Below are 58,220 nucleotides of genomic sequence, written 5' to 3'. Positions count from 1 at the left end.
AATATTTATAAAGTTTAATTATCAAAATTTTAATCCTATATATATATATGTGTGTGTAACGGTAAAATTGCATATTGAAATGTACTCATGCTATTTTTTGCCTCGTATATTAACATATATTTTTATTAAGAATAAATGGAACATTTGTTACTTTTACCGCAAAATTGAAAATTATTAATTTATACTGTTTGATTGTTTGATATATACAACCCGGAATAATCGACATACAAATAAAACGGTTTCTTCCTGACTGGCACTGTCCTGCCATCGCATGTTACAATGTAGGAAGACATAAAAGGTAAATATGATTGTTTTTCTAGTTGCTACCAAGTCCGACAAATGGATAATAATACTTTTCTCCGAAAACAATCATCCCTTTTGACAAGTAACTTTCCTCGCAAACTCTATCGCTGTAGTCTCTGTTCTCCACGCAACGTTTGAATTCTTAACGCGTGCAAACGCAGTAGAGCTTCCGTTCTGAGTTTAACTCGCAATCAACTTTTGTCTTCCATTGTCAGTCGTGATTCATGACGCGAATTACAACATAAAATAATTAAGAATATTTTTCAGATTTTATGAAAACAGCTGCAGTATATTTCAATATGCACCAAAATATAATTCAGTATTTTCTTTATAAATATTTAAAGTTTAATTATATCAAAATTTTCGCAAAATCGATATGAGTACCAAAAAATTGTATTTTTAGAAACATATGTATCAAATATAGATTAATGCGATGTAGGCATATGTCATACATATCTCATCACTTTATCATTCTATTATCTTGCGAAACGTAGAAGTTATTTTTCATGGCAAATACAATACATATTGTGACTGAGACAATATTAAATTGACACAAAGCAGGAAGAAATAAAGTTAGATACTATAAGTTTTCTATGATTGAGAAGGTTGACGGATAAAAATACACTTCTTCGGAAGCAAATCCCTCCCGACTCTTGATAAATTCACTTTCAAACTTTATCCATTTCGAGCTTACTCAATAATTCCGAACGCACGTTATTACTTATTCGTTTGACATGACTAATCAATTGTTCGCAACGCAAGCGCATTTGCGTACCGAGTTATCCTCTGACCGAGAGGTAACGCTCTGCGATCAGTGATGAAAAAGCACGCATCAGGTCGCAGTCTTGCGCGTTGTATGACGTTTCGTATGACAAAGCCATAACGTCACAAAGTGGTGCTCGTAAAAGTACACGACAATCACAGTGTAGAAATGTATCGAAATACGAATTACGAAAACGACATAAGATACACCATACAACTAAGTCGCGGTATTTTCCGTCTATTGGGCATCTGGCCGGAAACAGAGCCCTCCTTTCAAGAAAATCTCAAGAGGTTCTCGCTGATATTGAGCTGCTACTTTCTTGTTGGTTGCGAGCTAATCCCGACAATCCTGTACATACTGTTCATAGAAAAAAGAACTCGCATGAGATTAAAACTTATATCATCCGTGATATTTGCGATACTTGCACTCATCAAGTATAGCAGCCTCTTGCTTAGCAAGAATCAAGTGAGACATTGTCTGACGCGAGTGAAGGACGATTGGCGTAATGTCGAAAGCGCGAGCGATCGTAATTCCATGATTGGTAAAGCCAGGATTGCGAGACGTTTGCTCATTATGTGCGGCATATTCATGTACACCTCCGGTTTGTATTTTCGTACATTTGTGCCGTTAAGCAAAGGAAAGTCCGTCAACGCTCAGAACGTCACGATCAGGCACTTGCCGACCCCGAGTTATTTTGTTCTATTCAACGGGCAAATCAGTCCCGCTTACGAAATCGTGTTCTTTATACAGTTTCTCTCCGGAATGATTAAGTACACCATCACAGTGGCGATCTGCAGTCTCGCCGCTCTGTTTGTTATGCATACATGCGGGCAGCTGGAAATACTGATGGCATTAACAGACAACATGGTAAATGAAACGGAGAAAGGAGATTTGGACAAGAAGCTGAGTTTGACCGTAGAATACCAGATCAAAATACGAAAGTAAGTTTTTGCTCGTATTAGTCACACTTTTATATCTGTATCTGTTTATTCTTATTATTTGTATCAAGATAAGAATCAAGAATCTGAAATCGATTGAATTTTGTATATAAAGTTACGTCACGTTAACGCGATGTGTTTTCTTTGTTTTATTAGTAACAATAAGTTCGTCTTTAATATGGCAAATAAAGATTTTCTGACGAAAATTTCTGCGCGTTCCTTTATAGTTTCTTACGATTGGTGCAGAGCACTTTGCAGTATACAAGCTTGTTGGAAGTATTGGGATGTACGATGATTATATGTTTCTTAGGATATGATACTATCCTGGTGCGTCTAAATAATTATTTTAGTGATAATAGCTGGCACAATTTTACGTCTAAATGTCTATTACTACGTTTCCACGAGCGTTACTTCTATAATAACTTACGATAATTTACTTGCTCACGCGAAGGAATCATCATATGTTTCTACAGAAATAACGCTCGCGTAAACGTAGTATATTATTTTATCACGTTTGAAGCATATTCGCTATTTCGCATACACGCGTGCTTGATAAATATAACTGTCAATCCTATAGGAATGGAAAAATCAAAATGTTATATCTATGTTCTCCTCTTTTACTCTACTTACGTCATTTGGCTTCAACATTTATATCTTTTGTTTTATTGGTGAACAACTTTCTATAGAGGTATTGTATCATAAATGTATTGTCGATAAAATGCTTATAACGTGTTTAATAAGTAGTAGAGCACAAAATATGTCAGACATTTTTCTTCTCTTTTAATTTCATACTTCTAAATAACTTATTAATAAAACTAGGGAGAGAAATTAGCATTAACAGTGTGTACATTGGCCTGGTACCATCTTCCAAATATGAAAGCACGATCATTAATATTAGTCATAGCCCTATCGATTGTCCCGATGAAACTTAGAGCCGGAAAATTCTTCGATCTTTCCATCAAAACTTTCGGTGATGTAAGTAACGTAGTAGATATACTGGTAAAAAATGATTAACGAAAATGTGTATTATATTCTAGGTCGTTAAGACGGCTTTGACGTATTTTAACTTTATTCGAAAAATGTTGCAATTATAATTCGGCGTCTTGCACAGAAATATCTTACTTCTATTTTCTAGTAAACGTTGAGCGTTATTCAGCAAAAATATTAATAAGAGAATAAAAATGTTGAACTAAAAAATGTTACATATAACGCAAATTTTCTCTTAAAACTTACCCTGGAAAAAAGTGAGATACTTAACAAAATATAAATCTCCTCGATTCAAATATATTTTTTTTTTATAAACGATGCATCATATCATTATGTTGTCCGATTTTTGTTTCTGACTTCCTGTTTGCGCCGAAAACACCTGAACTGCTTGCGTAAAAGTTTCATATGTACGAGCTATCACAAAATCTTTATTTGTTCATCATTAGTTCATCTCTGAATAAGAAGAGACACAATTAATATGTTTAGAAAACGGCGAGATAGACAATATGTTAGATACTTCTTTCGATTTTTATTTGATAACTACAACTTGCTATTAGAATACTGACAATAAGAAAAGATATTGGTATAAATTTTTATATTGAGACTCCCATAATTATTTATATTCCTTACTTGATTCGCCGTATCTCTTGCTTCATCTTTCCACAGTAAAATATTTCATTGAACACGAAGGGATCAGCGTACTATCAAAGGATCAATACAACATGTGCGGTTTTCCTCCGCTCGCTATTTTTTTCCTCGCTATTTTCTCGCTACTTTCTAAAGTCGCTAGACTTCCCGTCGCGGTGATCCCTTCCTCGAACATCCCCAACAACTTTCCGCAACCTTTCCGTGATTTATAAGAGGGGAAAAAAAGATTGCGGATAACAATCGCCGCATCTGCCGCCAATCTCCCTCACCTCTTCCGTTCTCGTCGAAGACGCAAGCGCAGTGTCATTCACATTTTCCGCTTCATGACGGTACGTCCGATTAGTCCATCGTCGGCGACATCAAGATCAAGTAGGTCCTCGAGTCATGCACATGAATATCCGCGATGACATCAGGCGCACCGTGCACGTTACGCGCGGTGTCTTAAACCTGATCGGCATCTGGCCGTCGCCCGATGTCACGTCCACTGTCAAAATCGTCCAGACAAAGTTGCTCAGGATCCTGTGCCAGGGCCTGCTCTACTTCATCTTCGTGCCGGGCATATTAAAGATGTTCCTCAAGGAGTCGAACGCGCGTCGTCGCCTCAAGATGATTGGTCCTATGTGCAACTGCTTGATGGCGGTGCTAAAGCACGCGATGTTGATCTGCCGAAGCGATCGAATCAAGGATTGCATCGAGCACATCGAGGAGGACTGGACTAAGACGAGTCTGGCGCAGGACCGCAGGATCATGATGGGCAACTCGAGGATCGGACGCAACCTCGCGATCTTCTGCGTGGCCTTCGTGTACAGCAGCGGATTCTCGTATCGCACGATCGTGCCGTTATCGCGCGGAGTCATCGTCACGCCGCAGAACGTGACGATTAGGCCGATGGGATTCGCTGGTTACTACGTATTCATCGACCCGCAGAAGACTCCGGCTTACGAGATTATCTTCTCGATTCAGTTTCTCTCCGGATTTGTGCAGTACTCGGTGACCAGCGGAGCCTGCAGTCTGGCAGCTCTTCTGGTGTTACACGCCTGTGGCCAGTTAAAAATTCTTATTGCCAGAATGGAGAATCTCACGCAGGCCGAATACTTCTCTGATAAGAAAGCCAACGTGGAACTGGCGGCCGTCGTGAGGCAGCATATCAGAATTAAAAGGTAACATTATTATGCCGATCGCATTGTGTGTGCGGGGGAGAAAATTACACAATTGCCGTTTTACATATATAAAGAAAAAATTATTAAGAATGAGATGTTATTATTAATGCCATTCAGCTTTTTAAGCAAGGTAGAAGAAATTTTGCAATACGTATGTTTGGTGGAAGTAGTCGGGTGCACGTTCATCTTGTGTCTTCTTGGATATTATATAATAATGGTATGCGATATATATAATTGATAAGCTTATAATATAAATCAAGAATATGTACACGGAGAGAATTTTTCGTTATATTTTACCGTTAAATTGACTACAAACTTGAAACAACTTAGGAACCAAGGGATTTTTGACATATACAAAAGACATTTTACAAACAACATGATAAAAATCACCAAGCAGATTGGTAATTTTTTAAAAATTATTGAAATTTTACTATACATTTTAGTAAAATTAATCCAACATATTTTATATTTTACTGTAATAGATATTAATATTTCTTATTATGGTAATTATTAATCAGAACAGCTCGCATAAAATTCTTCGTAATACATGTTGTCCCACAACTATCAGATTTTCATGATAAATTTTAAGAGAAAATTCTCTCTGTGTATTAAAGGAAATTAATTAATAGAAAATTTGATGTTCGTTCTACAGGAATGGGAAAATAACGATGCGGTGTCGATGCTAACATATACCATACTTCTTTTAACATTCATCTTTAATATCTTAATACTGTGCTTCATCGGTGAGCTTCTCACGGATCAGGTATTGGTCGATAATTGTTACTTGATCAGATTGATCAAGAATTATTTATTTGTTACGTAATCGTATATATAGAACATGAAGATGTACATTACCTTCTGTACTCTCGACTGGTATCGAATCCCGCACAAGACCGCGCGCGGTCTCGTTTTGATAATCGCGATGTCTAGCATTCCCGTAAAAATCACAGCCGGAAAATTTATGGATCTATCTCTCAATAGTTTTGGCGCCGTAAGTGTGCTTCACATATTTCCATCTCGTTCGCTTAAAATGCCAGAAAAAAATTCAATGATATTCTAGAATTCTATAGTAATTCAAAACGATAAACCGTCATTTAAATATACAATTGTGTATTTTTTAGATTATGCGAACATCGGTCGCGTATCTAAATATATTGCGCACAACCAGCATTTAAAAGATGCAATTCGTTAGTTGAAAGAAATAAATTTCATCTGTAGAAAATCGTGCAGGATATTGAAATCTACGGATTTCAGTGTAATGTATATAGCACCATTAGTATGGTAGATCAACGCAAGCATGAAAATTTTTGAATTCCTTTATCGTTATATTCATTTTTTATTACACACATATGTTGAAAGTAAAACGTATAATCTTCATATATTTTTATATTCATTATTGTGTCACGCATGTAACTTGGCATTAAACAAATTTTCGTATCTCTGATGCAAAGGGTTATTTAACTGCGAGGGTAATGTATGCGTTAACATTTTACTTACGTGACATTCTGCTTGCGCAGCATAAATAACATACGGCACAAATTACAGCTGACTATACCCTGGTTCGTAAATTTAAATTTTACAAAGTCGTACGATGCCACGCGTCGCACGGCGATTCTTCTCTTTGTCCGTCAACGTTGCGTTTATCCGACAGTTTGACACGTAAAATTCGCCAACCCCTTGCGTGTAACCCGGCATTATGCGCAGACGTTTTATGCACGCAAGCGCGCTGTACACTCTATTCTTACCGCACAAAAAAAAACCACCTGTCAACATATACACCTACCCAGTCATGCTCGAGTTTCTGGTCCCGCCTGACCATCTGTCAGTCGTGAACCCGAAATGCGGGAACGGAATTAACGGAAATTCATAGTGCTCGGGAAAAGAACGGTACACAAGCGCAAAATTCGTGATACAGAATTCAATCGCGTGTTAAATTTGAACTGAATAAAAGAAAGCTAATCATGAAAGGCTCGTCGAAGACAAACCGGCACGAAAACGATTTCAATTACGCCGTGCAAGTGACTCGCGTTATCCTGCGAATGATCGGCACGTGGCCGATTCCCGGTTACGCTTCCAACGTGGAAAGAATCGCGACCCGCTTGCAAAACGTCATTTGCTACTTTCTGTTCGCGTTCATCATCGTGCCGGGTCTGCTGCGGGTATTCCTGAAGGAACACGAGTTCAAACGTAGAGTCAGATTGCTCGCGCCGATCCTAAATTGTTGGATGGGTTGCATGAAGTACAGCCTGCTCATATACCACGCGAGAGAGATTCAATCTTGCGTGAAGCAGGCGTGGCAGGATTGGAGTGACGCGATCGATTGGAACGATCGGCAAGCGATGCTGTCTAAAGCGAAGGTGGGCCGGAAGTTCGCGATCTTTTCTGCCGTCTTTATGTACGTCGGTGGACTGTCTTACCGCACTCTCGTGCCGCTCTCAAAGGGTCGCATGCTCACGCCGATGAACGTCACGGTGAGAGCGTTGGCCTGCCCGAGCTATTTTGTGAAATTCGACGGAGAGGTTTCGCCGGCATACGAGATCGTCTTCACTCTACAGTTCTTCGCAGGATTGATCACGTATTCGGCAAGGGTTGGCGCGGCCGGATTGGCTGCGTTTTTCATCATGCACGTTTGCGGACAACTGAACGTTTTAATCAACAAGCTGCAACGTCTCAATGACATGCCGCAGCCCGATGATCGAACTATCGCGATATTATTAGCTGATATCGTGGAGCATCAGATAAAAATAAAACAGTAAGTCTACAAAGATAAAGGGAAAGATATTTATGTAAATAAGACATTTCTTATTAATTTTAGTAAGGTCGAATAATTACGAAACGGAATTGATATAATGAAATTAGCATGTTATTATTGTACAATGTAGCTGTTGTATATATTCTTTCATATTATGCTTATTAGGAAAAATACAACAGATTAAAATTACAAATTGTAAAGTGAAATAACGAACTATTACACTAGTCGGCAAAGTTAAATTTTTTTAATAACATGAATGAAATAGGATGTCTCTAATTCGTGCGTAGTAAATATGAAAAAGACAGTAAAAAGTTCGTAACACGTAACACTTTTTTATATTATCGATATATAATTTATGTAATTTCGAAGATCGAGATTTTTTACGTATTGTATAAAGCATGTTAGTCCTATTATTACATTTTAATTTTCAGCTCTTGGATTAAAAAAAAGCAAACTCATGTACAAAAAATTACGCTACAAGCAAATAAATTTTATATATTTTATTTATTATAATAAACATGAATAAGTCCGTATACATTAATAACAATAAAGTATTGAACCACTTTGAAGTCAGCAACTCAAAGAAACACATTAAAGAAAAAAAACGAGTTTAATTATTAATTTTTTATTGTCATATTGTCATATAATTAGAATATTAAATGATTAATTAAAAAAAAATGTGTTTAGCCCAGTTAGAAAAACTTTGTTAATTAGTATAATTATTATGATTATGATATAAGGCAAATACTAGACAATTATTATTTTGACACTTTATTAAATACATGCTAATATGACATAATGCTGTAAACACAAAATTGCACAAATATTACAATTACAACATAGATATATCGTTCGTTTACAGTTTCCTGAAACAAGTAGAAAAAACTATGCGATATGTATGGTTAGTGGAAATAATGGGCTCTGCTATACTCTTATGCCTTTCGGGATACTACATTATTATGGTAAAAACGACGAACAATTTTCGCGCGGCCTTTATTCATGCACAATGGCTGCGGTTCACTTGACGCTACAAATTTTTTGGAGCGTCCTTCTTCTCCTTTTTTCTTCATTGAAAGAAAAGAGAAGAGGAATACTTCGAAGTATTTGTAGCGTCAAGTGGACCGCAGCCAATAATTTAATTTAAGTAGATTGAGTTCAATTAATTCTAGCATAGAAATTAAAACAGTGGATGGTATTTGTCGCAAATTATTTCGCAAGTATATTGCAATTGTTTTAACTTTATAGGAATGGGAGAATAGTAACTCGACAGCTATGTTAACTATGTCTGTGATGCTTACGTCATTCACTTTCTCCATTTTTACTAATTGCTACGTCGGTCAACGGTTGACAGATCAGGTAGCAAGTGACAAAATGCTTGCTGTGAAAATTAAACAGCAACGCGTTCATGACCATTGTCAATAAAATATACTTAATTAATTATGACAGAGCATCAAGTTTGGGTTAATGACGTCTACGACGAGTTGGCATCGTCTTAAGTACAAAAGAGCTCGTACTTTAATCCTGATAATGGCAATTTCCAACATTCCGGCGAAAATCTCAGCAGGCAGAATTGTAGAAATGTCTCTACCTACATTCAGTAACGTAAGTATAGAAGCTTGTCACATTTTCATTTACTAGTAGAAAATTATTTATCTATTTCATTATTTCATAGATCGTTAAAACATCAATGGCATACTTTAATCTGCTCCGAAAATTCACATAATTGTGATGAAATAATTTTATCATAATGATATAGTATCCGTTTATAAATCTGTAATTAATACTATCTGACTGAATATTATTGGACTAAATGAATAAGATAATCAATTCTTGTTATTTTAATTTTAATCTTTCCTTTTATCTTTCATGAATATAAAAATATTTCATAAAAAATCAGGAAAAGTTAAACAGCACCTTTTCAGTATATTTTACATTTACTTACAATTTTTAATTTTAAAATTAGTTATAGCAAAAGATTCTCAGTATGTTGAGTTAATTAACAATTCGCGAACTTCTGTTCAATATAACTCACGATCTACGATGACCTAACGCAAGGTAGACGTCCTTTCGGCTAAAGGCCGTCTCGTGTGAATCGATCCCATCCTATAATTATCTCGTACCGGCAAAAAATTGCGCGCACACAACAATTTGTACCAAACTTTTCACCGTGCTGCGACAGAGGCACCGCGGGGCAACGGAGACGATTCACGCAGACGCGAGAGCGTGCATAATGCAAACTGGCAGGTTTCGTCGTACTTTTATCTGTCAGTTGCAATCGTGCGATCGCCTCGCAAACAAGTGAGAGGGAGATTCGGGTTTTCCCCCGGCTCGCGTCCATATGCATGCCATGATCGAACGAACGGATTTACGGAATTCCAACTATGAGTTGGACATTAGATACACCGTGCAGGTGCACAGATTGATTCTGGGACTGATTGGCATATGGCCGAACCTGGAGAAACCACCGAAACTGACGAGATTTTTCAGAGGACTCGTTAGGACCGCGTGCTGCTTCCTGCTATCCTTCAATCTGATACCGTGGACGCTGTACATGTTTCTAATCGTGGATACGTTCAAGAGCCGACTCAGAATGACGGGCGCGCTCTGCTTCTACAGCATGGTACCTGCCATGTACTGCACGCTGATGTTACGAGAAGATCGTATTAAGGAATGCATGAGACATATGCAAGAAGACTGGCGAAACGTACAGGACACAAACGATCGCAGAATCATGTTGGACAAAGCCAAGGCCGGGCGATTCATTCTCATTTGCACCACGCTGTTCCTCTTCATCAGCGGCTTCACTTACCGTCTGATTCAGCCCATAGCCCGCGGCAAGATCGTGATCGGGAATGTAACGATCAGACCGCTGGTGCAGGGTAACTACTTTATCTTCTTCGATCCGCAGCTAAGTCCCGCTTACGAGATCGTGTTTTCGATGCATTTGGTGACCGGCATCGTCATATACGTTGTGAAAACCAGCGTCTGCGGGATCACCGCGTTGTTCACCATGCACGCTTGCGGACAGCTCAAGATGTTGGCCGTTTGGTTGGAGAATTTGGCGAACGAGGATCAATGGTCGAAAGATCGCGTCGTTGCGCTGAGATTGGCGGCGATTGTCGTGCATCACGTGAGGATACGTAAGTAAGTAGCTGAAGTTGTTACGTATTTCCCGTTTTTTTCAAATTTCTTTCTAGGTTTGTAATTTAACTCTGATATATGAAAATTTTACATTAAAATATTAACAATTTTGTGTGATGCTTCTTAGGATCGATTAAGTTTCTATTTATTGAATATTAAATTCAGAAAGGCTGTATGCAAATTTACTCCTTGAATTAGCTTATACAATAAGCTTTATATAATGCTCTTATACAAATAAGCCTTACACGATTAAAGATTTTATTAATAAAAATATTAATTTGAAAAAAGTTTTTAACATACAATACTGGAAATTATAATAACATAATTTCGAATTTTAGATTTTTACATCAGATACAAAACGTTGTAGGAGAAATGTGTTTTATCGAAATTATTGGTAGTACTTTGGTACTGTGTCTCTTAGGATATTACGTGATTACGGTATGCACACAACAGCGCGATGCATCATATTTTTAACATTTTATATCTATTTTCATGCAATCTACGTGCAGAATTTTCGTAGTTGCTCTGAGATTTTCAAATAAAATATTTTATAGGGATGGGAACGAAATGATGCACTATCCTTCATGACATATGCCATAATGCTCGTATCCTTTACCTTTAATATTTTTATATTATGTTATATTGGGGAAGTTCTAAGTAGTCAGGTAAGATACATAGATAACAGAATTAAATGTTCAAATACAAAAATACTGTTAACCGAAAAAGTACATAAAAATAAAGTACTTTAAAATAATAAGCAACAAATAATGAAATAATACATTTAAAGGAAAGTTATTAATTTTTGATAATAAGATGCTAATATACGTGAACTTGTTTCACTTTACATGACAGGGGAGTAAGGTAAACACAACTTGCTGCACGATCGATTGGTATTGCCTGCCTAGTAAAGAAGCTCGTTGTCTTGTCCTAGTAATCGCCATGGCCAGATATCCTACGAAGCTCACGGCGGGTAAAGTAATCGATCTTTCATTCAGCAGCTTCGGTGCCGTAAGCAATTTTGTCTGTACATTTCACTCACAATATAGTAGTAACGAAGAAAAGTTTCCGTAATAGAAGTTTATAAGATTACATATATAATTAAAATGTAACCTTTAAGAATTATTTTATTTTAATATAGTATTTTATTAATATAGTATTATTCCGATAATCGGTTTTCCTTTAAAAATGCGGATAAATTTACATGCATATATATGTATATAACGTTTTATGCAAATAAATTTTATTTAATTTTCAGGTTATTAGAACTGCGATGGCGTATTTAAACTTATTGCGGACAGTTACTTTATAACTGTGTGAATATTACATTGTATATATGAATATACAGTGTATATAAAAAACTTTGTTACAATATGCAAAATAGGTATTTGTAATTGGAAATCTTAAATGGCATCCATACTAATTTGATTTCGTCTTTATTCTTCAGAGATTATTACCACCCAAGAACTGCAATATTATTTCATTTATAACAAAATTATTCAACTTTCAATTATTGATGAAAAAAATTATTAATAAAATATACATGTTATATGCATACACTGGCGGATCCTAAAGGAAGTTGGTTTGGAGATTAAAACCCTCCCCCTTCCAAATAAATAAAATTAGTTCTGCTAAAAATTTTGCTATTAAAAAACCTACGAAAAAAACGAATACAACAAATCTTTAGAAAAGTAAAAATGGAATTAGAAGTTTCACTACGTCCTCGTCTCGCTGCTCCTGTAGTAAAAGCTAAGCGTGACAACAAGAAAAATATCAAACCAAATAATTTTGCCGAATTCCCCTCTCCCATTATCGACATAAGGATCTGCTAGTGCATGTATAATATATAAAATAATATTTGAATATTATTTTTTACAATTGATACCATTACAAACCATTTCTTGGCATAGTTCTTTTTCCACGAGAAATATACTTGTCCGTCCGTCAGACATATTGCAAATTAAGACTAAACCGCACATTCGTCAGTTTGCGTATAACGCTTTTTCTTTTTTCACCATTTTTTAAAACGCAGGACTTCTACAACCAATTAAAATTCAACAGCGCTTTTATCTTCTTCTTCATGGCCGTGATAAAGTACTACGTCCAGCTTCTGCGCGAGAACACAAGTGTGTCAATTACATCGAGAGACTGGAGGAACGTGAAATACATGAAAGAGAGGAAGATCATGATGGAGAACAAATTTCGGCTGTTAGCTAGTGGTTGTCTGTAGTGTCTTCACGTACGGCAGCGTTATATGCTCTATTTCGTGGCGATACATTAACTCGCACGAAAATTGTTTAAGAGGATGGCAATCTTACCTATTTCGGTGACCGAGTATAGCTTGGCAGTCTTCTTCGCGATGCATGCTTGCGGACAGTTACAAAATGCTCATATCCTGAATAATTCATCTAGTTGACGGTTGAAAAGGCATCAACGATATTCGTCGATGCACCGACCGATAAATAAATAATAATACTTTCCTTACAAAACAATTATCCCCTTTGCAAGCAATTTTCCTCGCAAACTCTATCGCTGTAGTATAGTCTCTGTTCTCCACGCAACGTTTGAATTCTTAACGCGTGCAAACGCAGGAGAGCGTTTATCATCAGTTTAACTTGCGATCAACTCTTGTCTTCGATCATCAATTGTGATTCACGATACGAATTAAGACATTAAGTGATTAAGAATATATTTTAGATTACAGCAAACGGTTGTATATTTCATATTTCAATATACATCAAAACATTTTTACAGGAGTGAGAAAATAACGCTGCGGTGACCATGCTAATGTATATTATACTTCTTTTAACATTCATCGTTAATATTTTCATACTGTGTTTCATCAGTAAACTTTTCATGGATCAAGTATTGATCGATAACTGTTACTTAATCAAAACGGTGAGAATTATTTATTTGTTGTATTGTATATATAACACGAAGATGTACATTACCTTCTGTATCGCTCGACTGGTATGGAATTCCGCACAAGACTGCTCACGATCTCCTTTTGATAATCGCGACGTCTAGCATTCCCATTAAATTCACTGCCAAAAAATATATGGGCCTCTCTCAATAATTTTGGCGGCGTCAGTGTGCTCCACATATTTTTATCTTCGTTTAAAATGCTAAAACAAAAAAAATAATGATTTTCTATATAGTCACTCAAAATAATGATTTGTCATTAAATATGCAATTATTATGTATTTTTTTAGATTGTACGAACATTTGAATATATTGCGCACAACCAGTACATTTAAAGCTGCGATTAGTTAGATGTTGGATAAATAAAATAAATTTCATATGTGGAAAATTATGGATATTGAAATCTATGGATTTTAATTAAATGTATTATTACGTAGCACCATTAGTACGATAGATCAACGCAAGCATAAAAATTTCTGAATTCTTTTATATTGTACTCCTACGTTAAAAGTGAAATGTATAACTTTTATACATTTTTATATTCACATCATTGTTATGTCACGCATGTGTGTGCGTGTAACTTAGCATTAAACAACAAATGAATGCTCGCATCTCTGTAATGGGTTTTTTAACTGTGAGAGTAATGTATGTGTTAACATTTTAATCACATGCGACATTCTGCTTACACACTGCAAACGATATGCGTCACCAATTACAGATGACGTAACCCTTTCTGATTCGTAAATTTAAAATTTACAAAATATAATCGTATAATTTCACGCACAGTAATTTTTCTTTGTACTCGTCAACGTTGCATTTATCTAGACACGTAAATTTTTCCAACCCCTTTGGGTACAACCCTAATATTATGCACAGACGTCTTGTGCACGCAAGCGCGCCACATACTCTACATTTACTGCAAAAAGAAGACCACCCATTATCATTATACATTTACCCGGTTATATCCGACCTGATGGCCCCTCATGACCATTTGTCAGCCATAAACTCAAAATTGCAGAAACGCTATTAACCGAATTAAACGCTACTAAACGTAGAATCAGATTGCTTGCGTCGCTCCTAAATTGTTGGATGGGTTGCATGAAGTATAACTCGCTCATGTACCACAGGAGAGGTTCAATCTTGCGTGAAGCAGGCGGGGCAGGATTGGAGTGACACGATCGATTGAAACTTCTTATTTTAATCTTAATTTTCTCTTTTATATGAAAACATTTCATAAGAATCAGAGAAAGTTAAACAGCAACTTTTCGGCTGTTTACATAATTTACATTTACCTAAGAGTCAGAATTTTTAAGATTAGTTGCCGCGAGAGATTCATTATGACTTTCAATTAACAATTCGCGTATCACTGTTCAATATAACTCAGGATGACCTAACGCAAGATAGACGTACTTTGCTTAAGGGTCGTCTCGTGTGAATCGATCCCATCCTGTAATTATCTCGTATCGGCAAAAAATTGCGCGCACGTAACTTTTGTACTAAACTTCTAACTGTACTGCGACAGAACCGCGGTGACGGAGGAGATTCACGTAGACGCGAGAACGTATATAATACAAACCGGCAGGTTTCATTGTATTTTTTTATCTGTGAGTTGCAATCATGCGACCGCTTTGCAAACAAGTGAAAGAATTTTCCTCCGACTCATCTACATGCATACCGTAATCGAATGAACGGACTTATGGAATTTTAACTATGGAGAATGACTTTATCTTCTTCGATTCACAGCTGAGTCCCGCTTACGAGATCGTGTTTTCGATGCATTTGGTGACTGGCATCGTCATTGTGAAAATCAGCGTCTGTGGGATCACCGAATTGTTCACTATGCATGCTTGTGGTCAAAGCTATGTTAGCCACTTGGCTGGAGAACTTGGTGAATGAAAATCAATGATCGAGAGATCGCGTCGTTGCAGTTGCTCTGAGATTGTCGGCGATCGTCATGCATCAGATAAGGATACATAAGTAAGTAGCTGAAATTGTTATGCGTTTCTCGTTAGTTCTAATTTTTTTTTAGATTTGTAATTTGACTTGATATATGAAAACTTTAGATTTAAATATTAATAATTTTGCTTGTGATGCTTTATGAGATCAATTAAATGTCTATTTTTTTGAATATTAAATTCAAAAAGACTCTGAGTAAATTTATTCCTTGAAATAGTGTTACATGATTAAAGATTTTATCAATAAAAATATTATGTTGAATTAAAAAAAACGTTTTTAACATTACCGAAAATTACAATAACAATTAATCTCGAATTTTAGATTTTTACATCAGATACAAAATATTGTAGAAGAAATGTGTTTTATCGAAATTATTGGAAATACTTTAATATTGTGCCTCCGCGATAACGACATGCACACAACAGCGATGCATTATATTTATTATTTGATATCTATTTTCATGCAATCTACATGCATATTTTTCGTAATTGCTCTGAGATTTTCGAATAAAATAATAATACATTTTAGAGATGAAAACGAAATGACGCACTATCCTGACATATGCTATAATGCTCGTTTACTTTACTTCCGACATTTTTATATTATGTTACATTGGGGAAGTTCTAAGTAGTCAGGTATGATACATAGATAATTGATACGTAAAAATAAAGTACTGTGTGTATAAAAGTAATAAGTAACAAATGTTATTTAAAGGAAAGTTATTAAATTTCGATAATACAATGCTAATATACATGCACTTGTTGCACATGACAGGGGAGTACAGTAAACACAATCTGCTGCGCAATCGATTGGTATTACTTCTTTACAGTAAAGAAGCTCGTTGTCTTGTCCTATAGTAATTGCGCCATGGCCAGGTATACATATCTTACGAAGCTCACGTCGGGTAAAATAATCGGTTTTTCATTCTAGAGCTTCGAGACCGTGAGCAATTTTCTTCGTATATTTCACTCACAATATAATAAAAACAAAAAGAGTTTCAATGATAAAAGTTATATATATATCTGAAGTTATATATTTGTAAAAATATAACCTTTAAGAATTATTTTTTTAACATCGTATTTTTATATAGTATTACTCTGACATTTTTCTACTTATAAAGAATATAACTCAAACTTCAATTTAATGAAAGAAATTATTAATTAAATATACAACTTATACGTATGTATAATATATATAGAATAATATTTAAACACCATTTTTTACAATCGGTATCACGAATTACGTCAAAGCACAGTTCTTTTCATATAATAAATATATTTCTCTTTCCGCCACCACATTAGAAAGACTGCCGCACATTCGTCAACTTGTACATAACGTTTATTCTTTCTCCACGATTTTTTTAAATCGGAATTCAGTCCAAATATAACTTCACGTCGTCTCCCTTAGTGTCTACCAACATGAGCTATTATAAACTGCCCCTTTCAGGAAACGATTCTCGAAGCACCACGTACCCTTTTCAGATAATCGAACAAAGTTTTCCGCTACTCGCTTAGAAAATTTCCGCGTAAAATCCCTTTTTCTTCCACGGAGACTACAAAGTGGCGCAAGCGCAAATCACGTCGATGACAAGCTCGTAGCATCGCGACTGTCAGTACGTATCAATCATCCGTACTGCGATAATGGAAAACTCGCTCCATTATCCTGATACCGGCGACGAGCCTAGGCTGTATAATCAGAATTACAAAAATGATCTTCGAGCCAATATGCGGCTGAATGTCTGGGTCATGAAGATAATCGGTACATGGCCGCTGAGACATTCCTGGATAGAAACACTGTGGTACAGAGCGCTGAATGTCATCTGCTACGTGCTACTGGGTTTTCTTCTAATTCCCAGCGGCATGTTCATCGTCCTGGAAATCAAGGACTTCTACAACCAATTAAAACTCGGCAGCGCTCTCACCTTCTTCTTCATGGCCGTTTTGAAGTACTGCGCCCTGCTTCTGCGGGAGGAGGACATACGTAGATGCGTCGATTACATCGAGGATGACTGGAGAAACGTAAAATACACGGACGAAAGGAGGATGATGCTGGAGAACGCGAACTTCGGTCGTCGATTAGCGGTCGTCTGCAGCTGCTTCATGTACGGCGGTGTCTTGTTCTATTTCGTGGCGGTGCCGTTAACTCGCGCGAAGACCGTCGAAGAGGATGGCAATCTCACCTATCGTAGGCTGGTGTTTCCAGTGCCCAACGTGATCGTCGACACCCGTCGTAGTCCCGTCAACGAAATCTTTTATTTCATCCAGCTATTTGCCGGTTTTATCATCCACAACATCACGGTAGCCTCATGCGGCTTGGCAGCCCTCCTCGCGACGCATGCTTGCGGACAGCTGCAGGTGCTCATGTCCTGGATAAACCATCTAGTTGACGGTCGTGAAGGCGTCAACGATACCACGGACGAGAGACTGGCTAATATAATACAATTACATGTGCGCATCTTGAAGTAAGTATGACTTCGAACCTGTTAAAACATTGCATCGTCATTTGTTAAATGTTGCGATGCCAAAAATTAATTTATACCGACAATTAACTAATGTTATGCGATAATATATTTGACAATAATTTAAGTTTAAATAATTAACAAGCAAACTTCTTTGAATAAAGAGATATTGCCACATAAAATATAATTTTTATAAAGAAGATATGCTATTATTAGTTTCTTCTACGTATTTTTTTAGCTTCATATCGCTAACAGAGGAATTGTTGCATGAAATATCTCTGATCGAAGTTGTGGGATGTACATTGAATATATGTTTTCTTGGATATTATTGCATGATGGTACATATCGACTTAACATAATAAGTTCATGAATCCTATATTTTTATAAATAATATAAGAAGAATCATTATCCCTTTTTGATGTTAATTATTTGGCAATCATACAAATTCTGTGTATTGTAGGAATGGGATTTTAAGCAACCTGTAAGCGGCTTAACATATTTGATACTCCTCATTTCGCTAACATTCAACATATTTATATTTTGTTACATAGGCGAACTTTTAACGGAACAGGTATACCAGTTATTTTCCAAAACATTATTACACAACGTCCAAATCCTTCGAACTTCGAACAACGATATATTGTATATAATAGCGCCAGATAATTTGAAACACTTTTCGTGACAATCATCTATAACAGAAATCTTATGACAGACTGTAAAAGTACGTGAGAGCTCGTACATGATCGATTGGCACCGGCTTCCAAAAAAGAAGAGTCTTGCCGTAATCTTGATAATATGTATGTCCAACGCAACCACCAGACTGACTGCCGGAAATATAATCGAGCTGTCCATCAGCAGCTTCGGTGACGTAAGTATTATACTCATATAATTAAAAAATTTAGAATTCTACATTACCTATTAATATTTTTTAAAACTCAAGAGTTTAATTAAAAAAAAAAAAGAAAACAACATATAACAAAATAAAAAATCTGTTGCATTCTATGATCAAGATAAATATCTTTAAATTAATCGTATAAGATATTATAACAATATAATTATTTTAAAAAGGTTATCAAATCATCTGTCGCTTACTTGAACATTCTACGAAAGTTTACTACATGAGAAAGTACGATTTGAAATGGTAGTATTCATCAAATGACATTAAATCCTTCACGAAACTACAGTAAACTTTATACGAGTACGTTTATTCAATGAATCTTGATACTTGCGCTCCGAATAAAACAGTCGAAGTATGTAATATTGCACTTTTTCAATTATTATCTGGTACTATTTGGAGATTAGACTTGTCTTCTCAGATAGTATCATTAGATACGTGCACTTCAGTTATTTTATATATTAATAAACTATTGATGCTCCAATACAAAGCAGGATAAACTACTTCCCAATGTATCTTTATAAAAATATACTTCGTTCAAATGATATTACGGGAACAATTCTACTACATTATACAACAATTTTTACAATTTGGAGAACATATCGCAAAAAAATAAGACAAAACATTTCCTTCATTTGAAAACCAATCATCATCATATCATTGTAATATCATTATTTTTATACGACTCATATATAAGTATTAAATGTAATCTACATACATGTATACGTATGAAAAATCGTGTTTATCGTGTAATATCGTACAACACTTACGCAACAAAGAAACATTTGCGATCCGTCCCGATCGCGGAAAAAATCTCCGCGAAGAATGTAAATCTTTTCCGTTTATAATTCATGAACAGACAGGTGCAGCACCGCATGAGGAAACCTACGATCCCCCTCGCGGAAATCGAGAATTGCGTCTGCAAAGTTCACCCTTTGTGTTCCGATCGCTTTGATCGCCCCTTTCCCAGAAGCTAGAAGGGAAGGCGCGCTGTAACAGCGCAGACGCGGCGCGCGTTTGACTTTCCTCGTTCAAACTCTCGCGCATTCCTCTCAGTGACCGTCGAACCTTTGCCAGTTCAATAATGCTAGAAACTATCATGGAAAGAACGAATCCTGTCGCAACGGTCTACGAGCATGAGAAAGACATGCAGCTGAGCGTTCAGCTGAACCGTTGGATACTACAGCCGATCGGTGTCTGGCCGAAATTAACTGAGATTTCACATATGGAGAAATACGCGTACGGGCTGATAAACATAATTTGCACCAGCCTGATCGGCTTCCTCTTCGTGCCTTCTGCCATCTTCATGGCACTCGAAATGGATAACACGTACCACATCCTAAAACTTTCCGGTCCGCTGAGTTTTTGCCTAATGGCCGTTGTCAAGTACTCCTCGCTGATCTTCCGCGAGAACGATATTCGCACGGGTATCAAGCATATCGAGAGCGACTGGATGAACACCCAGCATCACGGCGATCGGGTCATCATGATCAGGAGCGCGAAGTTCGGCCGACGTCTCGTGGCCATCTGCGCGTTCTTCATGTACGGCGGTGCCGTGTTCTATTATCTCGCTCTGCCTTTCAGTAAGGGCAAGATCACGGAGAGCGATGGTAACCTGACGTATCGGCCACTGGTGTATCCAGTCGCCCGGGTGATTGTCGACGCGCGACACAGTCCCATCGCTGAGATTCTCTTCTGGATCCAATGCTTGTCGGGTTTCATAGCACACTCCATCACTGCCGGTGCCTGCAGTTTGGCCGCCGTGTTCGCGATGCACGCTTACGGCCGCCTAGAGGTTTTAATGCAATGGATTGAACACCTAGTAGACGGTCGGGAAGACTTCTGCGATAACGTGGACGAGAGATTGGCAATGATCGTGCAGCAGCACGTTCGAATTTTACGGTGAGTCATTCTCCGACGAGGATCGTTGATATCTTTTCAAATTCTCATTAAACAGTGTCATTAAAACTGTAGTGAAGTGCTCTATATAATATGTATTTATAGAGCACCCCAATTACTTTTTATTTGTTTACGTAACGACATTCTCTTGCGAAATATATTCTGTCCGATAATACATTCGTTACCTTCCAGTTTTATATCGCTAACGGACAAAGTACTGCGTGAAATATCTGTCGTGGAAATTGTAGGATGTACGTTAAACATGTGTTTTCTTGGATATTATACTCTCATGGTATGCATATCGTACAAAATGTACGTACCATGCGAAGCGCTTTGCTATTTCGAAGCAATGTCGGAGAACAACGTGTACGATTTACAATGGAGCCTCGAATACAGGAATCTTTACTTTCCAGGAATGGGAGAGTAAAGAGACTACAAGTTATATAACGTATATCGTTCTTCTTATATCTCTTACGTTCAATATTTTTATATTTTGTTACATCGGCGAACTTGTTGCCGAAAAGGTAAAGTACTTATAAACAAATTGCTTGCACTTCCCGTGAAAAAATATTCATATCTGATCATATATGATCATATATGTTTGGCCATATATGGTCAGATATGGAAATTGGCCAGATCTGAGGATATATGATCTGATCATACCTGATCAGATATTAACATATACAATAATACCAGATCATATATCCTCAGATCTGGCCATTCATATATGATCATATATGATCAGATATGAATATTTTTTCTCGGGACATTTTCAAAAGTTATTTTTTAAAAGTGTGTGACTTTATTATAAAAGTAGACTCCACGATACAACTAATACAAAAATTGTGCCGCTCTATAGTGCGAGACAGTGTCGTGTCTTTTGATACCGTTCTTATTATAACACTGTTTGTCAAATTTTAAATACGAGAAGCAGATCCCATTGAATGCCCATCTATCCCATCTATCGAATACTTTGAGATGCAATATCTGATCTGATCATATATAATCTTATATGACTATATAAGTTCATATATGATTATATATGCTCTATTATATGGGTATGTAAAACTTATATCTGTGTTCATATCTTATTTATATATGTTCATATACTGTCAGATATGAATATTTTTCCCGCGGACATTTTATTCGCCTAAAAGTCCGGGAAAAATATTCATATCTAACAGTATATGAACATATATAAATGAGATATGAACAGATATAAGTTTTACATACCCATATATAGAGCATGCATATATAATCATATATGGTTATCTATCGCCATATATGATCAGATTTTGTGTCATGTATAATGTACGATGTGATCATATATGGCGATAGATAACCATATATGATTATATATGCTCTATACATGGGCATGTAAAACTTATATCTGTTCGTATCTCATTTATATAATGTTCATATACTGTCAGATATGAATAGTTTTCCCGGACATTTTATATCATTATATCCCAATCTGGTCATATATAGACAGATCTGATCATGTTTCATATCATTTCCGGCCATATATGAACATATACAATCATGCATATACAGCATCGTGTCTTGTCATATATGATCATATACAGTGCCGATACTGCCGATACAGTTATGTATGGCCACATATAATTATATCTGATAATACATGGCCAAACATTCTTTATATACGACCATGTGAGGCCAGATACGATTATGTATAGTGTCATATCTGCTACACATAATAATATGTCTGACCATATATGAACTTATATGATCAGATCTTGTGCCATGTATAATGTACGGATCTGATCATATATGGCAATAGATAACCACATATGATTATATATGCTTTAAATATGGGCATGTAAAACTTATATCTGTTCATATCTCATTTATATATGTTCATATATATATCATATATGTTTATATATGTTCATATACTGTCAGATATGAATATTTTTTTCACGAGTTGTGATAAATTAAAAGCAAACTTTATGATAAAGTATATTTTCACGGTATATTTTTATAATAACAGGAATATTATAATTCTAATAATAATAGAATTTATAAAATTTATATTTTAGAAAGTAACTCTTGGGCCGGTATTCATAGTCGGTTCTTATATTTAAGACCGTCTTAAGTACAATCTTAAGATGTCATTAACCAATTACAGAGCTGTATTAACATTTTAAAATATATTACTTAAGATAGTTTTAAAATAAGATCTGATTATGAATACCAGCCTTATAGTAATTGTAATTGTGTATCACATAAAAGAAATAACAAAAATAATCTTGTAAACAGTGCAAGAAGGTCGGCGAAGTATCGTACATGATCGATTGGCATCTTCTATCGGGAAAGAAGGGTCTCGCTCTCGTATTGATGATCGCGATGTCCAATTCGTCAGTCAAACTTACAGCCGGAAATCTCTTTGAATTGTCCCTCAGTACTTTCGGCGACGTGAGTAACGCAGCATCAATGTCTATCATATTTGTTTCGAGCAATATGACTTATACATTCGTCCAACTGATAGGTGGTTAAAACATCTGTCGCTTACTTGAACATGCTGCGTACGTTAACTACATGAAACTTGTTCGAAATGTCAAAATTATTAATACAACGATTAATTGCAAATAAATGCTAATTATAGTTGCCTGATGCATATGGTGAAGAAAAAAAGAAATAAATATGTAGTATAAATATTTTCCTTTAAATTATCTCTTGACGCTACATATATTATTACATAAGGTAAAATCATGTAATACAAAATACAATTGAAAATATTAGAATTTTGTTTTCATATTATTGTTATATGTCAAATAGTATCATTAGATATGTGCATTTTTACTATATATCTCATATTTTTATATTTTTACTCATGCTTGATGAACTATACTGATTACTGATGCTTCAAAATGCAAAGCAACGAGATAAAATATTTTTCAATATATTTCTATAAAAATATATTTCGTTCAAATATTATACATATATAATATTTGTTCATATATTAATAGAGAGAGAGAGAAGAAACAGTTCTATTCTATTATAAAATAATATCTAGAATTTGGAAAACATATCTTGAAGTAAAACAAAGCATTTTCTTTTCATTTAAAAACATGATATCTTTATTTTTATAAATTTGTGTAAAAGTATTACATATTTTTATAATTCGTCTATTTAAGTATTTTATGTAATCTATATATATGTATTTGTATGCAAAACTATATTCATCCACATATGATATTATATAATACCTTATACAAGAAAAAATCATTTGCGTTCCGTCCCGATAAGTCGCGGAAAATATCTCCGCGAAGAATGTAACTCTTTCCTTTCATAATTCATGAACAGACAGGTGCAGCAGTACCACATAAGAAAACCTTGATCCCCCTCACGGAAATTGAAAACTGCTCACATAAAGTTTATTATGTTCGTTTCCTGCCTACGTATCCTGCCGATCGTTTGATCGCCCTTTTCCTAGCAGGAAAGTCGCGCAGAACAGCGCATTCGCAACGTTATAACAGATTTTTTAACTGTCAAGATAATGCATGTGTATATTTGTATATATGTGTAACATTTTCCGTACATGGCATTCGGCTTACGTAATTATATGCAGCACAAATCACTTGGCGCGCGCAATATCATTTCTAACTCGTAAATGTAAACTTTTGAAAATTGCATTGTACTTTACGTCGCACGATGGTTTTCTTCTTTGTTGACACGCAAACGCGGCACATATTCTGTTTTTACAAAAAGAGAGACCCTCGTCATTATACATTTGTCTGATCAGACTAGAGTTTCTCGTACTGCTTAACAACCTGTCGATATATAAAAGAACCTATATTTCGATACAAAGCGAAAATATTTCCCAATATTATTTCATAAAATATATTACAAAATTTTTATTTTTATGATATAAGAACAATTTTGCTTCATTATAAAATAATGTCTTTAGTTTGAACGACATATCTTAAGATAGAATAAAGCATTTCTCTCAATTAAATACGTACATACAGTAATAATATATGTTTCCATGCGAGTCACTTTTAAGTATTAAGTACATAATATACATGTACATATATGCGAAATCGTATTCATCCACGTATAACATCGTGCTAAGTCTTAGAAAATATATCTACGAAGAACGTAGATCTCTTCCGTTCATGAACAGAATAATTCATGAACGGAAAATGTGCGGTGCACCACACAAGGAAACCTTGAACCCTTTCACGGAAGTTAGAAAAAACGCGATTATAAAGTTTACCCTTCGTTTCCTGCCGATCACTTAAATTGATCGCCCCTTTCCTAGAAGGGAAGTGCGCGCGGAATAGCGCAGCCGCATTTGACTTTCCGCACTCGAGCTCTCGCACAATCCTGTCAGTAATCATCGAGCTTTCACTGACTCAACAATGCATGAAACCGTCATCACAGAGAAGGCAAATCCAGTCGCGATCGTTTACGATCACAAGAAGAATATGCAGCTGAGCATCCAGCTGAATCGATGGCTTTTAAAGCCGATCGGTGCCTGGCCGAAATCAACCGAGATTTCAAGTATCGAGAGATACGCGTACGCGCTGGTGAACATCATTTGCACCAGCCTGATCGGCTTCCTCTTCGTACCCTCCGCAATCTACCTGGTGCTCGAAATGGATGACGCGTACAATATCTTGAAACTTACTGGACCGTTGAATTTCTGCCTGATGGCCGTCGTCAAATACTCCTCACTGATCTTCCGCGAGAACGACATTCGCAGGGGTATCGAGCATATCGCGAGCGACTGGACGAACACTCAGCATTACGGCGATCGGATGATCATGATAAGAAACGCGAAATTCGGTCGGCGTCTCGTGACGATCTGCGCATTCTTCATGTACGGCGGTTTCACGTTCTATTATCTCGCTCTACCGTTCAATAACGGCAAGATCACGGAGGACGGTGGTAACTTGACGTATCGGCCACTAATGTACCCGGTCGCCAGGGTGCTAATCGACGCGAGACACAGTCCCGTCAGTGAGATTTTCTTCTGGATACAGTGCCTGTCGGGTTTTATCGTGCATTCCATCAGTACCGGCGCATGTAGCTTAGCCGCTGCTTTCGCGATGCACGCTTACGGCCGTCTGGAAGTCTTAATACAATGGATAGAACACCTGGTGGACGGACGGGAAGATTTGTGCGATAACGTGGATGAGAGGCTAACGATAATCGTGCAACAGCACGTTCGAATCTTAGAGTAAGTCGCTCTCCGACGAGCATCGTCGGTACTCTTACATTCAATACATATATGGAGGAGTAAAAGTCATAGTGGTGTAAGTCAAATTTTTTTAAATTTTTTTTCGCGTGCATATTATAGATGCAATCTATACAATATATAAATTGCATCTATATGCACACGAAAAAATATGATTAAAAATTTGACTTACACCACTGTGGTTTTTACCCCTCCATATGTATCTGTACAGGGCGCTGCAATTTACTTTTAATCATATAGAAACAATTAACAAAGTCATATTTTTCCTACAAAACATTTTCTACGTGATAACGTGTCGGTTACTTTTTAGTTTTGTATCGCTAACGGACAAGATACTGCGTGAAATATCCGTCGTGGAAATTGCAGGCTGTACATTAAGCATGTGTTTTCTTGGATATTATATTATCATGGTATGCATATCGTACAAAAAGTACGTACCACGCGAAGCGCATTGCTATACTAAAACAACAGTCTAATTTACACAGACTGTTCGGTACGCGTAAAAATACTATATTCGTATCAAATCCGTATCAAATCTCGGTTTACACCGGTATAACCCGAGATTTAACACGGATTTGATACGAAATAGTACAATACTTGGCACGCGTACCAAACGGTCGGTGTAAACTAGGCCAATATCAGATTCGCGATTTATAACAGGTAAAATGTAATTCCGAATACAGGAATCTTTACGTTCCAGGAATGGGAGACTAGAGAGATGACAAGTTATGTAACGAACATTACTTTATATATATCTCTTACTTTCAATATTTTTATACTTTGTTACATCGGCGAGCTTGTTAGCGAGAAGGTAAAATCATACAGTCCTAATTTAATTCCTCTGCACCTCTGATAAATTTAATGCCAAATCTCACAAATACAATACATTTCACAGTATAACATAATTTTATGATACGAGCAATAGAATAATTTAATAATATACAAAGAAAATAAAATTCAAAATCTTATAAAGTAATTCTTAACGGGTATAGAAAGTTATATTTATTCGTATAAAAAAATAATCTTGTAACCAGTGTAAGGAGATCGGCGAGGTATCGTACATGATCGATTGGCATCGTCTACCAGGAACAAGAAGCCTCGCTCTCGTGTTGATGATCGCTATGTCCAATACATCGGTCAAACTTACCGCCGCAAATCTCTTTGAGTTGTCTATAAGTACTTTCGGCAACGTGAGTAACGCAATGTCTATCGTATCTTTTTGCGAGTAGCATGATTTACACATCCTTCATCCAATTAACAGGTGGTTAAGACGTCGATTGCCTACTTGAACATACTGCGTACATTAACTACGTAAAACTTGTCCGAGGTATAGAAATGAATAATACGACCACTGATTGCAAATAAATGTCAATTAGTTATCCGATATGTATCGAGAAAAAAGAGAAATAAATGTAATTTTAATAAATAAGAGATTGACATATTTATTATTATTTATTAATATAAATATTGATATTCTCTGAAAAAAAAGAGTACAAGTATGTCTCGCCTAGTTTTCTACTAAAATGTGTCTCAGAGCTGCACACATCATTACACGATATAAAATCATGCAAAGCGCAATCTAAAATACTTATAGAATTTTGTATATATTTTGTAAACTTTCATATTACTATTATATCGTCGCGCTTATAATTTGTAATTAAAACAAACTTTCAGCTATCAGTGAGTTGCAGTAATCATTAGATAATGCATGTATATAAACTATAATATTTTACCTGGTATGACATTCTGCTTGCACGGCAACAGGAGCAAATTACCTGATTTTACCCTTTCCGACTTATAAATTTACACTTTACGAAGCGGTATATGTTCGTGCGTCACACACGGCAATTCTTTGAAACGTTGCATTCATCCGACACTTTAGCACGTACAATTCGCTAGAGTCTCTTTCGCGTAACCCTGTCATTATGCGCAGACGTTTTGTGCACGCAAGCGCGGCGCACACTACTCTTCCCGTAGAAAGAGAGACCGTCCATTATCACATACATCTGTCCAGTCATGCTCGAGCTTCTGGTCCCACCTGACCATCTGTCAACCGAAATGCGGAAACGGTATTAATGCTATATTAACGAAAATTCTCAACGCCCGGGAAAAAAAACGAGACGAGCGCAGAAATCGCGTGTTAAATATTAATTTAAAAACAGAAAAAGAAAGTGCAGTTAATTATGGGAGATTCGATGAAGATAAACAGTGAAAATGATTTTAATTACGCAGTGCAAGTAACTCGCATTATCATGCGAATGATCGGCGCGTGGCCAATTTCCCGTTACGCTTCCAGTGTGGAAAGAATCGCGACTCGCTTACACAAAGTCTTTTGCTACTTTTTATTCGCGTTCATCATCGTGCCGGGTCTCCTGCTGATGTTCTTGAAGGAGCGCGACGTCAAACGTAGAGTGAGATTACTCGGGCCGCTTCTGAATTGTTGGATGGGTTTCATGAAGTACAGCCTGCTCGTGTACCACGCGAGAGAGATTCAATATTGTCTGAAGCAGGCGCGGCAGGATTGGGGGGATACGGTTGATTTGAGGCATCGGCAAGCGATGTTATCCAAGGCGAGGATAGGGCGAAAATTTGCGATTGTCTCTGCCGTCTTCATGTACGTCGGCGGATTGTCTTACCGTACTGTCGTGCCGCTCTCGAAAGGACGAATGCTCACGCCGATGAACACCACGGTGAGAGCGCTGGCATGCCCGAGCTACTTCGTCAAGTTCGACGAACAGGCCTCGCCGGCATACGAGATCGTCTTCACTCTGCAATTCTTCGCAGGATTGCTCACCTACTCGGTAACGGTCGGCGCGGCCGGATTGGCCGCGTTTTTCGTCATGCACGTTTGCGGACAACTAAGTGTCTTGATAGGCAAGTTCCAGCATCTCAACGACATGCCGGAACCGAACGATAGGGATGTCGCGATATTGCTGGCTGATATCGTAGAGCATCAAATAAAAGTGAGACGGTGAGTCGACAAAGATGAACGTGATGGGGAAGATTTTTATGGAAGTGAAACGCTTTATTAATTTTGTTGAGTGCGGATAATTACTAAACGGAATTGATATAACAGAATTAGAATGTCACTATTGCGATGATTTCTTTCAGATTATGTCTATTACAAAAAATACAACAAAACATTCCGATTAAAATTATAAAATTATTACAATTATCACACATACGACAAATACTATTATTTTATTTTAACATTTTATTAAATATATCTTAATATAATGTTGTAAGCAAAACTATATAAATAATACAATCATTAAAGAGATAAATCGTCTAATTACAGTTTCCTAAAACAAGTAGAGGAATCAATGCGATATGTATGGTTAGTGGAAATAGTGGGCTGTACTATACTTTTATGTCTTACGGGGTACTACGTTATTATGGTAATCTCGTCGAACAATTTCCGCGAGGCGGAATCTTTTATCTATGCGTAATAATTTGACAGTTCTAACTGATTCTTGCATAAAAATTAATACTGAGATAGTATTTGTTAAATATTATTGTATCGCAAGCTTCGTGTATTGCAACAGTGATAACTTTATAGGAATGGGAAAGTAGCGATTCTACAGCCATGTTAACTATGTCTGTGATACTTACATCTTTCGCTTTTTCCATTTTTACTAATTGCTACGTCGGTCAACTGTTGACAGATCAGGTAGTTAGTGTTGACATTCACATTATGCGCTGTCTAAATTGAACACCAACGTCTTCATAAGAACAAAATATATACTTAATTAATTGTGACAGAGCCTGAAGCTTGGATTAATGACGTCCACAACCAATTGGCATCGTCTTCCGCATAAAAGGGCTCGAACTCTAATCCTGATAATGGCGGTTTCTAATATTCCGGCAAAAATCTCAGCGGGCAAAATGATAGAAATGTCTCTACCTACGTTCAGTAATGTAAGTTGAAATCTTGTCTCATTTTTTTTAACTTGTGTGTGCCAGTATTAAATTATATGTTTGTTTCGTTATTTCATAGATTGTTAGAACATCAATGGCGTACTTTAATCTACTCCGAAAATTCATCACATAATTTTGATGAAATTGACTGTCATAACAATTCAGTACTCAAATATTAATTATCTGTAATTAACGCCACCTTTGAAACGAATGGATAAGATAAACAATCAATACTTCTTATTTTAATGTTAATCTCTCCCTTTACCTTTTATGAATCTTAAAACATTTCATAAAAAATAAGAGAAAGTTAAACAGCATCTTTTCGGCATTTACATTTACTTAAGATTATTAACTTTAAGATTACTTGTTGCAAAAGATTCAATATTGACTTAATTAACAATTCGCTTATTACTGATCAATACGACTCACGATCTACGATGACCTATATAACGCAAGGTAGATGTACTTTTGTCAAAAACCGTCTCATGTAAATCAATTCCATCCTGTAATTCCGTCCTGTAATTCCTCGAATTCGCAAAATATGCACGCACGTAACCCGTTGCACGTAACCCTCGAACTTTTAACCGCGCTGCGATAGAAGCAACCGAGGTAGAGACATGCAAACTGGCACGTTTAATCGTATTTTTACCTGTCAGTTGCAATCATGCGATCGCTTTGCAAACAAGTGAGAGGGTTTTCCTCCGATTCGTCCATAATGCCATAATCGAACGAACGGATTCACGGAATTCCAACTATGAGTTGGAAATTAGATACACCGTACAGGTGCATAAAACGATTCCAACGATTCTAAAACTGATTGGTATATCATAAAAAATAGTGATGTTGGGTAATACGAAATAGTTCGTATAACCCGCTATATTTTTAAGTATTGCATTTTATACCCTACTATTTCTTTCTTTCGGGAATAATATTATTATAATGAGTATATGAGTATATATATATATTATTATGAATAAAAATTTTAAACATATTACTTACATTTGTACGACATTATCATAAAAAAGTATAAAAAGATAATAAATTATATATTATATTTATTTGATTTATAATAAATTATAAGAGATATGTATAATATAATAATCATTATAAACTATATTTTAAAAGGTTGTTACCGCGTCCAACAGGTTAGCTCAGACGGTCCACGTCTGAGAATGATTTACCGTAAGATTCGAACATACTGTTGCACGATCATTGTCAATCTCTCATCCACGTTATCGTAGAAATCTTCCCGACTGTCTACTGGGTGTTCAATCTATTGTATATGAAGACTTTTAGGCGGCCAAGCTGCATGTGCCTAACCGGCATCGGCAGTGATGGAGTGCTATGAAACAGACACGTCGTCTATCGGGAAAAGAGTCTCGCCCTCATATTGATAATTGCTGTGTCTAATACGTCGATCAAACTTACCGCCGAAAATCTCTTTGAGTCGTCTCTGCCAAATACTTTCGACGTAAGTAATGCAATGTCTATCGTATCTCTTTGTGAATAGCATAATTTACACATCCTTCATCCAATTAATAGATTGGTTAAGATGTCGGTTACCTACTTGAACATGCTGCGTATATTGACTACTTAAAATATGTTTGAAGTATAAAAATAATTAATAAAACCACTGATTGGAAATAAATTTCAATTAGTTAGCCGATACGTATCAAGGAAAAAAGGAGAAATGAATTTTAATAAATAGGAAATTAACATATTTATTATTATTTTATATTATTGCAATATTTGCTGAAAAAAAAAAAATTTTCATCAGTTTTTCTACTAGACTATGTCCTGGAGCTGCACACATCATTACGCGATATAAAATCATGCAAAGTACAATCTGAAATATTAGAATTTTGTATAATTTTGTATTATATTATGATGTCGCGTTTGCAGTTTGTAATTAAAACAAACTTGCATATGTAACGAGTTGCAATAATTGTTAGATAATATGTATATAAGAATTATAACATTTTACTTGTATGACATTCTGCTTACATAGCAATATGCCGGAAATTACCTGACTTTACACTTTCTGGCTTATAATTTTAAATTTTACGAAATGATGTATGTGCCATGCATCACACAGTAGTTTTTGGCAACATATTTAATCGATAATTTGGCATGTAAAATTCGCCTATTCTCTTTCGCGTAACCCCGTCATTATGCGCAGACGTTTTGTGCACGCAAGCGTGGCGCCGCACACACTATACTCTTACCGTAGAAAGAAAGACCATGCATCCATTATCACATACATCTGTCCAGTCATGCTCGAGCTTCTGGTCCCACCTGATCATCTGTCATCCGTAAACCCGAAACGCACATGATTTTGATGAAATGACTATTATAGGAATATAGTATTCGAATTGTCTGTAATTATAGTACTCGATAGTAATCTGTAATCTATTAATTATCTGTAATTGACACTACCTTCGAAAGGAGTGGATGAGATTACATAATCAATACTTCTTGATTTAATCTTAATTTTTTCTTTTCATTTTAAGACGTTTCGTAAAAAATCGAGTAGAGTAAATAATAAATTTTTGGCATATTTTACATTTACTTAAAATTTCTAATTTTTAGGATTAGATACTGCAAGATATATTAATCATTGACTTAATTAACAATTTGCATAGTTTTGTTAATTTAATATAATCCACGATTTATGACCTATGACCTAACTCAAGACAGACTGTTCGTACTGTCTTGCTAAAAACTGTCCCGTATGAATCGATTCTACCCTGATGTAATTATCTCCTATCGGCAAAAAATTGCGCGCACGCAATCTTTCGTACCAAACTTTTAATTGTCCTGCGACAGAACCACCGCGCGCGGTGACAAAGACGCGACAGCTTGCATAATGAAAACTGAATTCATCGTACTCTCATCAGTTATGATCATGCAACCGCTTCGCGAACAAGTAATCTAGGGAGAATTTATGAAGAATGTTTTTCTCTCATTTCGTTCGTATATATGTCATTATCGAACATATTAATTTACGGAATTCCAACTGGATAGGATACATCAGCTATATCATGCACACATTGGGATTGTATTCGGCTGAATCTGAAGAAGAAAAATTTCGAGAAATCCCGAAGAAATGGACGAGATTTTTTAGAAGATTCCTCAGAATGGTTTCTGTTCTTCAACCTAATATTGTAAGTGCTTTACATATTTTTGAACATGGACGTTTAAAAGTGTTTCATGATGACCGACGAGTTTTGCTTGTGATATATTTTGAGATCGATTAAATATCCGATTATTAAATCTTAAATTCAGGAAAACTAAGTAAAATTATTCTTGGATTGTAAGTTATATATTAAATATATATTTCCTTGAATTATTATATAATGATATATTTACATCTATTTAATTTTTAATATGTGTAATAAGTTCATATATCCTATATGCTATATAATATATCAGAAATATATAATTCTTTTTTGCTGTTATTTATTTGTCAGTCACAAATTATATATATATTTTTGAAATGAGATTTTAAACAACTTGAAAGTAATAGCTTAACACATCTGATATTTCTCATTTCACTTACGTTCAACATAATCATATTTTATTTTATAGGCAAATTTTTAATGGAACAAATATGACTGTTATTTTCTTTAACATTATTTTATGTTATAGAAAATCTTCCGACAAAAATATATAATACCAGGACAATTTAAAACATTTTTTGTGATAAACATCTCTGTACCAGAAATCTTGTGATAGACCATAAAAGTACGTGAGAGCTTGTATTAGACGATCAATTGGCACCGACTTTCGAAAAAAGAGCCTTGCCATCATCTCAACTGGCAGGCTTATTGCTGGACATATAATATTGGTCTATCAGCAGCTTCAGTGATGTAAGTACTACATCCACATTATAAAAAAAAAATTGGAATTTTGTATTTTATATTAATATAGTATTTGAACTACGAAAATGCAAGTTTTTTACAAGAAAACAAAAACATGCGATAAAATAAAAAATATGATTGCAAAATCAAAATAAATACTTTCAGTTACACACAGATATTATAATAACGCAATTATCTTAAAAAAGGATTATAAAATCATCTATTTAAACATGCCTATTTAAATATGCTTTAAACGCTTACAACTTGAGAAAGTACGATTTGTTTGAATTATAGTAAATAATTAAAGTTTTGATGGAACATATATCATAAAATGCAAAGCATTTTCTGCATTTAAAAACATATTAAAATAAAATTATTTATTTTATATGCCTTATTATGTATAACTATTATGTAATATACATGTATACGTGTAGAAAATCGTATCTTTCCAATGCTATGTAAGTAATGTGGAACAGTATTTTATGTACGAAAGAAACACTTGCGATCCGTCTCGAGAAATTGCGGAAGATATTTTTGCGAAAAATATAAACCGCTCCGTTCATAATTCATGAACAGACACGTGCAGTACCACACGAGGAAACCTTGAGCCCTTTCATGGAAGTTAAAAAACGCGACTATAAAGTTTACCCTTCGTATCCTGCCGATCGCTTGATTGCCCTTTTCCTAGCAGGAAAGTTGCGCAGAACAGCGCATTCGCGAAGTTATAACAGATTCTTTAACTGTCAAGATAATGCATGTGTATATTTGTATATATGTGTAACATTTTCCGTACATGGCATTCGGCTTACGTACACAGTAAAAAATTTAATGTCCCAGAAAATCCACTCTAAATTTTGTGTTAAAATAACTCATGCATTGTGTTATTTCTTACATTTAGAAATGTTATTTTAGTCGATATAACATTTCTAAATGTAAAAAATAACACAATGCATGAGTTATTTTAACACAAAATTTAGAGTGGACTTTCTGGGACATTAAATTTTTTACAGTGTAACTATATGCAGCACAAATCACTTGACGCGCGCAATATCATTTCTAACTCGTAAATGTAAACTTTAGAAAATCGCATTGTACTTTACGTCGCACGACGGTTTTCTTCTTTGTTGACACGCAAACGCGGCACATATTCTGTTTTTACAAAAAGAGAGACCCTCGTCATTATACATCTGTCTGGTCATACTCGAGCTTCTCGTACTGCTTGACCACCTGTCAATATAAAAAGACTCATATTTCGATACAAAGCGAAAATATTTCCCAATATTATTTCATAAAATATATTACAAAATTTTTATTTTTATGATATAAGAACAATTTTGCTTCATTATAAAATAATTTCTTTAGTTTGGACGACATATCTTAAGATGGAATAAAGCATTTCTTCAATTAAATACGTACAGTAATAATATATGTTTCCATGCGAGTCACTTTTAAGTATTACATAATATACATATACATATATGCGAAATCGTATTTCATCCACGTATAACATCGTGCTAAGTCGTAGAAAATATATCTACGAAGAACGTAGATCTCTTCCGTTCATGAACAGAATAATTCACGAACGGAAAATGTGCGGTGCACCACACGAGGAAACCTTGAACCCTTTCACGGAAGTTAGAAAAAACGCGACTACAAAGTTTACCCTTCGTTATTTTCTCCCGATCACTTGATCGCCCCTTTCCTAGAAGGGAAGTTCGCGCGGAATAGCGCAGCCGCATTTGACTTTCCGCACTCGAGCTCTCGCACAACCCTATCAGTAATCATCGAGCTTTCACCGACTCAACAATGCATGAAACTGTCATCACAGAGAAGGCAAATCCAGTCGCGACCGTTTACGATCACAAGAAAGATCTGCAGCTGAGCCTTCAGCTGAATCGTTGGATGCTGGAGCTAATCGGTGCGTGGCCGAAATCCACAATCTCATGGACAGAGAGATACGCGTACAGGCTGTTGAACGTGATTTGCACCAGTTTAATCAGCTTCCTCGTCATACCTGCCGTCGTCTGCATAGTACTCGAAATGAATGACTCATACATTATCTTGAAACTTTCTGGAGCGCTGAGTTTCTGCGTACTGGCCGTCGTGAAGTATTCCTCGCTGATTTTCCACGAGAAAGACATTCGCAGGGGTATCAAGCATATCGAGAGCGACTGGATAAATACTCGACATTACGGTGATCGGATCATCATGATTAGGAGCGCGAAATTCGGCCGACGCCTCGTAACGATCTGCGCGTTCTTCATGTACGGCGGTGCCGTCTTCTTCTATCTCGCTCTGCCGTTCAGTGTCGGCAAGATTACGGAGAGTGACGGAAACCTGACGTATCGGCCATTAGTGTATCCGGTCGCCAGAGCAATCGTCGACGTACGATACAGTCCTGTCAGTGAGATTTTCTTCTGGATGCAATGCTTGTCGGGTTTCCTCGCGCACTCCATCACCGCCACTGGATGTAGCTTGGCCGCCGTGTTCGCGATGCACGCCTACGGCCGTATGGAAATCCTAATACGGTGGATCGAGCATTTGCTGAACGAACGGAAAGATTTGTGCGATACCATGGATGAGAGATTGGCGATGATCGTGGAACAGCACGTTCGAGTTTTACGGTGAGTTACTTTCCGACGAGCATCGTCGATGCCTCATCGCGCGTTCAACATATATGTATACCTTTGTGTAGAGTTTCAATTTAATTTTAAATTGTTTAGGAACATTTTATGAAATCCTACTTTTCTGTTAAAAGTATTTTTGCGCGATAATATGTCCGTTATCTTTCAGTTTTATAGCACTAACGAACAAGATACTGCGCGAAATATCTGTCGTGGAAGTTGTGCAGTGTACAGTAAGCATGTGTCTTCTTGGATATTATGTTATCATGGTATGCATGTAAAGTGTACGAAGAGTACATACCGCGTAAAATGCATCGCTGTTTCGGAACAATATTCTAAACCGATATGTGCGGTTTACAACGACGCGCACAATATGTTCTCGAATATAGAAGAGAACCTTTACGTTGCAGGAATGGGAGAGCAAAAAGACTACAAGTTATATAACGTATATTGTCCTGCTTCTATCTTTTACGTTCAATATTTTTATATTTTGTTACATCGGCGAACTTGTTGCCGAAAAGGTAAAAAGTCCTAATAATCATACCATTTTTTTGTTAGATTTTAATGGAAAATCTTGCAAGCACATTTCTTTCATGGTATACTTTTATAATATAGCAGAAGTGTTATATTTTTATTATAATAATAAAATTTAAGAAATTTAGAATTTATTTTAAAAAGCAATTCTGAGCGACGTAAGCATAGTTATGTTTTGTATTAAAAAATAAGTAAAATTCATTAATAACAATTCTGCAAACAGTGGAAGAAGATCGGCGAGGTATCGTACATGATCGATTGGTATCGTTTATCAGAAAGAAAAGCCCTCGATGTCGTGTTAATGATTGCTATGTCCAATGCATCGATCAAATTTACCGCTGGAAATCTCTTCGAATTGTCCTTCAGTACCTTCAGCGACGTGAGTAACGCAATGTCAAATGTTTATCGTATCTATTTGCGAGCAGCAAATGACTTACGTGTTGCTCATCCAACTTGTAGGTGATTAAGACATCAGTCGCCTATTTTAACATGCTGCGTACATTAAATATATAAAACTTGTTCAAAGGGTAAAAATTATTAATGCAACCACTGATTACAAATCAATTAATTATTTGATATGTATCAACAGAGAAATGGTTTTAAGAAAGAAAAATAGTATTTATTATCATATTTGATAAAAAAGGGAGTTTAATTTATCTGTATTACGTGAAAAGAACTGATGATATACAATTAATATAGAATAAACTTACCATTTACAATCTAAACTCGGATCTTGGTAGCCTAATAATATTTTCCGTATGTATTTTCTGTGTGATTTGATTCTAATAATCTCGAAATCGAAAACCGATTATTTACCGTTATTTAAGATAACCACCGAAAAAATTCAACTATTTATTGCGACTTTTGTAGATGTAAGTTTATCCAATAACTTTTATATTAACATTTTTCTGTAGATAATAAAATTTCAATGCAAGCTTACCTCTGCTTCCATAAATTTTCTTCAAATCTTGCTACTTTTATTTTTAACTATTTAATAGTTATTACGTTGTAATATTTATTATTAACAATTCTTGTATCATTCTAATACATAGGGAGCTTACGGAGACCTAGAAATGTTATTACAGTAAAAAATACGCAAAGATTGTTCAGATCTATCAATTATAACCATTTCAGGTGATGAAAATAGCGTTTGCTATTTAAATATATAGTCAGTGTCAGAACGGTAGCGACATAACACTAAACTAGATAGACATGGCATAAAAATTTTTGGTAACAAATAAAATGTAAATTATTACTAACTGATGTAGTGATATAGTTGATTCTTGTCGCATTAATAAAAAAGCACATTTTTATTCCTTAATAATGTCATTATACACATACTAATATATCTCATTTCATGTTTTATCTTATTAATAACGATATTACATGTACGATAGATTACATATACGATATATGTAATGGACAAGATATAATTTCTGATGGCTAAAGTGTCAAGAACAAAGAACGTCGCCCTTTCATATAATACAAATAACATTAAGAATACTATTCGTTAAACAAAAGGGAATAATAGCTACAAACTTGATTGCATTCGTCGACCAAGCTATCTCACAAATAGTGTTTTAGATGTTCTCGTATAACAACCACTGCGATTTCATGCAACAAGTAACTATAGATATCGATTACGTTCTGTCTCAGCCGGACGGTGCAATAATTTGTTCTCTCTCCTCGCGTGTCCGCGCAGGCGCTGGCACAACCACTGCTTCGTTGAGAAACGCAGCCAGTAGTAGTGATCAGTACCTAGCGCGCCTTCCGTGAATCGACTATGAAGCGAGCTTCTAGAGAAACCACCGTGGACGTTTACAGGCGAGATAATGATTATAGTTTGCAGTTTAATCGTTGGTTTCTGAGATCGATAGGCGCCTGGCCGGAATTAGAGACGAATTCGATGACCAGGAATATCCTGATGAATGTCCTACGATTAACGTGTCACTCTTTAATAGCTTTCACCGTGGTACCTTCTATATTATACATATTATTTGAAGAGAAGGATTTCCGCCTGAAACTCAAGGCTATAGGGCCTACGAGCCATCTTCTCATGGGCGGAATCAATTACTGTTCTCTCCTGCACCAAAACGATCGGATACGCACGTCTATAGAACATATGGAGACCGATTGGCGGATGGCGAAGAGAGGACACGATCGGAAATTGATGCTGAGAAACGCGAGAGTGGGACGCGCTATAGCGGGAGTTTGTGCGCTCATCATGCAGGGTGGTGTTATTTGTTACAATATAGCGAGGGGAATGTCGCGGATAGCCGTAGTGATCGGCAACGAGACGATCGAGACGGGTCGCCTACCGTGTCCGTCATTCAACAAATTCGTGGACACCAGACTTAGCCCGGTGTACGAGGTCGTGCTCGCGTTGCAGTGTCTCTCGACTATCGTGGTGAACAACATCACGATCGGCGCGTGCGGTCTCGCCGCCGTTTTCGCGATGCACGCTTCCGGCCAGCTCAACGTGGTGATGCTACGTCTCGAGGAACTCGTCACGGAAGAGCAAGATCTCCTCCAGTTGAGACTGGCGAACATCGTGGAGCACCATCTGCGAGCGTTGAGGTAAGAATCTTAAAAGATTACGCGCAGATCGACTTTAATTATCCAGAAATGATACACAGTTGTATTTTATACATTTTTACTGGCCTTTAGACAATCTCATGTAAAACTTTTCTCGTAAAACGTAATTTTTGCTTGCTTTTAAAAAGTGCCAGGAAACTATATAACACGTTGGATATATTATTTTATAACGCTTTTTTTAAATATGACATATTTGCAGAATTGCAACTATCGCGGCTGTAGGATATTCGGATAAAAATGTTGAGTAGCTTTAACGTCGCGGCTATGCTGTGGGTGTGTCGATTACAGGTTTCTTTCACAATTGGAGGCAATTATGCGCCAGATATGTTTTGTGGAATTAGTCGGGTGTACGTTCAACTTATGCATGCTAGGATATTACACCATTACGGTATGCTAAATATTTGAGAAAGGTGAATATATAACAGATCGCCTATCGTTATTTCCTATTTTAATTTTAAACGCTCTATCACTTTATGTGTCTTTTCAGGAATGGCATGAAGAGAGTATAAACACTATAATAACATATGTCATGGTACTGACATCGATGATGTTTAATATCTTCATATTTTGCTTCATTGGCGAACTCGTAACGGATCAGGTAAAGTAATCTTTTATCTCTAAAAACTTTTTTTATTAATTTGTCTCTAATGATTAAAATATTATTTGTGCTTGGATTAACGGATTTAATTTCGTGATAGTGTAAAAAAGTTGGTGAAGTAGCTTATATGACTGATTGGTATGAATTGCCGCATAAAATTGTTCTCGATCTCATTTTAATAATCTTACGATCAAGAGTTGTTATCAAAATCACGGCAGGAAAGATATTTCATATGTCTATCCAGACTTTCGGTGTTGTGAGTATTATGAAAATTATAAATATAACTTCTAAAATTATAATAAAATAAATTTAGTAGTATTTTCTATTACTGAAGTATACGCAAAAAGTATAAATGTATAATTATTATGTATACATTTATTTTAAATAATAACAACATATTAAAATTAATGATAATATTAAACATTTTTAGGTAATTAAAACATCTGTCGCATACTTGAACATGCTTCGAACTTTGACTATGTAAATTGTATATGACGAAATACGAGTATTTGTATTTTCTCTATAATAGATATTATAAAATATAAACTATTTCTCGTATGAACTGTTTTATACATAAATATAATATAAATCTAATTCACATATAAACGTGCAAATATATAAGTAATAATACAGGATGATCATAAAGTTTTTCCCTGATTACAAAACGTTATAACTGACATACTATTTTAGATAGAGATATGCGGTATTGTGGCATTCTATAGCTAAACTCACCAAGTTTCGGTATTGTTTTCACTTCTTCAAGTATTTTCGCACTTCTGACGTTAAATCTCTACAAATGCATTTTTTTTAATGTATGAGTCTTATAATACGTCATTTTAATGTACCTACAATAATCTTATTGTATATATATATATACAATAGACGATGCCAATCGATCATGTACGATACCTCACCGATTTTTTTGCACTAGCAAGGGGATATTTTTTTCATCAAACATATTTATTATATGAAATATCAAATATACTGCATTTTAAAAATTAATTATATATATATATATATATAATTAATTTTTAAAATGCAGTATATTTGATATTTCATATAATAAATATGTTTGATGAAAAAAACAATCCCCTTGCTAGTGCAAAAAAATCGGTGAGGTATCGTACATGATCGATTGGCATCGTCTACGAGGAAAAAGGGTCTCGCTCTCATACTGATCAACACCATGTCAAATTCATTCGTCAAGCTTACCGTCGCGAATTTTATCGAACTGTCCCTTAGTATTTTTGACGATGTAAGTAAAACGTTGTTTATCAAATTTGTTTACGAATCGTATGACGATTATGTGCCGTTTATCTAAACAGGTGGTTAATACATCGGTTGCCTACTTGAATATGTTACGTACATTAACTACTTAATAGAAATTCGAAATGTACAAATAACTTTATAACGTTATAACTTTATTACATTAAACTTACGTTACTTTATTACGTTATAACTTTATTACATTTAACTTTATTACATTTATATAGAGAGTAATATATTGTAAAAAAGGACTAGCAATTTCATAAAATCAATTAGTCATCCAGTGTCGCGTCAAAATAAAGAGTAAGAAAAATAAGAAATAAATGCAAATTTAACAAATAAAAAATATGTGCATTAAGTTTGGCGTTTATTTTAAAATGTAATACTTCTTTAATATCTTATCTCTCTCTAAGTTTCTTCTACTTATACTATTTACAATTGAAAATTCTCTAATTAATTTTTAGAGCATAATCATATTTTTATTATTATACATTAGAAAATTATTTCCAAATTTATTTAACACGATTAATTTATTTACACATTGTAAGAGTTATAAAATTATATACTTTCAAGTAGAATAAAAAAGCAAGCGCAACGATGTTATAATCTGTTTAGTACACAGATATAAATAATCAATATATAAAACATTGCAACATTTTATAATACTCTAAGGAAGAATTCTTGAAAAGTAGAATCACATCGCGATTCTTATATCAATGACATCCCGACTGCTTCGCGGAAGATATCTATGGGGAAGAGAATACAAGTTTTACGCACATAATTCACGGAACAGTGACCACTATATCATACAAGGAAGAGGAAGAGGTGAATCCCCTCTTGGAACTCACGTAAAAGTCAATATAAAATGCACCCTTCAACTTCATGACATGACTGATTGTTTGATCGCTCTTCCCTTGAAAGTCGAGCGCGCAAGCGCTCGACGCTATCCGTCCTTCAATCCTTTCAGTACTACCTGAGCTTCCGTGCTTTCACGATGCGCGGATCACCGTCTATTCAGAAGTCAAGTCCGGTCGCGATCGCGTACGATCATGAGAAATACGTGCGGCTGAGCATCCAGCAGACCCGTTGGATACTGAAGTCAATCGGCGCCTGGCCGAGATCACTCGAATCCACCTCTCCGCTAAACAGATACGCGCACTTGCTGATGAACGTAATTTGCATCGGTCTGGTCATCTTCCTCTTCGTCCCGTGCGCCTTATTCGTCGCGCTCGAAGTCGAGGACACGTACAGCACCTTGAAGTTCACCGGGCCGCTGAGCTTCTGCCTGATGGTATTCCTGAAGTACATCTCACTGATCTTTCACGGAAGAGATATCCGCGTGTGCGTCGAGCACGTCAAAAGCGACTGGATGAACACGCGGCATCGCGGTGATCGCGCGATCATGGTCAGGAACGCGGAGTTCGCCCGTCGTCTCGTGATGACCTGCACGATCTTCACGTACGGCAGTGCCGCGTTCTATCACATCGCCATGCCGATCAGCGCGGGCAAGGTTACGGAGGAGGACAGTAACATGACGTATCAGCCACTGGTGTATCCGGTCGCTAGGGCGATCGTCGACACGCGTCACAGTCCAATTAGTGAGATTTTTTTTTGGATACAGTGCGTAGCGGGTTTCGTTACGCAAGCGGTCACAGCCGCCGCCTGTTGTTTGACTGTCGTTTTAGCGATACACGCTTACGGCCGTTTGGAGGTTCTCGTACAGTGGATCGTGCATCTGGTGGACGGGCGAGAGGATTTTTGTAACAACGTGGACGAGAGGCTGGCGATAATTGTGCGAGAACATGTGCGAATTTTGCGGTAAGTTTGCTATCCAGAAAATAATAATTATCTTCTTTAAATGTGTTGTATCAGGCATGGTCAACTTCGAGCTTCGGAGCTGCTACGACACTTCTCCCTTTCTATCTGCTCCATCTAAGAGCGAGGGAAAGGGGCTCCTCCGTTGGACGTGTCGTGACTGCGGAGCTCGAAGTTGACAATACCTGTGTTATATACTCAACATTCTTCATTTCTATGCAAGAAAAAAGTTTTATTCGCAAAATAATTCGCACAAAAGAGAATTGTGAAAATTATATATTGTTTTCTTATCTGCAATTTTATGACTGACTGATTCCTATATGTCCAACCATACGTGTAATGTTTTGCAGTTTTATATCGTTAACGGAAAAAGTATTGCACGAAATATCTCTCGTGGAAATTGTAGGATGTACGCTAAACTTGTGTTTTCTTGGATATTACGTTATCATGGTAGGCATATCGTGCAAAATGTACGTGCGGCAGAGCACGCTATTCCGCAGTAATATCAGAATACGATCGATGCTATGCAGAATATGTGTTTCCGAAAATAAGAATTTTCAAATTGCAGGAATGGGAGATCGGCGATTTCGCAACTTACGTAACATACGTTATTCTGCTTATATCTTTCACCTTCAATATCTTCCTATTTTGTTATATAGGTGAACTTGTCGCCGAGCAGGTATAATTTCTCACTATCAAATATTAAAAAATATACGCGATTTTACGAAATAATTTTTATTGCTACAAATGTAAGGTAATGTGTAATATATTTAATAAATTAATAAATTAATCTTGTAAATATATACAGTGCAAGAGGATTAGTGAAATATCGTACATGATCGACTGGCATCGTCTAGCGGGAAGGAAAGCTCTCGCTGTTATATTAATGATCGCGATGTCCAATTCATCGGTCAAACTTACTGCTGGAAATATCATCGATTTATCAATAAGCAGTTTCGGTGATGTAAGTACTAATATGAATTAATTGTAAATCCTATATAATGTAATAATAATTCATAAAATTAATTTATAAATCATTCATTAAACAAACAGGTGATTAAGACGTCGGTTGCCTACTTGAATATGTTACGTAAACTAACTTCTTAAAAATTTTCTTCTTAAAAAAGTTTATAGATTATTTATATTGATGAATTGTATTTGCAATAAATAATAATATTCGAACAATAAATAATAAGATTGAACTTTAGAAGATACAATGTCAATTAGTCATCCAACTTTGCATAGAAATAAAGAGAAAAGGATGGGATGTATTAAATTAACACTTATCTAAAAATCTATCACATCTTCTATGTCTAAATACGTTTAATTTGCCGTATATGTAAATTCTCTTTGTCTAAATATGCGCAGTCTATCGCATATATAAATCTTCTATTATTTTTACATATTCATAATTATTTAAAAAAACAATATACACTCAACAAGCTCCGTCTTCGTTTCGTATTTTTTCTATTAATACCTACTCAACTTAAAGCGTGCTTACAATTATTTGTTTCACTTCTATTTCATTTGATATGCTCTCAAGAGCATGTCAAATAAAATAGAATAGAGTTCTTAATGAAACAATTTAGAGCAAAACGTCAAGTAAAGCATACGATCTTCCCGTATGCAGAACGAAAGACATATATCTTGTAACGTAAAGAACTATATTTCACGAATGAAAAATTCATCGTGTTTACGTAACGTGACTTATAACTGACGGCACTTGTTCAATCATTTTCTATACCTTCATTGCTCGTATACCGCACATTACGCTGAGCTTCTATATGCAACAAGTTGCGGTACTATAAATATCAATTATGCACAGTCAGCCGACACAGCAATGTATTTTCTCTCGGGAAATAAGCTATATGTCCGCGCAGACACTGCCGTAACTATATACTGCTTATCATCGAGACATACGGTCAGTAGTAAAGACTAGTATTTGACGTGCCTGCCGCGGATTAAGCACAATGCGTTCTTCCCACGAGTCCAAAATAGGTATTTACAGCTATTGTGGACTCGTGAAAGGACCAAAATAACGATTATAGTCTTGAATTGAGATCCGTTGGATCTTGATAGGTGTTTGGCCAGAATTATTCACGAGCTCGGCAGTTGAAAAAATTATATTAAAAATTCTGAGATTAACGTTCCTTGATAGGTCTCACTGTGATACCTTCTACTGTACATTCTTTTCGAAAAGAAAAATGTCCGTTTAAAACTGAAGGTCGTAGAACCCACTGGAATAGAAGTCACTGGCTCGTGGGTGATATAAATTATTATTCGCTGTTGTATCAAAAAGGGCAAATACCTAAATCTATCGATCATACGGAAGCCGATTGGCGAATGACGAGGGGAGAGGGCGATCAAGAAATGATGTTGAGAAACGGCCAGTGCAAGAATGGGCGTTATAGCTGACGTTTATGCGCTCATTATGCGTGGTATCTTTTTTTATAACGTAGGGAGGGAAACACAGGTTAATTACCATGTTCGTCTTTCAACAAGCTCGTGGACACCAGGTTTACCCCGGTGGACGAGGTCGTATTCACGCTTCAGTGCCTCTCGTCCCTCGTGGTAAATAACACCACAAGGTTGATGCGTGTGGTCTAGCCGCAGTATTCGCGATGCATTCATTTGGTCTGCTTGGTGTAGTGATGTCGCGACTGAAAGAACTTGATGAGGAAAAACAACGCGACGTCGTTCAGAGAAAACTGATGAATCTCGTGGAGCGTCATTTACGATTATTCAGGCAAGATGGCTGTATAATTTATCATTATGCACACTTGTACTTTTGAATATCTGTAAGATAATAATAAAATAATCGAATCTAAATAATCATTTAACTAAATTTATTTAAAATTACTTTCTTGTAAACTGTTATTTTACTGTTATTAATATTATTGTAATATATTACATTAAATATTATAATAATATTACTTATATTATTAATAATGTTATCATAATGTTAATGTTATATTAAAATAATTTTAAATGTATTCTTAGAAGCTTAATATTTTGTCTATAAAAGCTCTCTAGAATAATAATTATTTTCACTATAAGATAAATTGGATAGAAACATTGAATGTAATGCATGCAATTACTGTTGAGTGCATCAATTTCAGGTTTCTTTGGCGCATGGAGATAATTATGTGTCAAGTATGCCTTGCGAAATTAACCGGTTTGATAGTAAACGACATCTTGATTCAAGAAATTTAATCTTAAATCACGACAATGTAAACAAGTTGAGAGATGAAGTAGCTTATATGACAAATTAATACCAGTAAAATTATGCTCAATCTGATTTTAATAATTTTACGATCGAACATAGTTATCAAAATTACTGCAAAATATTTCATAGATTAATCACCCAACTTTCGGTGATATAAGTATTCGAAAAAAAAACGTGTTTTTTATATATTACAAGTTATATGCAAATTAAGTTTTTTTAATTAATTTAAATAATTAAAACTTCTGTGGCATAGTTGAATATGCTTAGAACTTTAACTGTGTAAATATTATACAATATAGAATGTGAGTCTTAAATAATATCTGTCATAATAAATATTTTCCACAAAATTATTATATATGTATATTGTACATGTAAAAATTGTGCATAATATGCATTTTAAATAGTAGATTTGTATAATGTTGCGACTTGTCAATCTTCTCATTTTTCTCATTATCGTTGCAACTTATCAATCTTCTCATTATCTTTTTTATCAATCTTTACTTTAGTTCGCATTAAGAAAAATGATTTTCCCTCTGCGCAACAAAATAAATTAATTTTACAAATTATAAATATTAGACAAGTTAAATAGTTTACGATTTTATACTTGATTTATCACTTGCGAAACAACTGTACTGCACACGTCTCAATTCGCATGTTATCTACATGTCTTTACTTGCAACTGGCGGTGCAACAAGTAGCGATTATCGATTAGCAGACTGTCTCCCGCCTCTTCCACGTATATAATACTCCGAATGAAGATCTGCGCAATCGCCACATTGACTTTCTCCGCTTCCACTGAAAAACGGCATAACGGGAGGACGGTCAGTAACAGTCAGTAACTTGCGCGCTTCGAAAGAACGATCATGACGATCGCACCCGAATCCGATAAGCCGACGTCAGTTCTGTATCGCCGTAACAAACATGATTATAGTCTTCAGCTGAATCGCTGGTTTTTGAAACCGATCGGTGCCTGGCCGGAGTCGCGCGCTACCACGATCACCGAGAGACTCCTATCGCGAATCATCCAGATAACATGCTACGCCCTCATAGCTTTCACGGTTGTGCCTAGCATGCTGTACTTCTATTTCGAGGAGCAGGATCTCTTGACTAAGATGAATTCGGTGGGTCCCGTGAGCCACTGGATTATGAGCGGAATGAATTATACCTCTTTGCTGTGGCGCAGCGAGGACATACGTCGTTGCATCGAGCACATGGAGAGCGATTGGTGCGCGGTGAGCAGAAACGTGGATCGCGGATCGATGCTCAGATACGCCAAATTCGGCCGTTCCGTGGCTGGATTTTGCGCCGTTTTCATGCACTGCGGTGTGTTCTCGTACAGTGTGGTGAACAGTTTAACGCCGATGATCTTCGTGATCGGCAACGAGACTATCTTGGCGCGACGGCTCCCTTGTCCGTTCTACAGCAAGCTATTGGACACCAGCCGCGATCCGGCGAACGAGATCGTGCTGATGATACAATTCCTGTCCGGTTTCATAGCTAATTCCATCACCGTAGGTGCGTGCAGTCTCGCCGCGGTTTTCGCGATGCACGTGTGCGGCCAATTCGCCGTGCTCTACACGTGGCTGAACGAGCTGATCGACGACAGAAAGGAGAAGCAGACCGCCGAGCGCAAACTGGCGAACATAGTCGAGCATCATCTACGTGTGCTAAAGTAAGGGTATCTCGCCTAATTCAGTTTATAAGGAATTTGCAAGATTTACGATATGTACTAATTATATTGAAAATTAAAATAATTATGGTATTTCCAGTTTCATATCACGCTTCGAAAAAATTATGAATCAAATATGCTTGGTGGAATTATTTGGATGCACGATAAATTTGTGCCTGCTCGGCTTCTGTACTATCAAGGTATGATAAAAATATGACTGGATATATCCTTTTTTTTTCTTTGAAATAAAAATGCACACTTTTTGACATGACACTTTTCTTTTTTAACATTTTTCTTTTCTTTTTGTGGCACTCGGTTTTGCAATTTCAGGAATGGAATGCAAGAAACACGAAGACTATAACAACATACGGTCTTGTGTTCATATCATTATCTTTTAATATCTTTATATTTTGTTACATCGGTGAAATAATCACGGAGCAGGTAATGCGTGCAAGCAAACCACAAAACTGCTTGTTTCGATTGTTATTTATATTTATGTTGTAACAAAAATATTGAAAATATTTATTCAATTAATCCACAAAAATATTCTCGTAATATTCATAAAATTAACTGCAGTGTAAAAAGGTTGGCGAAATGGCTTACTTTACTAATTGGTACCTTTTACCTCATAAAACTGCCCTTGGAATGGTGCTGATAATATCGAGATCCGGTGTTGTGATTAAAATTACTGCTGGAAAATTGATTCAACTCTCTTTAATGACATTTGGTGACGTAAGTATACATTTCGGCAACATCGAACATTTTCATCCAAAAATGAAGTTTCGTTATTTCCTGTATTCTTTATTGTATTTTTGCTATAGTGCGCATATTATAAATCTTTTCCATTTTATACACGTAAAATAATTTAACTTAATAAAGCTTAAAAAAAAAAATTATATATAAAAAAAATTTATATTTTATAGAATTATTAACATAATAATTAATCTTATAAAATTTATTTTATTTCGTCCATTGTTTCTTTATTCTAGGTGATTAAAACATCTGCGGCATATCTGAATATACTTCGTACTATAATGTAACATATTACGTAAAAAATAGGCGTCAATTAAATACCCAAGCAAGAGGAAACTATTTTAAAGCTATTAGTAATGCCACTTTTCTTAATTATTAATAATAATATAATTATTAAACTCAATTAGGCAATAAAAGCCAAGCTAGATTATTTTTGCTAAAATTTTAATACAATGTCAATCACTATTAGAATGTGAATTACAATACGTACGTTTCAACCCTTTTTGGGGTCATCCTCAGCGCGTTGCCTACACATTATATAAAGCTAAATCTAAATCTACATAGTGCCTTCTTTTCCCGTAAACTATTGGCGAATCGGTTAATCCTAACGGTCGTTTAGGCAAGTGCGCACTCCGAAGCCTCCCCAGGTGTCTTCGTGTCGACATTTTAACGGGACACGGTCCGCTCCATTGCTTTTGTAAGAACAATGATATCGTTAGTCCACCACTTACACGGACAATCCTAATTGCGAACTATTTAATAACTGCACTATCTGTGTCTCACAATCGTACCATGACGAGATGTAAGCAAATTTCTTGGCTCTCAAACCAGGAAATTACACACAAAGACACCTGGGCAGGCTTCGGAGTGCGCACTTGCCTAAACGACCGTTAGGATTAACCGATTCGTCAATAGTTTACGGGAAAAGATATGTAGATTTAGATTTAGCTTTATATAATGTGTAGGCAACGCGCTGAGGATGACCCCAAAAAGAGTTGAAACGTATATATTGTAACTGACATTCTAATAGTGATTGACATATATTGTATTAAAATTTTAGCGAAAATAATCTCCGCTTGGCTCTTATTGCCTAATTGAGTTTAATATTTCATATACTGAGCCTTTAGATATAATAATATAATTCTTACAAAAATTGTCGAAATTATCATAGTGTACAAAGAATTAAAGTACATATAAAGAACGTATAAATACTCACTTGCTATATGTATCTCAAAGTTCACAGAATATTAAAATTGTTGTTTTGTCTTTTTATTTTATTTATAGCTTTCCTTTCGACACACACATCGCGACGCCGGGAACAAACAATGCAACAAGCATTTTATAGTTATAGTATAGTTATAGTATAGTATAGTTATAGTATAAATTTAATATTTTAATGTCGCCATTGCAAGCATATTAACACTTTCAAAACGCATTTTGCACAAGAAAGAATCAACGCGACACTTCGACGAGAATCAATTATCGATCAGACGTGCACGCGTCTCTCTAACAAAGTACATCACCCTGTCGCCCTGTCCGTTCACCAACGATTCGCGCAGGCGCTCGTTCGAACACAGCTCCAGCAGGTGTTCGCCGAGGTCAGTACATTGTGCGCCACCGCGAAGCGATCATGACGTATTCTCACCATGTGACAAGGGGCATCGAGCTTCCCTACAAAAACGATTATAATTACAGTCTTCAACTAATTCGTTGGTTTCTGTTACCGATTGGGGCTTGGCCGCGAATGAGCACGGCCACGAGGGTAGAAAAGCTCCCCTCGCATATGCACATTTTCGCATGCGCATTCTTAATAGCGATCGTCATGGTGCCGTTTGTGTTATACGTGTCGCTAGAGGAGAAAGATGCCAAGATCAAAATAAGCCTAATAGGTCCGCTGAGCCACTGGATCATGGGCATGATCAATTACTGTTTGCTCCTCGCGCGCGTCGACGACATCCGCGAGTGCATGCTGCACATGGAGACGGACTGGCGGGTCGTTCGAAAGATCGAGGATCGTCAAATAATGTTGCGACAAGCCAAGATCGGTCGCTTCATCGCCGGATTCTGTGCGGTGTTCATGCAGAGCGGCACATTTCTCTTCGCTATCGCGAAATCGCTGTCAACCACTATCGTCATTGTCGGCAACGAAACCGTCTCATTTCATCCGATGGCCTGTCCTATTTATACCAAATTCATCGACACGAGATTCAGCCCCGCGAACGAAATTATGGTGGTTGTGGAATTACTGTCAACTTTTACAGTGAACTCTGTTAACGTGGGCGCTTGCAGCCTCGACGCTGTCTTCGCGATGCACGCGTGTGGTCAGCTGAACGTGCTATTTTCGTGGTTAAACAAACTCGTAGACGAAGATAAGGGAAACAAATGCGCTAAGCAAAGGCTGGCCGTTATCGTGGAGCATCATTTAAGAGTGCTCAGGTATCTCGTTTTAGTATCAAAAATTGCATTTTCATCATATTAAAATAATGTTCACATGAGAGTAAATATATTTATATTTAAAACAATTCCACATAAGGTCGTTTTTCTATAAATACAAGAAAAAATATATCACACATATTATATTCGCGTATATGCGTTTCAGTTTTATATCGCGTATGGAAACCATTATGCGAAATATCTGTCTCGTGGAATTGCTGGGAAGTACGATGAATATGTGTTTACTTGCATATTATTTTATTACGGTACGCTAAAAACGTGAAAGGTGAATATGTGATATAATTGCATTCTATACTTTTATTTATAGAATATCAAACTTCAGTATTCTTCAATATAGTAAAGTAAATACCAACAAAGATCAATTCTTCGTTATCTAATCGAAACTTAAACTTAAACTTTCGTTTTACAGAATTTGGACTCGTTTGATGCAGCGAAGGCAATGTCATATGTCCTTATATACCTGTCTGTGGCTTTCAACATTTTGATATTTTGTTACATCGGTGAGATTCTCACAGAACAGGTAATAGCTGCAAACCGAGTTAAAGATAATTAATATTTAAGATATATATAATATGTATTCGAGAAAGTGGATATTTATTTCTCGTATATTTATAACTTCCGCATCTTGTAATATTTCTTTAAATATTTTTTATATTTCTGGACATCAATAAAAAAATTAAGTTCAAATTTCTTAGTGCAAGAATGTTGGCGAAAAAGCGTATATGATCGATTGGTACGAATTACCGCACGAAACTGCCCTTGGACTTATTTTGGTGATAGCACGATCGAGTAACGTTATCAAGATGACTGCTGGAAAATTATTTCATTTGTCTATCGCAACTTTCGGTGATGTAAGTAATATAATATGTTACATTTATAACACCTGCATTAATAAAAATTTGATATATATTCTATATATTTTATAAATATTCATTAACTGCATCATTAAAAATATTCGTATACTGGTTGCATTTTTCCGTTTAAATTTATATATTATTTTAAACTTATTTCTATTAATTTTCCGGACTTTTAATTTATATCGTAAATAGGAAAGAAGACATTGCTGTTTCAGGTAATTAAGACTTCCGTGGTATATTTGAATATGTTACGAACTATGTCAACCTCTGCGTGAACTATATTAAATTAGAAAAAGTAAGAAATATATTTTGAAGAAATATATATTAAATATAAAACTGATAGTATATATAAAGTACTAGTATATGGATAGGTATAAATATGTGTAGTATAAATGTAGATAGTATATATATGTAAAATAGTATAGTAAAAATGCTTAATAAATAGAAGTTACGTCGAGCACACACAATACAATTTATATAATTACGTTATTTGAAAGTACAGTAAAGTTACATGTCATCCAAGAGTTTTCTTAAAAGTAAAAATTAATATTTAATATCAACAAAAATCAAATATATCTAATCATGAGTGTGACATAAATAATACTTAATTAAATGAGAGATTCAATGCATTTCTCCAAACGTACCGTAATTCACATATTTACACACAATAGTAAAAAATTTTTTTTATTAAAACAATACTGCACCATCCTTTATCTTTTCATGACGGTTTCCGTACATTCTCTCCCAAACGGTCAACGCTACATTTCCACGACTAGCAATTATCGATCAGATGTGCATGCGTCTCTGTCCGGAAGCACATACATCACCCTGCCCGTTCATTAAACCGCTCTAAAGATTTGCGCACGCGCTCATTTGAACGTAGCTCTAGTCAGTGCACCGTTCGCTGTAGTCAGTGCATCGTACGTCTCCGCGACAATCATGACGTATTCTTACTATGTGACAAGGGGCATCGAGCTTCCCTATAGAAGCGATAACAATTATAGTCTTCAACTGACTCGTTGGTTTCTCTTACCGATTGGTGCTTGGCCGCGAATGAGCACGGCCACGAGGGTAGAAAAGCTCCCCTCGCATATGCACATTTTAACGTGCGCGTCCTTAATAGCGATCGTCATGGTGCCGTGTGTGTTATACGTGTCGCTAGAAGAGAAGGATTTTGAGATCAAAGTAAGCGTGATGGGTCCGCTGAGCCACTGGATCATGGGCATGATCAATTACTGTTTGCTCCTCGCGCGCGGCGACGACATCCGCGAGTGCGTGCTGCACATGGAGACGGACTGGCGGCTCGTTCGAAAGATCGAGGATCGTCAAATAATGATGCGACAAGCCAAGATCGGCCGCTTCGTCGCCGGATTCTGCGCGTTGTTCATGCAGAGCGGCACATTATTGTTCGCTGTCGCGAAATCGCTGTCAACCACTATCGTCATCGTCGGCAACGAAACCGTCTCGATGCATCCGATGACTTGTCCAATTTACACCAAATTCATCGACACGAGATTCAGCCCCGTGAACGAAATTATGGTGGGTGTGGAGTGGCTATCGTGTTTTATAGTGAACTCTGTTACGGTGGGCGCTTGCAGCCTCGACGCTGTCTTCGCGATGCACGCGTATGGTCAGCTAAACATGCTGTTTTCGTGGTTAAACGAACTTGTCGTAGACGAAGATAGGGAGAACAAATACGTTGAGCAAAGGCTGGCTGTTATCGTGGAGCATCACTTAAGGGTGTTGAGGTATTTCGTTTCAGTATCGAAGATTACATCATTGAAACAACGTTCACACGAATAACGTACATTTACATTTAACGGTTCCACATAAGCTCTCTCGCGTTCTACTTTTTAATACCTTTTTTATACCTACTTTTAATAAATACAAGAAAAAATATATTACAGTCGCAAATATGCTTTTCAGTTTTATATCGCGTATGGAAACCATTATGCGAAATATCTGTCTCGTAGAATTGCTGGGATGTACGATGAATATGTGTTTACTTGCATATTATTTTATTACGGTACGCTAAAAACGTAAAAGGTGAATATGTGATATAACTGCATTCTGTAATTTTGTTATTTATAGAATTTCAAACTTCAGTATTCTTCAATATAGTAAATATAAAAAAAAAGATCAATTTTTCATTATCTAATCGAAACTTTCGTTTTACAGAATTTGGACTCATTTGATGCGGCAAAGACAACGTCATATGTCATTATATACCTGTCTATGGCTTTCAATATTTTTATATTTTGTTACATCGGTGAGATTCTCACAGAACAGGTAATAGCTGTAATTGATATAGATAATTAATATCCAAAATATATGTATATTCGAGAAAGTTCGTATTTTTAATCGCATTTTGTAATCTTTCTTTAAATATTCGATCTGATCTTTAATATTTTCACATTTCTGGACATGAATAAAAAATTAAGTTTAAATTTATTAGTGCAAGAGTGTCGGCGAAAAAGCGTATATGATAAATTGGTATGAATTGCCACACAAAACTGCTCTTGGACTTATTTTGGTGATAGCACGATCGAGTAACGTTATCAAGATGACTGCTGGAAAATTATTTCAGTTATCTATCGCAACTTTCGGTGATGTAAGTAATGTGTTACATTTATAACGATAACTGCATTAATAAAAATTTGATATATATTCTATATACTTTATAATTATTCATTAAAATTATTAGCAATAATATTCCTGTAAGTACCGGTTGCTTCTTTGTTTAAGTTTATATATTATTTTGACTGATCTCTTGAAATTTTCCGGACTTTTAATTTATATCGTAAATAGGAAGGAAGACGTTGCTTTTTCAGGTAATTAAAACTTCCGTGGTATATTTGAATATGTTGCGAACAATGTCAACCTCTGCGTGAACTATATTAAATTAAAAAATGTAAGGAATATATTTTGTATAAAACTGATAGTATATATAATGGTAAAAATACTTAATAAATAGAAATTTCATTGAGCACAATTTTTATAATTACCTTATTTGAAAGTATAATAAAGTTACATGTCATCCAAGACAGATCTTTCTCAAAATTAAAAATATTAATGTTTAATATAAACAAAAATCAAACACACATAAGTCATGAATGTGACATAAATACCTGATTAAATAAGATCCAATGCAAATATTTTACGTACCGTAATTCACATATTTACACACAATAGCAAAAAAATTTTTGATAGAAACAATACTGCACTATCCTTTATCTTTCCATGAATTCCGTGCATTCTTTCCACCCAAACGGTCAACGTTATATTTCCACGACCAGCAATTATCGATCAGATGTGCACGCGTCTCTGTCCGGAAGCACATGTATCACCCCGCCCGTTCATTAAACCGCTCTAAAGATTCGCGCACGCGCTCGTTTGAACGTAGCTCTAGTCAGAGTGCACCGTTCGCCGTATATAGGCAGTGCATCGTGCGCCTCCGCGTAGCAATCATGACGTACTCCGAACATGTACTAGCGAGCATCAAATTCACATACAGAAGCAATAACGATTACAGTCTTCAACTTACACGTTGGTTTCTGATGCCGATCGCAGCTTGGCCACGTGCGAGCATGTCGACGGTGGAGAGGGTCTCCCTGCAAGCGCAAGTACTTGCTTGCTCGTCTCTCATAGCGGTCGTCATGATACCGTGCATGTTGTACGTGTCGCTGGAAGAGAAAGACGTTCAGATGAAGTTGAGCGTGATGGGTCCGCTGAGCCACTGGATCATGGGCACGATTAACTATTGGCTGCTTCTTACGCGCGGCGACGACATTCGCGAATGCGTGCAACACATGGAGACGGACTGGCGGCTGGTGCGTAAGATCGACGATCAGGACGTGATGCTGCGATACGCGAAGATCGGTCGCTTCATCGCCGGTTTCTGCGCGGTGTTCATGCAAAGCGGGACGTTTCTGTTCACCGTGGCAAAAGCGATGACATCCATGACCATCATCATCGGCAATGAAACTGCGTCGACGCATCCGATGACCTGTCCGATATACAGCAAGTTCATCGACACGAGATTCAGCCCCGCGAACGAGATCATGCTGGCTGTGGAATTGCTGTCGTGTTTTATAGTGAATTCGATTACGGTGGGCGCTTGTAGTCTAGCGGCGGTTTTCGCGATGCACGCTTACGGCCAGCTAAGCATGCTGTTCTCGTGGTTGAACGATCTCGTCGAAGATGAGGACAAGAAAAATGATTTTGCCGAACAGAAGCTGGCCACGATTGTGGAGCATCATTTAAGAGTGCTCAGGTATTTAAATGTCGAAAATCGTGTTTGCGCATTTTCCCGTACGAGACGAATTAATTCCCGTTTGATCAAATTTGACCATTTAAATATTTCCGTTAGTCGATAATAAAATATTTCTAATTTTTTAGAAATATGTATAGGTAGATAATAATCCAACAAATTCAAACAAATGTTTTGTTGAATGTAAAAAAAAAAAAAAATAGTTGGGTCTTCATGTAAATCTTTCAGTTTTATATCGCGCATGGAGAGTATCATGCAAAATATCTGTCTCGTGGAATTGGTGGGATGCACGATGAATATGTGTTTACTTGCATATTATTCTATTACGGTATGCTAAAGACTTGAACAGGTGAATATGTGTTATCAGTAACACTTTGCAACTTCTTTGTCTATGAAATGTTAAGTGTAATTTCTGATTTTTCAGAATTGGAGTGATTTTGATGCAGCGAGAATAACATCGTTTATTATTGTATACATATCTATGGCTTTCAATATTTTTATATTTTGTTTCATCGGCGAGATTCTCACGGAACAGGTAATTCCTCGAAATTACGATTAATACTTAAAAACATTCGATTTATTATATTTAAAAATATTGCAATTTAATTATCCTGTGTTTGACAAATTGATCATTGATCATAAATCATTTGAGTTTTGTACTTTGTGTCGTTTCTTAATTTCTTTCCAAATTTTTAACAATATAAAAAATCCTTTTGTAAAACACTTTAGAATATATTAATTTATTTATTAGTGCAAAAATGTCGGTGAAAAGGCATATATGACTAATTGGTATAAATTGCCGCATAAAACAGCTCTCGGTCTCGTTTTGATAATAGCGCGATCGAGTAATGTTATCAAGATTACCGCTGGAAAATTATTTCACTTGTCTATCGCAACTTTTGGTGATGTAAGTAAAACGTATATAATATTTATAACGACATTTTACTAATAAAAATTTAATACATTTTTTATACAAATTATTATGAAATTTTCCTCCACATTTCTCTTCGTTTATAATCTGTGAGTGATACTTACATATTAAAATGTTTTAATGCTTCAATTCTCGAAATGTGATTAATCGTATCGTAAATAGGAAGGAAGACGTTGTTGTTTCAGGTAATTAAGACTTCTGTGGTATATCTAAATATATTAAGAACGATGACATGACTACCGCTACGTGAGCCACACGTTAAATTAGCAAATGTGTATATCGTAAATATATTTTGTATAGAACAAATGTGATATAATAGAAAAATAGAAGAAATATATTTAATAAATAAACTGTAAATACATATATTAGTACAATAATATTATTCAAAGACACGCGTGACAGTATCGCTTATCCAACAAAAATTTATTCTTGACTTTCTTACAAAAGAAACTATTATAAAAATACTTGCTTTTTTTGAGACTGTTGTTTCACAAGAAAATATTTTCTTTTTTAATTAATATTTTCGAAAAACAATGAAACAATGATGATTAAAGTTTTACATACTTGTTTTACATACCATTATATATGAAAGGATCGCATTCTTTCATATACCTTAAATAAATAACAATAAATTAATACTCTTGCAAGTACGTGTTCGTGGTCAATTCCTCAATAGTGCGAAACACCCCCTCAATAGTGCAGCGTGCTCCGTGCGTATCGATCGACTAGCGAGACGCACAAATATCCTATGGTTAACTATTACGTTACCACGTTACTCGCTGGCGCAGGCGCCACTTCCTGTCAATT

General features: G+C 36.0%; 16 protein-coding genes across 17 annotated transcripts; all 16 read left to right on the top strand.

Annotated features, from left to right (window-relative positions):
• Positions 1–1,135: 1,135 nt before the first annotated feature.
• LOC112457869 (odorant receptor 56a-like) lies at positions 1,136–3,098 on the top strand. Its single transcript, XM_025021166.1, has 5 exons — positions 1,136–2,007; positions 2,232–2,331; positions 2,582–2,692; positions 2,824–2,979; positions 3,042–3,098. Exons 1-5 carry the CDS (start codon positions 1,235–1,237, stop codon positions 3,096–3,098), a joined length of 1,197 nt encoding a protein of 398 aa, XP_024876934.1. The 5' UTR covers positions 1,136–1,234.
• Positions 3,099–4,489: 1,391 nt separating this feature from the next.
• Positions 4,490–6,089, top strand: LOC112457882 (putative odorant receptor 85e). The gene is made up of 5 exons (XM_025021180.1): positions 4,490–4,799; positions 4,917–5,016; positions 5,452–5,562; positions 5,635–5,790; positions 5,921–6,089. The coding sequence occupies exons 1-5, from the start codon at positions 4,528–4,530 to the stop codon at positions 5,972–5,974; spliced, it is 693 nt and encodes a 230-aa protein (XP_024876948.1). The 5' UTR covers positions 4,490–4,527; the 3' UTR covers positions 5,975–6,089.
• Positions 6,090–6,684: 595 nt separating this feature from the next.
• On the top strand, positions 6,685–9,295 carry LOC112457874 (odorant receptor 13a-like). Its single transcript, XM_025021173.1, has 5 exons — positions 6,685–7,551; positions 8,414–8,513; positions 8,797–8,907; positions 8,998–9,153; positions 9,224–9,295. The coding sequence occupies exons 1-5, from the start codon at positions 6,761–6,763 to the stop codon at positions 9,272–9,274; spliced, it is 1,209 nt and encodes a 402-aa protein (XP_024876941.1). The 5' UTR covers positions 6,685–6,760; the 3' UTR covers positions 9,275–9,295.
• A 603-nt stretch (positions 9,296–9,898) lies between these two features.
• LOC112457867 (odorant receptor 94a-like) lies at positions 9,899–12,128 on the top strand. The gene is made up of 5 exons (XM_025021165.1): positions 9,899–10,695; positions 11,031–11,130; positions 11,247–11,357; positions 11,545–11,700; positions 11,948–12,128. The coding sequence occupies exons 1-5, from the start codon at positions 9,899–9,901 to the stop codon at positions 11,999–12,001; spliced, it is 1,218 nt and encodes a 405-aa protein (XP_024876933.1). The 3' UTR covers positions 12,002–12,128.
• A 5,015-nt stretch (positions 12,129–17,143) lies between these two features.
• LOC112457870 (odorant receptor 85f-like) lies at positions 17,144–19,298 on the top strand. Its single transcript, XM_025021167.1, has 5 exons — positions 17,144–18,028; positions 18,264–18,363; positions 18,486–18,596; positions 18,738–18,893; positions 19,094–19,298. The coding sequence occupies exons 1-5, from the start codon at positions 17,208–17,210 to the stop codon at positions 19,145–19,147; spliced, it is 1,242 nt and encodes a 413-aa protein (XP_024876935.1). The 5' UTR covers positions 17,144–17,207; the 3' UTR covers positions 19,148–19,298.
• Positions 19,299–20,004: 706 nt separating this feature from the next.
• LOC112457866 (odorant receptor 82a-like) lies at positions 20,005–23,407 on the top strand. Its single transcript, XM_025021164.1, has 5 exons — positions 20,005–20,822; positions 21,012–21,111; positions 21,233–21,343; positions 23,100–23,255; positions 23,329–23,407. The coding sequence occupies exons 1-5, from the start codon at positions 20,005–20,007 to the stop codon at positions 23,380–23,382; spliced, it is 1,239 nt and encodes a 412-aa protein (XP_024876932.1). The 3' UTR covers positions 23,383–23,407.
• A 1,735-nt stretch (positions 23,408–25,142) lies between these two features.
• LOC112457871 lies at positions 25,143–27,465 on the top strand. Its single transcript, XM_025021168.1, has 5 exons — positions 25,143–26,025; positions 26,354–26,453; positions 26,744–26,854; positions 27,078–27,233; positions 27,305–27,465. The coding sequence occupies exons 1-5, from the start codon at positions 25,205–25,207 to the stop codon at positions 27,356–27,358; spliced, it is 1,242 nt and encodes a 413-aa protein (XP_024876936.1). The 5' UTR covers positions 25,143–25,204; the 3' UTR covers positions 27,359–27,465.
• Positions 27,466–28,215: 750 nt separating this feature from the next.
• Positions 28,216–29,039, top strand: LOC112457877. The gene has a single exon (XM_025021176.1). It carries the CDS (start codon positions 28,227–28,229, stop codon positions 29,016–29,018), a length of 792 nt encoding a protein of 263 aa, XP_024876944.1. The 5' UTR covers positions 28,216–28,226; the 3' UTR covers positions 29,019–29,039.
• Positions 29,040–29,393: 354 nt separating this feature from the next.
• On the top strand, positions 29,394–29,970 carry LOC112457865 (odorant receptor 33a-like). The gene is made up of 3 exons (XM_025021163.1): positions 29,394–29,441; positions 29,603–29,713; positions 29,806–29,970. Exons 1-3 carry the CDS (start codon positions 29,439–29,441, stop codon positions 29,968–29,970), a joined length of 279 nt encoding a protein of 92 aa, XP_024876931.1. The 5' UTR covers positions 29,394–29,438.
• A 5,565-nt stretch (positions 29,971–35,535) lies between these two features.
• Positions 35,536–37,526, top strand: LOC112457872 (odorant receptor 63a-like). Of its 2 annotated transcripts, none has more exons than XM_025021171.1 (5): positions 35,536–36,445; positions 36,615–36,678; positions 36,856–36,966; positions 37,203–37,358; positions 37,439–37,526. In XM_025021171.1, exons 1-5 carry the CDS (start codon positions 35,628–35,630, stop codon positions 37,490–37,492), a joined length of 1,203 nt encoding a protein of 400 aa, XP_024876939.1. In that variant the 5' UTR covers positions 35,536–35,627; the 3' UTR covers positions 37,493–37,526. The 2 variants fall into 2 exon arrangements, with proteins under 2 accessions (XP_024876939.1, XP_024876938.1); XM_025021170.1 differs by having other exon boundaries at positions 36,615–36,714.
• Positions 37,527–39,228: 1,702 nt separating this feature from the next.
• On the top strand, positions 39,229–40,656 carry LOC112457876 (odorant receptor 83a-like). The gene is made up of 5 exons (XM_025021175.1): positions 39,229–39,556; positions 39,863–39,962; positions 40,062–40,172; positions 40,273–40,428; positions 40,603–40,656. Exons 1-5 carry the CDS (start codon positions 39,243–39,245, stop codon positions 40,654–40,656), a joined length of 735 nt encoding a protein of 244 aa, XP_024876943.1. The 5' UTR covers positions 39,229–39,242.
• Positions 40,657–42,432: 1,776 nt separating this feature from the next.
• Positions 42,433–44,380, top strand: LOC112457875. Its single transcript, XM_025021174.1, has 5 exons — positions 42,433–43,256; positions 43,604–43,703; positions 43,822–43,932; positions 44,062–44,217; positions 44,307–44,380. The coding sequence occupies exons 1-5, from the start codon at positions 42,433–42,435 to the stop codon at positions 44,358–44,360; spliced, it is 1,245 nt and encodes a 414-aa protein (XP_024876942.1). The 3' UTR covers positions 44,361–44,380.
• Positions 44,381–47,508: 3,128 nt separating this feature from the next.
• LOC112457873 (odorant receptor 4-like) lies at positions 47,509–49,314 on the top strand. Its single transcript, XM_025021172.1, has 5 exons — positions 47,509–48,151; positions 48,249–48,348; positions 48,479–48,589; positions 48,725–48,880; positions 49,138–49,314. Exons 1-5 carry the CDS (start codon positions 47,550–47,552, stop codon positions 49,186–49,188), a joined length of 1,020 nt encoding a protein of 339 aa, XP_024876940.1. The 5' UTR covers positions 47,509–47,549; the 3' UTR covers positions 49,189–49,314.
• A 993-nt stretch (positions 49,315–50,307) lies between these two features.
• Positions 50,308–52,526, top strand: LOC112457878. Its single transcript, XM_025021177.1, has 5 exons — positions 50,308–51,337; positions 51,501–51,600; positions 51,765–51,875; positions 52,051–52,206; positions 52,428–52,526. Exons 1-5 carry the CDS (start codon positions 50,532–50,534, stop codon positions 52,485–52,487), a joined length of 1,233 nt encoding a protein of 410 aa, XP_024876945.1. The 5' UTR covers positions 50,308–50,531; the 3' UTR covers positions 52,488–52,526.
• Positions 52,527–53,067: 541 nt separating this feature from the next.
• Positions 53,068–55,140, top strand: LOC112457881. The gene is made up of 5 exons (XM_025021179.1): positions 53,068–53,960; positions 54,139–54,238; positions 54,391–54,501; positions 54,668–54,823; positions 55,044–55,140. Exons 1-5 carry the CDS (start codon positions 53,152–53,154, stop codon positions 55,101–55,103), a joined length of 1,236 nt encoding a protein of 411 aa, XP_024876947.1. The 5' UTR covers positions 53,068–53,151; the 3' UTR covers positions 55,104–55,140.
• Positions 55,141–55,567: 427 nt separating this feature from the next.
• Positions 55,568–57,760, top strand: LOC112457880 (odorant receptor 82a-like). The gene is made up of 5 exons (XM_025021178.1): positions 55,568–56,485; positions 56,711–56,810; positions 56,907–57,017; positions 57,234–57,389; positions 57,599–57,760. Exons 1-5 carry the CDS (start codon positions 55,680–55,682, stop codon positions 57,647–57,649), a joined length of 1,224 nt encoding a protein of 407 aa, XP_024876946.1. The 5' UTR covers positions 55,568–55,679; the 3' UTR covers positions 57,650–57,760.
• The last annotated feature ends 460 nt before the right edge of the window (positions 57,761–58,220 follow it).

Source organism: Temnothorax curvispinosus, unplaced genomic scaffold, assembly GCF_003070985.1.
Source record: "Temnothorax curvispinosus isolate PA1 unplaced genomic scaffold, ASM307098v1 QBEX01008391.1, whole genome shotgun sequence".
Classification (NCBI taxonomy): domain Eukaryota; kingdom Metazoa; phylum Arthropoda; class Insecta; order Hymenoptera; family Formicidae; genus Temnothorax; species Temnothorax curvispinosus.
This window is presented reverse-complemented; position numbering and strand designations above follow the sequence as displayed.

Excerpts from the sequence above, each read along its gene's own strand:
- LOC112457869 (XM_025021166.1), top strand. The coding sequence starts at position 1,235 with ATGTATCGAAATACGAATTACGAAAACGACATAAGATACACCATACAA. Across the intron at positions 2,332-2,581 it reads TAGGATATGATACTATCCTG|GAATGGAAAAATCAAAATGT; the intron begins GTGCGTCTAAAT and ends TCAATCCTATAG. Across the intron at positions 2,693-2,823 it reads GTGAACAACTTTCTATAGAG|GGAGAGAAATTAGCATTAAC; the intron begins GTATTGTATCAT and ends TAATAAAACTAG.
- LOC112457882 (XM_025021180.1), top strand. The coding sequence starts at position 4,528 with ATGGGATTCGCTGGTTACTACGTATTCATCGACCCGCAGAAGACTCCG. Across the intron at positions 4,800-4,916 it reads CAGCATATCAGAATTAAAAG|CTTTTTAAGCAAGGTAGAAG; the intron begins GTAACATTATTA and ends AATGCCATTCAG. Across the intron at positions 5,563-5,634 it reads GTGAGCTTCTCACGGATCAG|AACATGAAGATGTACATTAC; the intron begins GTATTGGTCGAT and ends TCGTATATATAG.
- LOC112457874 (XM_025021173.1), top strand. The coding sequence starts at position 6,761 with ATGAAAGGCTCGTCGAAGACAAACCGGCACGAAAACGATTTCAATTAC. Across the intron at positions 7,552-8,413 it reads CATCAGATAAAAATAAAACA|TTTCCTGAAACAAGTAGAAA; the intron begins GTAAGTCTACAA and ends GTTCGTTTACAG. Across the intron at positions 8,908-8,997 it reads GTCAACGGTTGACAGATCAG|AGCATCAAGTTTGGGTTAAT; the intron begins GTAGCAAGTGAC and ends TAATTATGACAG.
- LOC112457867 (XM_025021165.1), top strand. The coding sequence starts at position 9,899 with ATGATCGAACGAACGGATTTACGGAATTCCAACTATGAGTTGGACATT. Across the intron at positions 10,696-11,030 it reads CATCACGTGAGGATACGTAA|ATTTTTACATCAGATACAAA; the intron begins GTAAGTAGCTGA and ends TTCGAATTTTAG. Across the intron at positions 11,701-11,947 it reads CATTCAGCAGCTTCGGTGCC|GTTATTAGAACTGCGATGGC; the intron begins GTAAGCAATTTT and ends TTTAATTTTCAG.
- LOC112457870 (XM_025021167.1), top strand. The coding sequence starts at position 17,208 with ATGGAAAACTCGCTCCATTATCCTGATACCGGCGACGAGCCTAGGCTG. Across the intron at positions 18,029-18,263 it reads TTACATGTGCGCATCTTGAA|CTTCATATCGCTAACAGAGG; the intron begins GTAAGTATGACT and ends GTATTTTTTTAG. Across the intron at positions 18,364-18,485 it reads TTGGATATTATTGCATGATG|GAATGGGATTTTAAGCAACC; the intron begins GTACATATCGAC and ends TGTGTATTGTAG.
- LOC112457866 (XM_025021164.1), top strand. The coding sequence starts at position 20,005 with ATGCTAGAAACTATCATGGAAAGAACGAATCCTGTCGCAACGGTCTAC. Across the intron at positions 20,823-21,011 it reads CAGCACGTTCGAATTTTACG|TTTTATATCGCTAACGGACA; the intron begins GTGAGTCATTCT and ends GTTACCTTCCAG. Across the intron at positions 23,256-23,328 it reads CCCTCAGTACTTTCGGCGAC|GTGGTTAAAACATCTGTCGC; the intron begins GTGAGTAACGCA and ends TCCAACTGATAG.
- LOC112457871 (XM_025021168.1), top strand. The coding sequence starts at position 25,205 with ATGCATGAAACCGTCATCACAGAGAAGGCAAATCCAGTCGCGATCGTT. Across the intron at positions 26,026-26,353 it reads CAGCACGTTCGAATCTTAGA|TTTTGTATCGCTAACGGACA; the intron begins GTAAGTCGCTCT and ends GTTACTTTTTAG. Across the intron at positions 26,454-26,743 it reads TTGGATATTATATTATCATG|GAATGGGAGACTAGAGAGAT; the intron begins GTATGCATATCG and ends TTTACGTTCCAG.
- LOC112457877 (XM_025021176.1), top strand. The coding sequence starts at position 28,227 with ATGGGAGATTCGATGAAGATAAACAGTGAAAATGATTTTAATTACGCA.
- LOC112457865 (XM_025021163.1), top strand. Across the intron at positions 29,714-29,805 it reads GTCAACTGTTGACAGATCAG|AGCCTGAAGCTTGGATTAAT; the intron begins GTAGTTAGTGTT and ends TAATTGTGACAG.
- LOC112457872 (XM_025021170.1), top strand. The coding sequence starts at position 35,628 with ATGCATGAAACTGTCATCACAGAGAAGGCAAATCCAGTCGCGACCGTT. Across the intron at positions 36,446-36,614 it reads CAGCACGTTCGAGTTTTACG|TTTTATAGCACTAACGAACA; the intron begins GTGAGTTACTTT and ends GTTATCTTTCAG. Across the intron at positions 36,715-36,855 it reads TTGGATATTATGTTATCATG|GAATGGGAGAGCAAAAAGAC; the intron begins GTATGCATGTAA and ends TTTACGTTGCAG.
- LOC112457876 (XM_025021175.1), top strand. The coding sequence starts at position 39,243 with ATGTCGCGGATAGCCGTAGTGATCGGCAACGAGACGATCGAGACGGGT. Across the intron at positions 39,963-40,061 it reads TAGGATATTACACCATTACG|GAATGGCATGAAGAGAGTAT; the intron begins GTATGCTAAATA and ends GTGTCTTTTCAG. Across the intron at positions 40,173-40,272 it reads GCGAACTCGTAACGGATCAG|TGTAAAAAAGTTGGTGAAGT; the intron begins GTAAAGTAATCT and ends ATTTCGTGATAG.
- LOC112457875 (XM_025021174.1), top strand. The coding sequence starts at position 42,433 with ATGCGCGGATCACCGTCTATTCAGAAGTCAAGTCCGGTCGCGATCGCG. Across the intron at positions 43,704-43,821 it reads TTGGATATTACGTTATCATG|GAATGGGAGATCGGCGATTT; the intron begins GTAGGCATATCG and ends TTCAAATTGCAG. Across the intron at positions 44,218-44,306 it reads CAATAAGCAGTTTCGGTGAT|GTGATTAAGACGTCGGTTGC; the intron begins GTAAGTACTAAT and ends TTAAACAAACAG.
- LOC112457873 (XM_025021172.1), top strand. The coding sequence starts at position 47,550 with ATGCTGTACTTCTATTTCGAGGAGCAGGATCTCTTGACTAAGATGAAT. Across the intron at positions 48,152-48,248 it reads CATCATCTACGTGTGCTAAA|TTTCATATCACGCTTCGAAA; the intron begins GTAAGGGTATCT and ends TGGTATTTCCAG. Across the intron at positions 48,590-48,724 it reads GTGAAATAATCACGGAGCAG|TGTAAAAAGGTTGGCGAAAT; the intron begins GTAATGCGTGCA and ends AATTAACTGCAG.
- LOC112457878 (XM_025021177.1), top strand. The coding sequence starts at position 50,532 with ATGACGTATTCTCACCATGTGACAAGGGGCATCGAGCTTCCCTACAAA. Across the intron at positions 51,601-51,764 it reads TTGCATATTATTTTATTACG|AATTTGGACTCGTTTGATGC; the intron begins GTACGCTAAAAA and ends TTCGTTTTACAG. Across the intron at positions 51,876-52,050 it reads GTGAGATTCTCACAGAACAG|TGCAAGAATGTTGGCGAAAA; the intron begins GTAATAGCTGCA and ends CAAATTTCTTAG.
- LOC112457881 (XM_025021179.1), top strand. The coding sequence starts at position 53,152 with ATGACGTATTCTTACTATGTGACAAGGGGCATCGAGCTTCCCTATAGA. Across the intron at positions 53,961-54,138 it reads CATCACTTAAGGGTGTTGAG|TTTTATATCGCGTATGGAAA; the intron begins GTATTTCGTTTC and ends TATGCTTTTCAG. Across the intron at positions 54,502-54,667 it reads GTGAGATTCTCACAGAACAG|TGCAAGAGTGTCGGCGAAAA; the intron begins GTAATAGCTGTA and ends TAAATTTATTAG.
- LOC112457880 (XM_025021178.1), top strand. The coding sequence starts at position 55,680 with ATGACGTACTCCGAACATGTACTAGCGAGCATCAAATTCACATACAGA. Across the intron at positions 56,486-56,710 it reads CATCATTTAAGAGTGCTCAG|TTTTATATCGCGCATGGAGA; the intron begins GTATTTAAATGT and ends TAAATCTTTCAG. Across the intron at positions 57,018-57,233 it reads GCGAGATTCTCACGGAACAG|TGCAAAAATGTCGGTGAAAA; the intron begins GTAATTCCTCGA and ends TTTATTTATTAG.